At 46.8% G+C, this 72,089-nt stretch overlaps 1 non-coding gene across 1 annotated transcript; it reads left to right on the top strand.

Annotated features, from left to right (window-relative positions):
* The first annotated feature begins 37,593 nt into the window (after positions 1–37,593).
* LOC138462098 (U1 spliceosomal RNA) lies at positions 37,594–37,757 on the top strand. The gene has a single exon (XR_011264706.1). It is a non-coding gene; the product is annotated as a U1 spliceosomal RNA (small nuclear RNA).
* Positions 37,758–72,089: the final 34,332 nt, after the last annotated feature.

Raw genomic sequence — 72,089 nt, 5'->3', positions numbered from 1 at the left:
TGCAGGTATGGGCTGATGCCGACCTTACTGCGTTTGTTTGTCTGTTCAAGGAGAGCGTAGAGTCTAGATAGACGCCTAAAGTTTTAGTGTCTTTAGAGACCTTGATATCGTTGCCGTCGATGGTGAAGGACTTGTAAGCTTGGTCTAGTTTGGTAAGACGATGGCTTGAGCCTAGTAATAAGAGCTCAGTCTTTTCGTCGTTAAGGCAGAGTTCGTGATGTGCCATCCAGGCCTGAATGACCAAGTAGACATCATTCAAAGCTTTAGTATCGGCTGTGTAATCACCCATGATGGGAATGAGTATCTGGGTGTCGTCAGCACAGTTGGTGTAGAGACACCCAGATAGTCAAGCACATCGAAGAGGGGCTTGATGAATACGTTGTACAACGTAGGGGATACACAGGAGCCTTGAGGGACACCACAGTGAATAGGGAAGGGTCTGCCGATGCTGTGGGTGAAAAGACCCTCATGGATCTGTTGCTCAGGAATGAGTGTATCCAGGCATTAGCAGAATCAGAGAAGTGGGCCGCAGATTTAAGATGTTGGCAGAGTATTTGGTGGTTGACCAAATCGAATGCTGCGGAGAGGTCGAGGAGAAGGAGTAGTGCTAGTTTCCCATTGTCCTTTAATGTCTCCATCTGAGTTTTCAGATAAATCAGAGCTGATTCGGTGCCGTGTTTGGGCCGGAAACCTGATTGTCTTAACCCCAGGAGATTGTTGGATTCAAGGCAGTCTTGAATCTGCAAGTAGGCCGCACGATCCAAGATCTTGAGCAGGAACGGGACCGTAGTGATCGGTCTAAAGTTAGTTGGGATGTTGGGGTAAAGGGAAGGTTTTTTGAGAAGTGGGATTACCCACGCATCCTTGAGGTTGTCCGGGCCTATACCCGTCTTGAAAGAGGCATTTATGAAAGCTGTGATGAAAGGGGCTAGGTCATGAGAGGCTTTCTTAATTATAGGTGCCGGGCAGGGGTCACCTTGACAGTTGGACGGTTTGAGGTTGTTTATGATTCCTTCTACTTCACGGATGGTGAGAGGGGAGAATGAGAATGGTTTATGAGGGGGATTGGCTAGGTGGGTATTAGGTATGGGTGTGGTCAGGGTTTGGTCAGACTATAAGGATTTTTGTTTATCTCTGATTTTTGTTTGGAGGGTGGCAATTTTACCCAGGAGTGCTGTCTGAATATTTGTGCACCAGATACTATCTTTGGTACATGAGTCAGGGGGGGCTGCAGGTGTTTCAAGTTCCTTAAGAATTTTGAATAGTTCCTTGGAATTAGACTGGGCAGACATAATTTGGTTGTTGTAAGAGTCTTTGTTAGCCTGGAGTAGGGCTTCTTTATAGTTAAGGGTGGCTAATAGAAGACTGCCCTTGTGGGCATCAGAAGGGTGGCTTTTCCAGCGTGATTCTGCATTACGTTTCTCTTTTGTGTAGCACTCTGAGCTGGGGGGTGAACCACGAGTTGAAGTGCGCACGTTGTTTGGGTCCCCTAAGTTTGAGCGGGGCAATAGAGTTGATGGCTGCAAGCACTGACTGGTTATAAATGTCGGCTAAGGTAGTAGGGTCCGAACAAGAGTCAGGAGCAGTATTAAGGGTGGGAAGGATAAGGGGAAGTCATTTTTCGGTGGTTATGTTGTTTTTATTTCTAGTGAGGGTGGCTGGGGCGACAGGAGGTGTGGGTAGAGAGGCTGCTTCAATGCTGAAAGTGATGATATGGTGATCAGACCAGATTCAAGGAGCGTTCGAGAGTACAAGGATATTCCAGTTGGTGTCACTAAGCCAGTCGAGGGACCGCCCTTTAATGTGGGTGGGTTCCTGTATATGGTGTGAGAATCCTAGATCTGTTAGGGTGTTGGCGAGTTCGAGGGCTGCGGAATCGTTAGGGTCTTGGTAGCCTAGGTTAAAGTCACCAAGGATGATGGTTTGGGAGTTAGATTTCGCTTTGTCAAGTTCTAGTGCAGAGATGTCATCCACAAAGGATGTGGGGGGAACAGTGGGTCTGTATATTAGGTGGATGGCGGCCGTTTGGTTGGAAGAGAGTTGGAGTTTGACAGAGAGTAGCTCTGCAGATTCCACATTGATGCTTGCAGTGGTTTTAAGTCCTAATGAGTTTCTATAGATGAAGGCAATTCCTCCGCCTCTAGAGGTGCGGGCACATCTGATGGTGGAGTAATCTGGGGGGATAGCCAGAGATAGTGCAGGGCCAGATGCAGGGTGTAGCCAGGTCACAGAAATGGTGATGAGGTCAAGCTTCTGTGTCTTGATGAGATCAGCAATGTCCAGTGCATGAGCAGCTAAGAACCTTGCATTGATCAGAGCAGCCTTGATTGAGCAGACGCTGCTTGTTGAAGCAGGGTTGGTCTGGAGACATTGGTGAGTGGGTGAGGTGGGCTTTTGGGGGGGGTGGGTTGGGCGTCTGGGTTTTCAAATGTAGGCGCGGGTACACTGGGTGACCCTTCTTGCCCATAAGTCTAGAGCCTAGTCTTTTGTTTCTTAGAGCGGTAGAGCAAGGTTGGTTAGGTGTGGGTTTTTTGGCGAAATTGTCAAGCCATAAGGCATGAGCATTAAGGTAGATGTTGGGGTTCTGAGGTGCGGTACTTGGATAAGTGTCAGCAAGTCTGTAGGTGGAGGCCATGGGTGCGGTGTGCAAGGTACTGAATGCAGCTGCGTTAGTTGAAGAGAGGTAGAGCGTCAAGGTAGATACCCACACTAAGAGTGGTGCTTGTAATATGGAGAGCAGGAACCTTTGGGCGGTCAGTCGTGGTAACATGTTACCAAAGTTGGGGGGTTAGGGGTACCAGGTCTGTGTAGTAGTCGCTGGCAAGGTTGTAGGTGCTGCTGGGCTAAGCAGTGCAAGCTCACAGGTGGAATTACCGGTTCGTGGTGGGCACACGGGCAAGGCAGGTTGAGACTGAGATTCGGATGTATGGGTGCGACGAGCTGGGCAGTAGGGGGCACATCCAAATCAGAAGAACACAAGCACAGAGGCTAGAGTCAGTTGTATGGCGCAACAGACTAGGCCATGTTCAGTACCAAATGGCTCAGTTTAATCATAGGGCATGTCGGTTAGAAAGCAGTGCAGAGTGCACAAGCGCAGAACAGTAGAGAGGCACTTTGACTAGGCAATGAGATACACTAGGACTTGCACCTGTTGTGGTCATGTCACGCAAGGACAATGCAGAGTACGTTAGGGCTCAATTCAAATGAACATGCATATTAGGCAGGATCAATGCAGCGTACATGGGGTACAATTCAATTATGGGCAGAGCAAGTTAGACAATGCAGATACACAGAGGCTAGCAGAAGTTGTGGGCATGTCGGGCCAAAATCAAGCAGCGTACAAAGGCTCAAAACAAATGGTATGGCGCAGCAAGTTGAGAAATTGCAGAATATAATGAAGCTGACTTGGAAATAGCGCACATCGGCTTGTAAGGCGGGTGCAGCAGGGGAGCATAGCAGGTAAGTATTAGCAATATGGTAATGTGGAGCTAGGTTGGGCGAGTACAGCGAGACCTTAAGCAATTGGAATTCTACAGATGAAACGTCCGTGGCAACTCGGGGGCATACAGGTAGGCGACAAGCAAAGCTCAGTGTCACAAAAGTCAATAACGAGCGTTACGGTGATGCAGGCTGGTGGGGATTACCTTGATACCAGCAGCACTCCATCAGCGCACAATTGACATCACACACGAGAGTCACAGAGGGATAGTATCGACGAAAAGAATGCTTCGAAGGATAGTATGGTTCCAGGAAAGACAAAAACAATTGAGACAACGTTAAAACCATGCCACATTTGTCTTAGTCTTCACCCCATGTGCTCCCTGAACCATTGAGCATGACCCCACTCCCAGAAGGGGTATGGGAGGAAGTGGCCATAGACTTTTTTGGCCCCCTTAGGTTGGGAGAATACGTGTTGGTAGCGCTAGATAAACACTCGAGGTATGCAGAAGCAGAAATAATCGTGTCATCTACAGCTGCCACAGCCACCATACCAGTTCTAGATTTGATCTTTTCAAGAGTGCCCAAAGTAGTCTAGCCAGACAATGGGCATCCATTCACTAACAAATACGTTTGGAATTGTGTGGCATACATGGGCTTTCAGAACCAAAAGATGACTCCATTGGGGCCCCAAGTGAACAGGACCATCGAACGCATTATGACGAATGTCAAAAGGGCCATTCACATTGCAAAGATTACCCACATGCCCATTGAGCAGTTGCTCTATCAATTGCTGCGTGACTACTGCAACACTCCACATGACTCTACTGGAACATGCCGGGTGGAGCTAATGTTTGGTTATCAAGTGTGCTCAAGATTGCCCCAATAAGATCAGAGGGCAGAAAGGGAAGGGGAGGTGAGCGAAGTAAGAAAGAGGGATGAACAGGTAAAAATTAAAATGAAGGACAATGCAGATAGACGGAATAGAGCACGACAGACATATCTGCAAATAGGAGATCAAGTGTTGGTTCCACAGGCACAATCTCACAAGGATGTCCCACACCTTCAACCCAGGCCACTGACATGAAAGGATTCATGGTGACGGCCGAAAGAGAAGCCTGGACTGTAACAAGGAACATTTCACTCTGCCGGAAAACAAGAGAAGGTGGACCGGAAAGGTTACAGATCTGGAGTGAGGAGAAGATTTCATCAAGGGAGACACCTGGCTACTCAGGAGATGTGGATGAATCAGAAAGGGAAGAGCAGAGCACAGCAGAAGAAGTGCCAGAGCAAAGGAATGCAGTGTTTCATGCCAACGACAGACCCTACGGCATCTTTCGAAAGCCAAGAAGATGGATCGATGAAATGGGGCAGGACAATGTTATTTTGGGGGGAGATGTAGCATTGCCGGCAGTAAAATGGTGGATGCAATGATGCCTACAAGGACCCTGCTGATGTAAGTGCGCTCTGTGCACCAATAAAGTAGTTACACTGCGACAGCAGCTCTGTGTGGACATGCCTTGTTTTGTGTTCCGTTTCCTGTGCCATGTGCCCCTCCCGAAGTCGGAACGCTACAATATCATTGTCAGTGTTTGGTTGATGAAGAAGTGGGGAATCCAAAGTGGCATGAAGGCTGCCCTTCTGGTAAAGGTCATTCAGAAGGAGAGGAGTATAACTTGCAGAAGAGTTGGAAGGCACAAAGGTGTAATAAAGAACACCAATGTGAATCTTGTGTCCCCTGAAGAATTGCTTAATACCTGGCATTGTGAATCAAGACAAAGATGTATTCTCAGAGACATTGAGAAGTTGTTGAAGTTGATCTCTACCACAGAGGCACTTGTTGTTTGTAATTTGCTGACCTGGCAGGGGAGTATATCAGATCAGAGATTGTAATAACACTCTATGCTGCTCGGGCAGGGGAGTATACCCAAACAGAGTACTATGAAGTAGTAGGCCTGGCATGGGAGCAAGCCAGGTGTAATTGAAGTAGTAGGCCTGGCATGGAAGTGTACCGGGTGGAAGGTAATGCAGTGCTATGAAGTGGTTTTAATGAATCATTCTGACAAACTTGAATTGCTGAAGAACGTGCTGTATAAACTGTTGCAGAAGTGTATAATTGTCTATAAAGAAATATGTTACCTGAACGGAGAACATTGAACTAGTAGGCCTGGAATGGAAGTAAACCAGGTGGAAATTGATGTAGGAAGAAGAGGTCTAAGAGCAGCAAGGACCAGCTTTTACGGGGAAGTTCTCTCATGTAAGTGATTTCAACCCAGCACTTCACGTAAGTCAATGCCTAGCGTGGGATGAACAATTGAAACCCTAATTATTTACTTATGTCTATAAATTCTTTTATTTCTGAATGATATAGCCTTGTATCATGTCCCTCTCTTTGAATCCCCCCTGGTCACACTGAACCCGGAAGCAGGCTGTTTTGCAAAATTAAAAGGATTGATTTTATGTATTTTCACAATATGTATATATATATATATATATATATATATATCACCCTATTTAATGGTTTATACAATGATCACCAATGGGGTGATGTCACAATAAATCTCTTTAATCACGCGGAGTAATGATAGGAAAAAATAATGCAGCATAGAATAATACTTTGTGTGGGTTCAATCAAAATGCAAATAATCACTCTTTCCCCCTCCACACTACTCCATCCCCCCAATATGCAGTATAAAGAGATGGAAGGAGAGAAAACAGGTTTCAGGAATACACACTCAACAAATACATTATCAATCCCAATTTCCCCCAGCAAACTCAGAGAAAAACATGAATGATTGCAACTTGTCAAAATGGTTTTGAATGTGGCTTTGAATGAACAGTAAAAACACTGAAAATGTATTATTTAATTCACTATATTTGATTCAATACTAGTGGGAGCCCTTTGTATAGTTTCAGATAAACACTAGCAATGATTATTGAGTAACTTGCAGGTTGAAAACTGAATTCTGAGGTCGGATGCAATGTACAGCTGTTTCACACGTGGTAGATTTGAGCCAAATGAAAAATTTGTGGCAAACTTTTCTGTGCGCGGTAAGCGCGATTGCGGGAAAACTACAACCAGTTGGAATGTTTTGGGTTGGTTGGAAAGCGGAGGATGTTAGCTTCAATTTGATACTTAAATTTAGTTTCTAGCATGCAGCACGGTGAGGAATTTATGAAGGTTTTTGTAGAGGTCAGTTTTTTCAGAAAGAGTCAAAATTGTAAAACAAGATTGCACCTTTTAAAATTACAAACAAGGATTCTTAAACTAGGAAGACTATGAAGCCACAAACTACACGACAGCACAGCCACCAGTCGAGCGACGCCTCTGGCTATTTTTTGCCCGCTGAGACGCTTGTCTTTCTTCAGCAAATACATTAGCGCAAAGATGATTTAACACTACCATTACCAAAGGACTATAGGAATGAGAGAAAGATTCAAGTAAGACAAAAGATTTTCTACATTGCAGTTCTGGATATAAGAGAGTGGGTTTGGATAGGGATGACTTATGGATAATAAATAAGCTAGAGACAATCCTATGCTATGAATACTCACTACCACTGTTTGGAATGGACCCGTCAGGGATCTGGTCAAAGATTTCAGGACTGGAATTCTGCTAGCACACAGGACTGGACTCAAGGTGCTCTGGTTTTGCACTCAGCACGGCACTCTGGACACTGCACAGTGAAATTTCACTGGATCTGATGGGTTGGTTCTGGTTCGCTGCTTTCTGGTCATCCCCCTGCTCTACTGGGTCGGATCTCTGGATTCTGGCAAGAATTCTTAGCAACAAAGCAGCACAGCTCACCCAGGCTGTTCGTTTTGTCGTTTCTCTTGGAGGTCTGGGGGTAAAATCTGGTTTCAGGATTTATTAAAGGCCAAGCTGAGAATGGTTCAGCTTTGGAAGTGGGCCTTTCTGCTTTCAAACTTCTGGAGTCTGGAATATGGATTTCTCTTGCAAAGTGCTTCACCAGCAATCGGATGGTGAGTGGATGTGTCTCTCTAGGTCCTAAGCTATCTCTATTTATGTATATTCTAAAAGGGTGGGTATGCTGACTTCTACTAGGCACATCCCTAGGGATTCTATTGGTTAGGGTCTTTCCTCTCCCCTGATTTGAGAAGAAAACCTGGTGTCATGATGACGCTGCATTTTGTAATCCAGGGAGTACCTCCCCTTTGTTTCTGCACATGAAATCTATTTTTCATACAAGACATATTTACAATTCTGCAACCTTAATACCAATAGCATATTTATATCAGATATTTGTTGGAGCAAGTATTCATCCGAGCCCCGTCACGGTGAGAGCTTGGGTCTAGATTTGGCAATTTTTTGCACTTTTATTCTGGTACCCAATGTCAGATTTGTTCACATTTTTACACATATGTGTGCATGACATCTGGGCATAATAATGTGAAGTTTCATGTTTCTGCCATCACCACAATTCCTACAAAACCACATATTCTGTAGTCATGTCCCTGAGTAGTTTTAAAACTTGACCAGAATTTTCATATTAACAATACTGTTCTTTTAAAATGTTTACAATTTTGCACAGTCCTCTGTCAGTCCTTTTCAAAGATATACTTTCTTGTGCTTTAAGAATACACATAACTGTCTGTCCCGCCTACAAAGTTTTGGTGGGTTCAGAGCAATCCCGGCCTCTTTCCCCTGGCAGGAGTTTCTGTTGACAGTTGCATCTGCATATCTTTTCAATCAAGGGAGTCTTTTGTCTCTCCCCAGAGCAGCAGAGCAAAATCTCCTCCCATCTTCATTAACATCTGACTGGGAGTTCCTGTGGTAGAGAGCAGGAGGAAGGTGCCTTTTGTTTGGGGCACGCTGTGGAATTTGCTTTGAAGTTCTGTGACTTGCATCAGGGGTTGACTTTAAAAATCCACTTTGTTTAAATTTTTCTTTGATGAAAATAAACTTACATTTTCAAAACAGGCAAACATATCTCCAATTCCAGTCTTTTAAACATAGAAATTAAATACTGGCAATCTATATTGTTTTTGATAGCAAGTCACTTCATTTCAACCATTTGATTTTACTGTACAAGTTTAAGCTTCTAGTGTAATTAAATGACAGCTTTCATACAGGTGGCCAGCGGTACTGCGCCCATGTCTGACAGATTTTCCTAGGAAAGCACCCTTTTTTAATGTAGATATTCTTGTGATGAAATCTGCTTCTCCTGACATTGTGTGCTTATGTGGATTCTTTAAATACAGTGACGGGTAGCACCCAGCAAGGATGTTGGATCTTTTCTGATGTTTGGGAACCATTATTTTGTAATTTCAACAACCAAGGAAAAACGGATTTCAGAGCACTTCTGGGTTTTCCTGGCAATGAAGCACTGCCTTTCATGTAGTTTCCATGTTCACTCTGTGGGCAGCCCAATGACAGATTTCAGTAGTGTGGTCTCCTGTTCCACTACTGACACAGGCAAAGTAGATTGGCAGCCAACTTTCTGGTTTCACTGTGCAATTCTCAGATGTTTAGCACGCATAGGGCTTTTTGCGGCCATTTTGTTGGTTCCGGTGCCACCAGCACACAGTGATGTTGCAAGGCAGAGCCTAGTGGGTCAATGCATCCCACACTCAGGAATTGTATCAGCCCAAATCGATAGGGCATGTATTTCTGAGCACATATCTTTTCCAATGCTAGACATTCATGCAAAACTCACGGGTTCAGACACTGTCATCTTGCGATAATCCTATCCATTGATCCATCACCCAAGTTCAAGTACGCTATTACAGTAAATCCAATCACCCACCCCTCAAGTTCACATCAACATGTCAAACCGATATGCTAGGCCTCTTCTCCTGAACCAACATGGACATGTTTTCTTATAGCATTGTTACTGCCATTATGCATAAGGCAAACATGAATATGTTCATGTGTGGGAATACTGGCATATATAAACGTATGGGCACAGCCAGCATGAACATGTTTTTATACTGGCATATATTGTGGACAAAAAAGCATCATGAAAATGTGTTGGAAAATGCTGCTGTGCACTGCTGGTGACTTGCACCTATTTAGACTTTTTCATTGGTTATACAAAACCAATTGCAAACTGTCTGGCTTTTCACCCAATTTTTCACTTAAAGTGCGCTGTAAAATGCATCATTTTTACCCATTATTCAAAAGGATTTCTCGCGGGAGGAACCCCCACGACGCTCCCCTTGTTGGGCTCAGGGTTCCTCACAAAGCTTGTTTCCTCTTGCATGTTTGTAAGCGTATTTACGCCCCTCCAATTTAAATATACCCACCAGCCACCACTGAGTATAGCACTGGCTTTATGGCTCTCTCAAGCAGGAAAATGCAGGTATACTGTTATTTCACAGCAGTACAGTGTCTGGGCAGTTTTGCCACAGACACCACAACCAGTCATTTAGACATGTCTGTGGCATGGGCAAAAATGTTAAAACAAAGCAAACTTGACCTTTGCGTTACTTTACTGTTCCATGACAATGATGAACTTGCATAAATACCCAGTGCGCTGAAATTATAGTGCCCATGGCCAATTAAAATTGGTGTGAAGTTGGCCCGTGGGCACTATGAGTTTAGCGCACTGGGTACTTGTACAAGTTTAACAATCCAACAGTATTTTAAAACTGGCGTGAAGTTGGGCCAGTGTTCTTTCTGTATTAAAAGAAACACATTAAAACAGATCCAATTGTCATCAATCACTCTGTAAAGGCATTTCCAAAGCAAGGTCTATGCTCAATAAATACCCAAATGCAAAAAATCAATATCATGAATGATGGGAGCAAGAGCTTTGATCAGTCAGCTCTGGACTTTAATTACAGGAATATAATGTTAACATAATATAAACCATACCGGAGGTGTACTGTTTTTGCATTTTGAAGAATACATAATATTTTTCACAGGCTTGGAGCAGTCCATCAAATAGCTCAATGGACTAAGTTCCAGCTATGTGCAATACTGTTGCCTAGCCCACAGGTTCGAATACTGCTTCAGTAGCGGGAAAACTAATTTCACAGGGGGGCGAAAGTATTCCTCCCCCAGAGATTCTGTTTCCGAGTAAAGTCTCTGGGGGAGAATTCATTCTGAAACGAAATCGCTGAGGGGCGAGTCCGTGCAGGGGCGGTATGTTTCGGAACACCCTGGCAGAGATTTTTGCACATTGCCTGCCAGAAAAAGTGTTAGGTGGCAAAGTTAGCATATATTGGCACAACCGGCGGTTTAAAGGTCTTCATAAAGTGTGAATGTGCCATTATTGGACAGAGAAAATGTGTATTATTATAGTGGCAATGCTAGCTTTACTAATGATAGCTGATCTGGCATTATCTAACAGAGCCAACAGAAGTATATTCTTACGGTGACTTTACTGCTTATTGGGTACATCATGTCCTCCCTACCACGAGCCTTATTTTTATTTTATTTTTTTTATTTTTTTTATTTGATGTTTTATTCAAGTATAAATACTTGAATTTTTCAACAGTAATGTGTACAAAATTTCATAATTCATAAAATTCATAAGATTTTCTATAATAACAACAAGATACAATTATACAATATTCAAAAGCAACTGATTTCATAAGAAGAAGAAAGAAAAATAAAAACATAAACATTTACCTAAAATACGAAAGTCCATGATGAGGTTATTCATTAATTCTGCATATTTTTAGTCTCATTTATTTAAAAATTAAAAACACCAAGATAGTTTCATTCTTGCATTTTGTGGAATCAGGTGAGATTAGATTTCACTTTTTTTCTCCTTTGTCTCGGTTATACACAGTTTTAAGCTATATAAGAAATTTAGAATGGCATATCTAACTGATTTCCTGGTTGTGTGAAATAATAAATTCCACAATTCTGCTGATGATTCAATAGTTGACCCTTCAAATAAATGTTTAAAATATACAATTCTTCGAGGTATTAAATGAATGCATTCAGTACATAGGTGAAATAAAGTTTCTGTACCGCAGGAGCAAAATCGACAATTCACAGCCTCAGGTGGTAACATTTTTCTCTTACATAAAATCTCGTGGGTGGGCCATGTGTTTAATCGAAAACGCAGAAAGTCATCTCTTTGTCGTGCATTTGGAAAGAGAATCAAGTATGGTTCAGTCATGCCATAGCGCTTTAATCTGAAGGGATTTATTTCAAAAGATTTGTACTTAAGGCACGCCTCTCTTGATCTTATCCAATCTAATTTCCAAAGTTGTTTTTTAACCAAATTTGGATTTTCAATCAAGGTAGCATCAGAGATGTTTAGGTGAGTTAGGACTTTCTGCGCTTTCTTTCTCCATAATGTTGGAAAACAATGATCTGGTTTTAGCAGATAGATGGATATGGAATACATCATCCCTTTATAGGCCCGAGTGCTCGCTATTAAACATTTCCTATATAATGTACAAAGTTTCCATTTATAAATTGCGTACAAAGATAGTAGGCCCAATTCATGTCTCAGTATCACCATAGGAGTTGACATAGGTAAATTCAAGAGTCGCTTCCAAAAGCTACCCTCTAAAACGGTCCAATATGCATAAGATTTTATTTTTAGAGTTTCGCTACCATATGTGACAACTGGCACAAATCTTTGCTTGTAGTATATTATGATTGGTTTTAGCGAAAATTTGCAAAATTTGACCTTGATCAATTTGGCTTGGGACAGAGTCATCATTGCTTTTTTTTAACCTGATTATCTTGATCCAGGGAGCTGAACTGATGGGTTATTAGGATTCCTAGGTATACATAAGAATGGACTGACTCTAGATCTTTCAATTGTAAAGGCCAATGGTGGTGTTTGAATTTTTTCTTAGATGTACCGAACTGGATCACTTTGGTTTTCGCTGGATTTATGGAAATGTAATTTTGCTCAAAATATGACCCCAGGGTCTTGAGTAAGACACGCAGCCCATTCTGTGTTTTAGAAAGTAGGACCATGTCATCTGCATATAGTAGATGCTTAATGGCACTGCTATTTATTTTTGGTGAATCTGATATGAGCGGACTAAATCTGTCATGAATATCTGCGATGAAAAAATTAAACAGAGCCGAAGCTAAAAGGCACCCCTGTTTCAGCCCACGGGTTGTTTTAACTGGGTCAGACAGGAGACCCTTGCTATCCAGCCTAATCTGGATGGAGGTATTAGAATGGAATTCTATAATCCATTTAAGAATGTGCCAAGGGCAACCTTTGTTCATTAACTTTAGATATAACAATTCTCTAGGCACGGCATCAAAAGCCGTGCAAAAGTCAATGAAGGCAATATAGAGTGGTTCATGCTTCTCTTGAGATCTATAAATAATGCTGTTCAGGGTAATGATGTTGATTCCAGTTCCTACTTCAGGAATAAAACCTGTTTGAAAAGGATCGCGTAGGGTGTACTTGTCTAGCCATGCATTGAAATTCTTGAGAATCAGTCGTCCAAAGATTTTACCCGGACAATCTAAAAGAGCTATTGGCCTGTAAGATTTAGGGTCTGTTCTGTTTCCTTTTTTAAAGATGGGCACTATTACAGATTGTTTCCATGTAGATGGAATTTGCATAGTGGAGAATATATTTTGATAGATTTGCATAGGAATGGCAGCCCATTGATAGGGATGTGCTTTTAGCATTCCATTATGAATACCGTCAGGTCCACTGGCTCTGGAATTACTCAAAGTTTTAATGCAATTAAGGATGTCAGATGAATTAATTGGAAAAGAACAATCTGTGATGTATAACTGAAACCAACTCTCTAAATTCTGGAATGGTGATCGATACAAGTTTTCAAAATAGATTTGCCAAGTTTCTTTTTGCACAGAGTTAATCCTGGTCGCAAGTTGCGGTCTCACAGATATGCTATTCATACAAGTCCAAATGCCACTAGTTGATTTTTCCACCATTTGTTTCAATATGCGTTCAATATTTTGCTGATATTGATTAATCTTTATACCTTTTAACCATTGGGAATATGATTTTTTTAGATGTTTTTTCATCGCATTTCTGAGACTAATAGGGTGATGTATTAGGTCTCGTATAGCTTTCCTTAGACTGATCTTAGCTTGTTGGATTTGGGCATTAAAAGGGTAACGATGGCTGGTTCTAGTATACGATTCAATAGAATTAGGTTTTTTAAACAATTGCATTTTGGTCACATAACAGTCATCATTATTAACCAATTTTCCATTATACATTTCACGGAGCAAGCCCTCAAAGTGCCTTAAACTATGGGTGGTCCATTTCAGCCGATTACCCTGATTGTTAATGGTGATACCTGTGATATTTTGATTAATTTCTTGTGCATGCTTTGACATGGCGAGATAAAACTGTAATACTAACTGGTTATGATCACTTGTATGTGTAGGTATAATTATTAGAGAATCTACTTGTGGTAGAAATTCCTTATTTACATATATATAATCCAAAATAGCTCCAGATGAACCTCTTTGCCATGTGTTAGACAACGTGGTACCTTGATTGTAGGCATCATTCAGCATTATTAGGCCTCTTTCCTCCATGATAGTTTTCCACATATTTTCATCGCTCGTGAATGATGACTTCTGAGATGATAATAAATGCAGGTTCAAGTCACCCATTATAATAGTATATCCAGAGTGTTTGTTTGATGCAATATTATCTAAGTGCCATAAAAGGGTGGCAAAGAAGTTTTCAGATGTGAGGTTAAGTTTGCTCCAGTAGATGTTTATGATGGTTAGCTGGATATTCACCGCTGATAGAGTTACTACCTGAAAATATGGGGATGGAGATTGGTGCATTCTGCCCATGATTCCACTCGATTTTTTGATTTCTAATAAGAGACCTCCTGAAGGTCTACCTGTTGCTTTTTTCGTGGCTAAGGTATCAAAGATGATGTGCGAATCCCATGTTGGAGAATTTATCAGCCACGTTTCTTGCAACGCTCCAATGTCATACTCCTCCAAAGAACTTTGTTTTGAGTTAATAAAATGGCTATTGCCTCTTGTATTCCATGATATTAATTTGATGATCGATTGAGCATTGAATTGTTATGATCTTTTTCCATTGTTTATGTATTGAGCTGCTTGACTTTGTTTTCTATTGTTCGGTTGATAAATATTCACATATGGTTTATCAGCCTGATTATCAGGAGTCAGGTTAACTTGTGTTAGCATAAATCCCATATCAAATAGGGTCATTCTCGCCTGCCATATTAGGTTGTATATTAGGGCAGATTTGAAATAGATATTAACTTCCGATGTATGGTCATAACTGACAAATTCGATCTGATCAAGATCTGCTGATGTGAGTTCTTTCAGCATTGGTATTTCTGTGCATATATTTAATATGCTCGTGCGATTGAGCACGTATGTTTCAAAAGGGTGATCCCGGCATTTCAAATTCAAACAAGGTAAACTTATACGTTTATTTGAATTCGACCAGTTGGATTTGGCTAGAACTTGTAAAGTCTGTTGAGTCTGCGTAAAAGACTTTGGATATGCATTTGTCTGATCATTATAAGGTTTATTCTCAATCCTTGGTCTTTGTAATAATCGCCCAACTTCAGGGAACGATCCACTTGGTTGTTGCGGCGTGGTAATGAGTTGAGGTCGTGTGTCGTTTAGGTAAGATTCAATGGAGGTTTTGATTAACTCTCAGAGATCTTGCTGTGTTGCCATGTTTGGAGCAAAATCTACTGTAGTAGATGCTTGTAATTTGGTTGTTTCGCACGGAGGTTGGAATTGTGTACATAAATCAGATGACGGACTTACGTTCTCCACGATACTTTTTAAAACAATTGAACTGCATTCTTTTGCTTCTTCTGTTTTCCTACTCTTTAGAGTAGATAACTTCATGACGTTGGTATCTGCTGGAGCTTGGGTCAGAGTATCAATCTTGGTTTCAGAATTTACATTAGTTTTGACCTGCTGGATGCTTTCAGATTGATGAAACTGGTAAGCTTTTATTGATTCTCTGATTTCATCTCGCAATGTTTCTATAGTTATCACTTGCTGTGGCAGATTATTATTTGCGGGGGGATGTGTATCTATTGATTTAATTGCGGTAATGTCTTTAAACATAGTTGTATTGATTGCTGGAGCAATTGTTTTGTGCACATCTCGGTAAGGCAAACCATTGTTTATCTGATCAGCCAAAGCTATTAATTTGTTTAGCGGCTCATATGGAATTATTTGTTGAACTGAGGTACTTGATCCCTGTGCTATCTTGGTTTGTTCTTGTTTTTTGTGTGGTATCTTCACATATTTGCGTTTTTTTAGTTTCCGATTTTTTGTTGGGAGGCATTATACATTAGATTTGTCTTGCGGTTGCTCCTTGTTCTTATCCTGATTTGAATTGTTGAGATTTCTTAAATGAACTGTGTCATTTGATTCAAACGCATCAAATATGTTTTTCTTTGGCTTTGATTGATCAAATCCTTCTGTCATCAGGTTAGATTTGACGATTATTTGAATATCATTATTCACTTGCTGAAATGAGGGCGATTGCATGATTGGTTCTTTGTTATTTATCGACAAAAGCACTAGAGAGGAGTCCGATATTTCAGATTTCGATGTTTCTTTTTTGGCCAGTGATGAAGAGTCGCATGATACTATGTCTACTACTTTAACTGAAGCCGAATTAATTTCACAAGGCATGCATTTTGATGGTTCCCTATTGACCAGGTGCTCATTGGTAGAATTTAATGATGTTCTTACAGCTTCTTGATCTTGTGATTTCCTCTTTATTATGCAACTATTGTCTATCAGTTTATCCAATAGTGTTGTTTGATAAGCAACTTTGCTTTCCAGTGATTCATATAGTTTTGCAATAGCCAGTAATGCAGTGTTCATGGCGCTCAGAGTGTTATTGAGCGCCGGAGCTTCAGGAAATGAAAAGCGATTTGCTTGCGCTCTTTGGATGAAGTAATCTGAGTCTCGTGCTTCGTCCTGAAATCTTGTACGCCATGGGGCGGGGGTGATGAATGAAGGAGATTCGTCTTATATTTGTGCATCTTGTTGTGGTAATTCTGATAAGTGCGATTTGCTGTTCTCATTGGGGTCACTCTGTGCATTTTCTTGTGCAGTTGAAGTCAATTTATCTGGTTCATCTGTTATGCTTCTAGTGCAATTTTCATGCAGCTGTATTAGATCTCCCGTATTTGAGCAGATATATTGAACATCAAGTTCTATATTTTTTGAACTTGACGAGGCATCCGTGAAATCAAGCGCTTCCTGGTCAATTTCACCCATTAAAGTTAAATGCTCATAGGCTTTCCATAGCTTTATTAGTGCTTTTATGGAGCAGGATACCGGTTCTAACATATGGGGAAGTGGGAGAATAGATTCAATGGCGCTCTCCTTTCTATGCTGCAATTCTTCGATTGGCAGTCCATTTCCACACTGTTTTGTCAAGGGAGCATTCTGCTCAGTATATCTTTCATTGGCAAATCACCTGATGTTACAGCCAATTCTAATGTAATATCCGTAAGTTCCTCATGTGATTGCAAAATAGGTGTTCGAGTAGACTTTATGCATTGATTTTCTTCCATGTTGGAAGTGGTTTCTTGTCCTGTCATGCTTCCATGGGTTAAATCGACAATTTGGATAGTAGGGGGCATACTTGGTTTTGTTAGAGTCTCCTTTACTTCCAATGTGGTAATTGGGTCGATGGAATTCCCAGTTAGCTGGGTCGACAATGTGTTTGGTGATGTCCTTTTAGTAGATAGCACTTGATTGTTATCTTTAGTCAGGCCGCTTGATGGATTGTTATTTGTATGATTTTTGTAGCCATCCTTAAGCAGATGTGCATTAGTATCAGGCAACGCAGATCCTATGGGTTGTTTCAAGATTTTGGTTAATGGGTCACTTGCTTGTCGTTCTGTCCTGGCTAATTCCGCTGCATTGATGTTTTGAGCTGGATCGATATATGACCGTTCACTTGTTTGGTGCTCCACTGTGTAAAAGGAGCGAATGTCAGCTGATGAAGACGCAGTGCGACGAAGCGACGCCGTCCCCGCACGTGGGAAGGCTGTTTTCGCCAAGAAGCGTTTCATTGCTGCAGTTTGTACTCTTGACTGGGGGAGAGCGATGGTCGTTATTTCAGGCATGCCTGTTTTTAATGTATACTTCTTAGGCGTCATACGTCGAACTTCGGCAAATCTTACTACAGATGTTGGGATTTTTGATGATGCCACTGCTGCTAGGGACTTTGATGCCCTGGATGGGCCTAGATGGGATGATAGAGCCAATTTGTTTCCCAGCCAAGAAGAAAAAAGATCTGCTGTTGCTGCAATGAAAATCGGAAAAACAAACCCACAGGCACCTAAATATACTTTGCGCTTCGAAATATATAAACCACGAGCCTTATAACTGGCCATACAAACGGCTTCCTGGTATCTAGTCATATCTGACGGGTAGTTTGGGGTAGGGAAGGAAAAGGGGTTCAGGGTGGGGGTGCCTTTAAAAAAAAGGCAAAGAAAAGTGATGCTTTGTTGAACAATGTGTGGACAGTGTGGCAGGGTGTGCATTATTAACCACAAGAAAAGAAAATAGGTTTAAGGAGAGGGTTAGGTGCAGGAAAGGTTGTAGGAAGAGGTGGTATGAGGATGAGACCCCCAGAAATTCTAAATACAGTAAAACTACGTATAGTAAATTGGCTGTTTTGTGAACTAATCATTTTGCATACAGATTAAGCATTGAATTATCTGTCATGTTACTCCCATATGTACCACTAGAGGGCAAACTACACCTCATTACCGATATGAGATTCTATTTCCGAGTAAAGTCTCTGGGGGCAGAATTCATTCTGAAATGCAATCGCTGGGGGCGAGTCCGTGCAGGGGCGGTATGTTTCGAGACTTCCTGCCACAAAAAGTGTTAGGGGCAATGTTAGCATATATTGGCACAACCGCCGGTTTAAAGGTCTTCATAAAGTGCCAACATCCAACATGCCATTATTAGACATAGAAAATGTGTATTATTATAGTGGCAATGCTAGCTTTACTAACGATAGCTGTACTGGCATTATCCAACAGCGCCAACAGAAGTATATTCTTACGGTGACTTTACTGCTTATTGGGTACATCATGTCCTCCTTACCAGCTACACTTCAAACACCCATGAGCCTGCTCCATTGGCAAGCCTTGGAACTGGCCATACAAACGGCTCCCTGGTATCTAGTCATATTATCTGTGTAAAAAGAGAGAGCAAAATATAACGATTTCAAAATTTTTTTGAAAACATTGTTGAGTTGAATGCAGGTTAGGGAAATATATTTATTATAAAGGTAGGGGTTGTTTGGGTTAGGGAAGGAAAAGGGGTTCAGGGTGGGGTGCCTTTAAAAAAAAGGCAAATAAATGTGATACTTTGTTAAACAATTTGTGGACAGTGTGGCAGGTTGTGCATTATTGTTTATTAACCCCAAGAAAATTAAATAGGTTTAAGGAAAGGGTTAGGGACAGGAAAGGTTGTAGGAAGAGATGGTATTAGGGTGAGACCCCCAGACATTCAAAATACAGTAAAACTACGTATAGTAAATTAGCTGTTTTGTGAACTAATAATTTTGCATTCAGATTAAGCATTGCATTTTCTGTCATGTTATTCCCATATATACCACTAGATGGCAAACTACACTTGATTACCTACATGTAGCTCACCATTCACGGTGCACCTCCATTTGGCGCCACCGTTTCACCGCGGGCCGGTTCGGCGCAGCCACTTCACTTCGGCGCAGCCACTGGCCTTTCTGGCGCGAGGGACGTTTGGACGTGGCTGACATTGCAGCCACGTCTAAACTCCCTCACGCCAAATTCTAAGGCATCATTCTTTGCAAATGCAGCACGTTAACGTGTTGCATTTGCAAAGAATGTTTTTTTTTATAATTTTATGAACGTAGACTTTCTATGTGTTTGTCAATTAGTAATCACACACCCTCATGGGGGAATGCGTTCAGTTTCCTTTCTGCACGTGAACTTCGAGGTGCCTAGAAAATATTCGGCTGTTTCAAATACATAAAGAGCGACAGTTCTGGTTTATTTTGAATCTCATACAATCCCTGGCAATATTGCACGGAAATAAATGAATATACTTGGCTAGCTTGGTGGGTCTCTTAGGAGATTCAGAATTGAGCGAATATCACTGCAGAATGGAAGACAGAAACGAGTTTGCTGCATTTTAGCCTCCTTTTGTAACCAGAGATCCACTTTGGAAAGTGGCATTGTGCTAATTGTGCAGCTCGTAGAGCAGTCTTCTAAGACGCACCTACAATCGCAAATAAGGGACGTGGAGGCGCCTTAGCTTCCCGGCATCACACAGCATTCTTCTGTTTATTAATTTATATATTTATATACTAATAGCGTTTTGTATAGCGCCATCATGTCGCCTTTTAGCCACTTCACACCACGCGGCGGCAGCTACAATTATGCATTGTTTAAGGCTGTATATCCTTGTTCCAGGAGCCGATGGAAAGATTTTTGCCGCCCTGTCTGATGCCACATTTCTATTTATTTGAATGTACAAAGCACTGTGCAATTGGGATTGTGAACGCAGAGTGCGTGATAGGGAGACCACGGGAACACTTAAACACATTGCTAAGAAAGTGAAATAGGAGACGGGAGTCAGAAGAAAGAAAAGAAATGGACAGGAGCGATGTGGTAATAGATGTGCGTGGGCGGAGAAAGAAAAGAAAAGGGAGAGCAGTGCTATAAACAGAATGGAGGTGTGTGAGATGGGATCTAGGAAGGCCAATGTTCAAGTGGGACAGGGGGGCATACATGACCAGATGCAGTAAGGTTAGCAATTCATAGGAGAGGGGGCCTTTCATTGGCAGTACTGTGCATTTGCTGTGACAGGATGATTGCAGTGCTGCGCCAAAGTGGTCGCGCCGAACTGACTGCGCCAATACGTCCTGCTCCGACCATTCAAGAGCGAAAGGCAATACGAATAAAAGGGAGATGTTGGGCGGTGACTGTAATCGGCATTACGGTGGGTAAAATAACATCTCAAAAGAGAAATCATTTTTATGGGAGCAATTTATTTCTACAATATTAAACTGAAAATTATTTTGGGGCCGCTGTAAAAACATTGAACTCAGTGACAAAGCAGTGGAGAACTCTGGACAAAACCCACCAAGCTGCAGACCAAGACCAGCGCCAATAAGAACAGTCATCGGACCTCCAGAACGTTCAGGAGCATTGCAAAGAGCATGCCAGGGAGCATGCCTCCACCAGGGTTCCCAGTAAAAACAATATTCAGCAACAACACCCAACAGCCGGCCTGGTGAGTGTGCCCGCGAAGCCTCGAACCAGAGGGAAACCCAGGGAAATACCCCAACTACATAAACAAACAGGACCCCAGTGCGAAAAACATGCATTTGATAGAAAGCGAAGGAACCCTGTATCATTGATTCCTGCATTAAGGAAAGTGTGTCCCTTTGAATACACCTCTAAAGCATCCAATACAAAGAGACAAAATCACACAATATTCAAAACATATGTATGTGTATTGTCCAATATAAAGTGATGAATAAATTGCAACACATAACATTGCATCCCTTAACATTCAAAACCAGAAGAAACGTTTTTTGAAATCGTCAATGTTCCATACGGGTCTGACAATACCGTGGAACACATTTTCTATTTAAACGTAAATTGCAACGAGGGGACTGCTTGCGTTTGAATTTACATGCAAACAGGTCCCCTGAGAGCGATTTTCATCATATAAATTGCAGGGTGCAAATGAGCAGTGTAACGACGTGGCGGAAGCCTCTTTGCACTTCCTTATTTGCATTGTGCATTGCAAATAGAGCAAAATCCACCTGCAACGATTCCCTAATGGAAACCGCCTGCTTTATGCTGATGCAGAAAGCCGCAGTTTCCATGGGAAATCATTGGTTTGACGCCAGGAGGAAAATCTCATGGTGGCATGAAACCAAGTCTTTTTTTAAGGCGCTGAGCAACTGGGAGGCAGAAACGTAACTCTCATTACGCCCTTGCTCTCTGCCTTGAAAAACAATGTAAGTCCCTGGTGCGGGAATGGGGGGTCAGGGGTTAAGGCAGGCGTAACTGTCTTTAGCCCATAGATCTACACTCTGGGAGCATTGCAAATGAGCTCTGCTATGTCTAGTCTAAGCATTATCATAATGAACAAACCCAGACCTGCCCAACATGTTTCAATCCCTTCGATTTTTGTGTGATCTTCCTCAGGGGCAAAATACAGTTGTTCATGATGTGGGGAGTTGAGAAATCTACAAAATGCCATTATAGTTGGTGGGGAAGGAGTTTAGAGTGTCCATTAGCATTTTCAGAAAATTATACCATTTCATTTGATGATAGACATTTTTCCTAAGACATTGGGCATCATTACGAGGTTTGAGGTAGTCATGGCGCTGTTAGCGCCATGACTACCTCCAATACCGGTACCATGTCCGGTCCCATTCAATGGGGACTTACCGGTCTATTCCGACCTTTGCGGGACAGGTAAGTCCCCATTGAAAAAGCCATTCCCCATTCCCATTTCAGCCCCCATAGGGCTCAATGGGAAGGTGCTAATAACGGTACCGCAAATTGTGGTACCGTTACTAGCTCTGAAGTCCCTTAACGGGTCTGTTCCTTAACGCCTGGTAAAACCAGGCGTTAAGGAAGGGACCCGCTAAGGGACCTCGTAGTAGGGCGGTAAGGGATTACCGGCACTGGTGCCCTTGCCGATGCCGGTAATCCCTTACAGCCCACCTCGTAATGAGGCCCATTGTGCAGTGGGCAGAATATCCGATATTTGATAGACACACATTGTCAAGTAGAATTAAGAGGATAGATTCTGTCCTTGCAGAAAGTGATAATTCATTTTTCTTTGTTGTGTGCTAAAAGTAAACCCAAGCATATAGATTGTTAATGCAAACAACCATGGATTGTATTTTACATACATTTGGACCCAGTGACCTAGGGCCCTTTAAGACGAGGTAGCAATACTTTGAGATGGATGGGGATGCAGAAGTTACTCAAACATCAATAATCAAACCGACTCAGGAAGTTGGCAAAACTGGGTGCTGTTTTATTTGCAATTGTCTAAAACAGAGAGTTACAACAGACATCAATGGACGCTCTCTCGATTTCTCTCAGCGCATCTCATAAAAACACAACTTTTATAATAAAAAATCATCATAAGTGACATCAAATTATGTGTCAAAATACAAATACCTACTTGGGGATTTGATAGGATTACAGGGAACATCTAAGCATACATCCCATACTCACGGGGGAAGTGATTGGGTTTCTACTGTCAGGTGGGAAACTAAGCCCTTCCCAAGTGCAAATCATCTTTCGTGTCATACTAATACTCGACACTTCATTGGTTATGCAAACTATAGGGCTCTCTAATACATGGCCCCGTACCATTGGTTTGGCACCTTTGGACCATTCTGGAATATTTCCACACGTTAGCAGCATGCAGGCTACCATACCTGGTGCATGGAAGGTCGGTGTGATCATGCCTCCCCTTCCAATTAGCCCCTCATCACTCTTGCAGTCTGCCAGTCAATTAGGCTTTAAACTTGGCCTTGTAGCGGCTCTCTGCACCTGAGAAATAAAGGGAGCATCTTCTTGGTTTCAGTGTAGCTAGACCCAATGTCTATTTTAATATGACCATGTGACTTTTGCAGCATTTAATTCTATTAAATGATGAACTCTTGGCGCTTTCAGTGTTTTTCTATTCCATTTCAAACAGAAGTTGTTTCTTTATTATGTTCATTGTAACTACTGGATGGACACCCAGGCTCACGGTGGCCTCGTCTTCTTGGTGCTGAGCCAGCCAAGCCCTTCTTGAATTTCTCTCTCGCCATCAGTAATTTTCCAACTACATCTGTAGTAAACAGTTATAGTAAACATAGAGAGTTTGAAGAGGAAGGAGGTATAAAATGTCACTTTGCCAGAGTTGGCACAATTCCTTAATATTAACTTTTTGACACTTCTTTTGTGTTTTGGGGAAAGTCACTTGAAGTTACCTGGACTTAGATTCTGGAAGGACTGGCTCCGCTGCTTCAAATTCCAACCCACCTAAGTCTCCAAAACACAATTGTATTCGAAGTCCCTGTGTTGGACCCTCTGCAACTGTGTCTACCAGTGAGGCAGGCCAGGCTGCAGCGTGTATGGTGTAAGTGTGCTATGATCCATAATAAGAGGAGGCCAGTGATATGTCTGGGCAAGCTCAAAGCACACAGTTTGGCGGTGAAAGAATGCTTCCACTGCCAGTGGCACCATTTCACCAAAATCACAGCAGGCGCAGAAGTGATGTCAAATGCCCATTCATGCCCAAGGACATCACACAAAATGAAATCACACAACGTTTAACTGAATCCAAAGGGGTCCACTGTGAGTGCTCTTAATATTACTCAGCCACTTTGGAAAATATTTCCCCTTTTTTACAATTCCTATCGCATCCTCCCTTTAAACTATGCACTCTTCTCCTTGCACCATGGTGCCTTTAAATGCAAAATGCAAAGAACAACAGTAAATGCCAAAACTGTTGGCATCACCAATGCTTGTTTGTATGTTATTTTTGAAACTATCACCAAGCACAAAAGAATACCTGGTACAAGTTCCTACATCATTCAGAAACTATTGGTATGTTTCAACAGAGCCTAATGTATCCCTCTGTAATTTTACAAACCAAAATGTTGGTTTGTGTTTCAAAATGAGGCATCACAGTGCACTATCATTTAATTTAATACAATGATGCCATATAACCTTAAATGAAGCCTCATAGTGTACCAGGCAAGTCAGCCCGAGGTGCATTTAATTCAAAATATGTGAAATAATATTAAATTTAAAGGTGAGTCCTTTGTAAATGAAAATAGAAATCTATTGTAAATATACTATGAAATCACAGTGCCTGTGAAGCTTTACATTACTGTTTAAATGCATAGGAACTCATTGGTTTTCGGATATGGCTTTGCCAATGCTGATTCTCCAGAGAGCCTGATAACACACTGAACTCATGTTTAGACCTGGATACATGGTTGAATGGGTTTAGGGGTGAAATTCCAGGGATCAGCTTAGCCATCATGAGTAAACCGGCCTATATAATTAAAGTCATCAAATACATGCATTGCAGTTTCAATAACAAAGACCATCTGCTCAAAGTAAAAGTGTCTGCTTTTCCTCTGCTACAGTTCCCCACCAAGGGCCTTGTGTGCTGTGTGGGAGGCATTGAGGTCCCCATTCCCTGCGATCCCAATCTAGACAGAGGTGACTATATATCCAAAGAGTGGACAGAGCCAGATAAAACCTCAGTCCCCAGGATCTTGGCAAATATCTACCCATCAAAGGGAGAGGACAAGACCATGCCTCAAAATATCCAAGTGGATGAATGTTACACTTCGTGTTTCCGCGCAGCGTCCTTTGCAGTATTCCATTCATCGGCATGCTCCTTTGTGGAACCGGTACAGGTTGTCATGGCGCCTGCACAAACAGAGGCATCATCCGTGTCAGCTGACACGGCTTGTACGTGAAAGACGTACTACGGGACACGCACCCATATGGCTATAAATCCCCGTCTTTCGCGGACACTCGTTGCTGCTAATTAGCGTTTACTCGCTGCCGCGGTTTCGTCCGTACTATCTTTGCAAAGTTTCTGCCTTCCTGGATCCGACCCTTCGCCTGGCTACTGGATTGTGACTCTTTCTCCCTCATTGGAATTGTTTGATTACTCACAGCTTTTTCGACCCGGACTGCTCCTGACCTGCTCCTCCTGCTCCTCTGGTCCCTGGCATGCCCTCCTGATCTAGATGCGGAACGCTATCCGATTTCTCCTTGCTTCCTCAGCCTTTCGTGGCTCCTTCCCGGCTGAACATCATGGATCTGCTTCAGCCGCCATCCGCACTCTACTGGCGGACTTCCACCCGAGCTGCACCCGCTACTCCGCTCCACACCTGAACGTGTGTCTTCCTGAGATTCTGTAACGGGATTCGGGTGAGCTTTTTCAACTCCCTCCTTTGTTTGATATTCATTCTACTGAGTTGTGTGAACTTGTTTTGTTTTCCTGTTGGTGACTCTGAGAAGTAGGTGGATTAATAGACATTAGGGTATTACAAGTGCAGCCGAACGCTTTCCAGATTCTGCACCACCCCGGCTCTAGTGCGTCCCTCGTGCCGCCCGCGTTATTTCCCAATACTAATATTCCTGTTTGTTATGTTTTCCTGTCGTTTTCTTCAGAGAAGGACTTACTCCAACACCGTTATATCCACTACTCAGGTCTGTTGTTCTAGCTTCATACTGTATTTTGGGTATCCCTTCCTCGGTTCCAATCACTAAGTCTAGCTCCTTATATTTGCACAGATCCATTCCGGGGAAACGCCACTCCAATACTTATCTAGGTAATTCATTGCCTTTTTTGCTAATTGGTTATTTGGAATACTCAACCACTGTCTAATATTCATTGTGTTCCTTTACAGCTTTGGTATTGGTGGAGCGTGTTCTCCCCGCTCTTTTGTTCAATTGACACCTCTGTCTGTCCCAATTGAAATAGCAGAGAAGTACATTGTAGAAAAGAGCCCCTCTTTGAGAAAGCCTGAGTATTGAACTCAGGGGGCTGGAAGTTAAGGCTGAATATCGATTCTTGCACACCTATCATCTCCGAGGTCGGCTAGCTACTTCCTTTGGCCCAAAGGAGTGGTGAGTAACAGTGATATGCTCTCTAGCCTGATTGAAATACTCTCCATCGCCGTGAGGAAGCCATGAACGACCTTATGGATAGGAAAGTGGAAAGTAGTCAGAGTGCCTTTAAAAGGCCTATCGGGGGCACATCTGTCACTAAGGTCAGCTAGGTACTCATCTTACACAGCTGAGAGAGCACTGGGATGTCTACAGTCCATGGCAAAAGCAGCACTAAGCAAGTTCAAGGAGCTGATCCGCTACCGATCCTGCAGTCAGTTAAAGCTCAAGTAGAGTTCATTTCTGACCTAGTGTATGATGGTTTCAAGGCCTCTGCCAACAGCCTGGGATCCATCATAGCAGGTTAAAGGCACCTGCACATTAAGGATGGTGATCCAGAAGAACACTGCAATGATAATTCCCTTAAAGCAGATGTTCTTACAGAATCTCTTGAAGCCAAGGTCCATCTTGTTTTTAAAGCCAACAAACATACAGAGAAAATCAGAAAGAAGACATATCCTAGCCAAGACCCCCCCAAAGATCCACCAAGATCCCGTTTTTGGGACAGAACCCCCATAAGCACTCGAGTGAGGGACAGAAATGTCAGGCTTGACACACTTCACCAACAAAAAAACTGAATTCCTGATGCAAGACCCATGGGAAAACGCCTGTGGTGGTTTTGGGCCAAATGAGGCCGGCTTTCTGGAGCTTCTTGGTTTACTGGGGTAACAAATTTGAATTTTCCTCAACACCATGACTCTCAGGGATCATCCGTACTCCGGTCCCCTGGGGTCAAGCGAAGAAGCAAGCAATGTGTCAGGCAATGCAGGGCCTACAACTGACGAAGGCTACCAGAGGGAACTTGCACAGGGAAAGGTGAAGTGAGTGACAGTGAGGGATAGAGTGGTTAATGGAATGATCCCTCCGACAGAAGTTAAAACCTCTGCCAAAACATCAAAAGGGGTGGAGGATATTTGCAGTGCAATCAACATTATTGGCTTGGAGTGTAATGCATTATATTTTGGGAGATGCAAGAATTAATCGAAAATACTGGCCTGAACTAATTTCACGCATTCCATTTTTAAGAATCCTAACAAATAAGGATTTTGAGAGAATTTCGCTTGCACGGCACAACAATCATAGAATGATTTGCTATGTGCCGTCTGCAAACATTCTTAAATTCAGTTGATCATACAGAGCCGATTTGTTGGATCTGGGCTTCTTGTTGCATACTTTCAATGATGAGTTGCTGACGAATGAATTCTTGGAGTTCCCAAGGTTCCCTCAGGGCAGGGAGGAAGAGCCATCTCTAGGAGTACCGCTGACGAGAAGTTGTGTATTTCCCAATTGCTATCTATTGCTGGGGACAAGAAAGAGCTAGCGTGGCTCGAGCCCTTGCTGAGATACATCTTTAACATGAAAGCAGATAAGAGCTCAAATTAGCATTATCAGAAGAAGGACCTTGTGATATTATTGTGGAACTCATGCGACTACCATAACCTCTTTAAGTGGATAGCTTCTCTTCCTCCCATGCAACCCTTGAATGTAATCTTCTTCCAGGAAACGATAAAAACTGATCAATTGGTGCTGCAGGGTTTTTGTACTTTTTGTTCCTATGCAATTAAAGCGAAGGAAGGCCACCCTTCAGGAGGCTTAGCAATTGCTATTAATAGCAACATGAACTGTACCACCAAACTTATGTATGTATCTGAAAACATCTTAGCAGTTGAGCTGAAACTTAATGCAAATCTACGTAAATCATTACTGCTGGTAACCATATACTGGAATCCACTCAAATTAGCTATTGATTATGTTTGATGAGATCGATAACTGTCTGGAGAGTGCACTCATACATTACTCTAACTATGAAATCATTATGGGGGGGCGATTTCAACTCATCGTGTTTTTTGAGTTGTGAGGCTGCAGATAACGACCAATCTGAGGGTGCGAAGAGAGCAAGGCTGAGAGGCGGGAGATGGGTGGCTTACTTTGAAGATTGGGGTGTGAGCCTTGCCAAATCTTTCAGAGACTGTCCTCAATTACACCTGGTGACGGGGAGCGGCGTCCTCCATGATTGACTACTTCAGTGTGTCACAAACACTGGCCCAGTGAGTAGAGCCAGTGAGCATACATGCAATTCCTTTTGGAGATCATGCTCCTATACAGTTATCTACAGGAATATTGTATTCAAGTCTCGATGTTGATGAGTTGTTAAAATTACCCGAACTGGAGCGTGGGAATATTGCCCTTAGATGGAATCCAGCAATTTGTCGCCAATTAGCTGCTCGGGTGTGGCAGATCTAAACAACATTGACAGGCTGATCTTGCATCCCAGTTATCCTTGCAATCTAATGGAGGTGATTATTGGTGATATTGTCAGGACTGCTTTAGCTTTTCTGCTTACTAAGCAGAAAACAAGAGTACAAGTGACGGACCACGCGTATGATCATAGTGTAAAGTTGCTCAAACGTACAAAGAATAAGGAATTGAGAACATTAAAAAATACTCACGTGAACACCTTACTGTACTTATACTTCAAAAAACTATGCAAATCTACAAGAACAAACTTAGAACACTTCATCTTTTGAGGTTCAATAAAGTAAATTGTGAACTGATCAGATCGATTTGCAATCATGATACTAGATCGATCTGGGCAGTGATACGACACCCAAACTTTCATGGCAAGGAAAGCACAGAGAATACTATACCTGCCGACGTTTGGAAAAGGCATATTGCAAAGAAGTACCAACTTCCTGCACGCTTTTCAGCTCTTAGGTATCAGCTGGACCAGGGCTTGGACACTCAATGCCTTAAGTGGACAACTCAGGACATCAAGTGGGCCATTAGTAAGCTAACCCACTCGAAAGCCCCAGAGCCTGATGGCATTCCACCTTGTGTATATAAGGCGGATCCAGCCTTATGGGCTGCAATCCTCAAAATCAAATACAATCTAATCTTGCTGACCTGCAATATTCCAGAGACGTGGGGTACCTCAATAATTGTACCAATTTACAAAAAAAGGCAACCCCAAGAATCCTGATAACTATCAACCTATATCTTTAATAGATGCTGTTGCAAATATCTTTGCTATTTTGATCTTGCATGATTTGGAAAAGCGTATTGAGCTCCACAAAATCTTGTCTAAATTCCAAACTGGATTTAGGAGGGGCATGAGTACTGTGCTAAATGCAACTGTTATGGCTCATATACTAGCTGGCACAAAAATGAATGGTGCTTGTCCGGTATATTTGGCAAGTATTGACATGTCAGCAGCATTTGACGGTTCCATGTCTTAAAATCGCTGCAAAAATGGCCGTGAATACAAAATATTGCGGCAAAAATACTGTGGTTTATTGCGCCACAATCATGTAAAGGATGCGGGGGACACCCCTGCAAACCCCGGACCCATTATACTATTTAAGGGAAGCAGGGGACACCTCCGCAACCTTTGCTCCCCTTAAATGGTATAATGGGGTACACCTTTACCAGGCCAAACCACTGCATTTTTAACACAATTTCTTTTACCAGCAACATTTTTGCCTCAATTATATTACCTGATACCCATTTGACACAGTTGTGAGAAATTTGCTATGGGAGAAAATGTGCAAATTAGGTATCCCTGCGGTCCTGATTTTTTGGATCGCTTTGCTCCACAATCAGACGGCTTACAAGGTGAAGGTAACAAGGGAAGGTGCACACACACACAACCAGTTAGGATGGATTTGGGTTTCAAGCAGGGCTGCGAATTGGCGGCAATGCTATTCAATCTTTATTTGTGTGACCTTGATCAACAGTGGAAAGAGGTGTTAGGCAGAATTCTCCAGAATGGCTAATTTCCCTTACCTACTGAGTCCCTCAGCAGCTTTGCTGGATTTCTAGGATTTTTATTTTCACCTGGTAAGAGTGTGAGCCTTTTTCCCACTCTTACATGTGTTTTGCTGCGTGTTTACCATTTTTGTGTTCATAGACTGTGGAGCTTCACCTACGCCATAGGCATCATCATTTTACTGTGTGTCACACAGCACCTTCAGTGCAGTGGCACAGGGTTGTCTTTTTCAGACTTCCCACTTTTAAACTCCATTTTCTGGGAACGACTACTGTCTCCCAGAACATGTAAAGTTGCCATTGACTTTATTAGTCTTTTTAAAAGCACAGACCCATTGCAAACTATCTTACATGGAGTACTGGAAAGGGTTATTAGTTATCCCTTTTTGTCTGTTTCTCATGGAACATTATTTTGTTCCCCTTTCTTTAAGATTTGGCTGGTGGCAGTGGTATCTACCCTATTTTTCCTACTGCGGTCTATGTAAATAGCCGTGGTACTGTTTTAGGCTAAGTTAGTAGCCTCGAACTTAAATCTGCTGGACCCCATTTACTTTTATTTGGTTCCGGCTGGGTTTATTCGCCATTTCTTTTTGTAAAGGTCTTTCTCGTATTTTACTCTGCGCGCCAAACCAGGTTTGGTTCCTTTGTTCGCCGTCCTTTGGCGGGCTTCTGCACAGAAGCCCTCCTTAGCTGCCTGAATGTTTGAGGGGGACAGGATGTGAGGGAGGGGTTTGAGACGCCCTGCACAGGGTCTCCTTGGAGACCCATGTCACACTCTGTATGATTGGCTGTGGTGACTGTCCCGCCAGGACAGCCACCCAGCTGTGTGATTGACAGCCAGGCAGTCTGAATGGGGGAAAACTGCATAAAAAGCATGTCTCTGTGGCTTGGAAGGCAGAGTCACCACTGGATCAAGAGAACCGAAGAGAAGCTGAAAGAAGAGGACCACTACCACAACTGAACCTCCCGGTGAAGCCCTGCTGCAGGTCCGAAACTCCAAACTTTGATGACAGAGAAGATCTGCGAGGAATCTTCCTCCCTTGAGCTGGTGGGACCAACCAGTTCGCCAAACACCAAGCAAGGCCTCCCTCCCCTGGTCGAATCTGCTGTGCACAGCTGCAGTGATCCGGATAGCCAGGAGGACTGGACCCTGTTTGGGTTTAAGGAGCACACCTTTTATTTGTTGCTTTGCTCTGCTGCTGGTTTCTTTCCTGGGCAGTGGCAGACCCTCCAGTTTTCCTACTTCATGTCAGTCCGACAGTCGCTTCAGGAACCGTGAGCCTGCAGGATCTTCCAGGAACCTCTGCCTCAGCTACAGCCTTCTTCTTCATTTAAGGTACTGTTCTAACCTGGTTGTTTTTTCCGTCCGACCGTGGTGAAAGTGTTTGAAATCTTTCGCCAATCCGAGGGCTTGTCCTTCTCTACTCTTTTAAATAACTTTTCCTTCAACCAGCTTTGTTTTGAACTCTTGGCAAAGACTTAACTGCAAACTACGCTGAACTGGGTGATCCTCTGCAAAGACTCTGAACCATTAACATTAGCCAAGGCCTACTGATTTGAATCCTCATTGTAGCAATCATTTTCTAGATTGCCCTGCCTGCTTACTTGTTAGTGCTGCTTAATTTTGTATAACCTTGTCTTTCCCTCCCTTTTAAATTGCTGGAGTGCCATTTTCCTCACACTTCATTTTGAGCCTAACTTGTCCAGAATTGATTGGGTGTTTTGTCGTATATTAAGAGTGTGATTATTCTGCTACTTTATTTAGTGAACTGTTTTACAACTGATGTGTAAATAAATGTATATTCTTTTACTCAGAAACCTTGAGTCAGTGTTTGTTTGAACCACAGTAATTGCTGTGCTTTGTGTAACTGTTGATACTGCTCACTTTACTCTTGAGATAAGTCTAGCTGCCATTTGTAGTCTTAATTGTGTGTGGTGTTCCCAAAGGGTACTGCATATGATTCTGCCTAACAAGAGGCAGGAATGTTTGCTGTGAAAGTTGGTAGTCTGCATTTGCATTGGTTAACGTTCACAAATTATATCATCCTGTTTGATCCTACACCATCGGGACTGCAAGCGAAGTTGCATCTTTTTGAGGAATTTGCATATCTCCACAACAGTAGACCCAATGCCACAAAGACCTGCATGATGGTATTCAATTCAGGGAAAAAGCTAAAGCAATCTAAATGGAAGATCGATGGAGTTGTTATCTCCCAAATGTCTGAGATTACTTATCTTGGATACTACATGAGTAATGCTTCTTCCATCAAACTTTGGAGTGATAGGCTGAATTTGACAGCACAACCTCTATTATGCCAACTGAAATTGGTTTTTGCGAAGTATTGTAAATTCTCTTTACTTCCGTTGCGTGATTTCTTCCTCTATAAAGTTGAAGCTGTGCTCCCTTACACACTGGATATGTGCTCGTTTGATCTCAACAAACAATTTGACACCTTACAGGGGCATTTAATAAAAGACGCATTACATCTTGCCCTCTCCATTCCCAACTGTGTAATTCGTCATGAGCTTGGCTTAATCTCATTGTCTTGTAGGACGGAATGGCGAGCCTTATCTAATTACTCAAAAATTTTTAATTTTTAATCCACCCAAAAATTCCCTTTATCAGGACTTGCAAGAAGCTTTGCAGTCAAAAGGAGTCGGTTCCCCCTCAGTCAATAGCAGAGGCGAATGCAGGGTCTTCTCGATGAACTTTCGGTGACGAATAGTGACTTATGTATTAGACCAGCCCACGTGAAAAAAAAGTTATTCGAAAGGGACTCGACTCGCACCATAGCTTGGCTCAATGAATACAGCACTTACACCGAATATGCGAAGTATACTCTTAAAAGAGTGCCATGTTGCACTTATATAAGCATTTTTCCCTGCATGTACACTCGCATTTATTACATGCATTTTAAATTCAATCAATTTTATACCCAGGAAAGGTGTGGGTATTAGGGAAGTGTTAAAAGGAACGAGCAGCAGGTGAATTGTAGATTCCCCACTTGTGTATAACCAACAGAAACACTCAAGCACTTAGTGCTGGAATGCCCTCAATATAGGGTGGCAAGAACACATCTCTTGCTCAAATTTACCAACATTGATTTTGTGGATTCTCTTGAATTTTTATGGGACTGGATGATGGTAGGCAACTACAATCCTCTAACTTTCGCTTTGGTACAGTTACTAAAAATTATCGAATCGGCACTAGCGGTGGGTTTGTAACAAACTGAGAAGTGTAGAAGTGACATTTGTTGGTCTATGAGCTGTATGTACAAAAGTTTTTTTTTACTTTATACTTTTGAGTTCACAAAGCGCATTACAAATCTCTTTCAGCATGTTATTGTGCTGTGATACTTCTAATATGTAAAATAATGCTCTAATGGGTATCAAGTTATGGTGCAGCCATCTTGGCCCACATCAAAACGTAGTGTCCATACTGGTTGTTGTTTTGTAGCGAGCTTGTTGCCATCTAATGAACGAGTACATGTAGAAATGTTATTGAGGATGACTTGGCTTGTACTTATCACGGTATTGACTCATCTTTTATGAATCATAACAAACATGTAGTGATTAGGATAGAATGCTTATGTACTAAAAGATAATGAATTGTGTATTAACCTGCATTTTTTCAATAAAATGTATTTTAAATTGTAAAGGTTTTATATGTACGTATTTAAAATTGTATATATGGAAATTGTCTTTTTGTAAAGGTTTATTTTAACCATAAACACATTTTAAAAAAGGAAAAAAAAGGGGAATGGGAGTTTACTTAATTGTGTTCCTAGTTCCCAAGCCATCGGGGAAAGTCAGATTTATATCACTTCAAAATGGAGTGCCTCCAGCACATTATTCCTGTGGTACAGGAGAAGGAATTCTTGGACTCCTTGGATACGTGGGATGCCTACTTCCATGTCACAGTCGGGAAGCCACACCAACAGTTGCTGAGGTTTGCAATAGGCCCAGAGCACATTCAGTTCAGAGCATTGCCTTTCGGACTGAAGTCAGCTCCCTGGGTCTTTACCAAGGTCATGTGACCAATCGTGCCCTCACTCCATCTCCAGGGGATCTAGTTGGTTCCATATCAGGACAGCTGGCTTATCAAGGTGCCTTCCGTGGATCTCCTGGTACGACATGTACAGAGGACCTGCAACACACCAGGGGGCATAGGGTTCTTTCTCAGAAGAGCCAAATCCCAGCACCAACCATAACAGAACATACAATTCACTGTTGCACTATTTTGTTGTGCAGAAGGCATAGTAATGCTTCCAATCGACAGAGCACACTAGCCTTAACTACTCCATGGAAGCTGTTATCTCGATCTCAAGGGACAGCAAGGCACTTCCTGCAAGTGAAAGGGCATGTGATCTCCTGTGTCTTACTGGTGTCCTGAGCCTGTCCCAACATGAGGCCACTCTTGCATCACCTCCACATGTTCTGGAAGGAACAATCCCTGGATTTGAAGACCACAAACCCAGTTGCACCATCTCATCAGCAAGATCTAGAGTAGTAGCTGTAGTTGCCCAACTTCCTGAAAGAATTTCCATTGACCCAATCGTTAGACCATTGTTAACACAAATGTGAGCGAGATGGGCAGGGACCAATGGTAAAGGATCAAGTCCACCAGGATTGTGCACAGAACAAGAAGCAGGCTGCTCCTCCAATTGAGGAGAGCTGGTGGCAGCCTCTAGGATCCTGAGGGCTTTCTCAAGGGTCCTCAGAGAAAAGCTGGTCCTCATCGAAATGGATTACACCACTGCAGTGTCCTATATGAACAAGCAAGGAGGGCTGTATTCAAAATCCCTAGGCATGTTTGCTGGTGAGTGGACAGCAGGGCAAAATCAATGAGGATCGACTGAAAAGGCACCTCTAAAATAGTCGATCCAGGAGACTGGGGCTCGTCAAGTTCAAAGTCCCTGGATATCCACAATGATGCATGTTGCCTTTTATAGACATCACTGATGAATAGATAAGAAATTATAAGACAGTTAAAATACCAAAAACGTGATGATAAGTCGGTGAAGTTGTATACGGGGAGGCAGTCAGCCCACCGCATTTTGTGGATTCGTTTTTGTTGTTGTTACGTCTAACGTTGGTCCAGAATGCTAGCACCCAAACAATGTTTTATCACAGCAATGTTTCTTTACAATTCTTCTTCGATTTTTAAAAATGTCCATTAGTTCCAATAGGTCGCACACGGAACATTGTCAAACATTATGCTTCGTCAGATTTGCTTATTTCGATTTACACAGCTATCAGTTCATACACAGGCTTTTTGAATTGTCCAAAACGTCTTTGCATTTTTTGTACTAAATATTTCTAAATACTTCACTGTCGGAGTGTGTTGCATAGGGCGGCCTGCTATGGGCATCCAGCAGGCCCCAGGGTATTATGGGGCATCAGCACCTTGGAGGGTTGCCGGGGGACACCTGGTCTTCACTGGGGGCAGGGCGAGCCATACCCATGACCATGCAGACCACTGCAGGCACGAGTGTCCCTTGTGAGGAATTCAACCATCCGCATGGGGAGAGTGCACTCGCCTGGGCTTTTCTAATTTTTTAATAATTGAAATGAATGATAGAAGATCAGCTGGCGAGAAATGTGTGAGGCCATTCTGTTCACATTTCAACTGCTTCCCGCACAAAATGAATAGTCACATGTACCCCCGGAAGACACAGCCTACAGGCGCCATCTTCCCCTGTCATATTCAGCTGGAATGTGACATCTCCAGGTACATTAAAGAATTCCAAAAAGGGGGAAGGCACACCTTCCTCCAGCCATGAGCAGCCTAATTTAAATATCAAAGGCTCCATGGATCTGCATTACTTTGGTTTAATTCGGCTGGTGGTAGTGCATACTAATGAGATAATTGAGTCACGCCTGAAGGGGCTTGGTTGCCGAATAAGACAACAAGAAGGCGGCACTAACACCCCTTTGGTATGCAATGTGTCAACTTGAAGCTAGTTCCCACCAATGTTCCCTGTAAGGTGCGTGCCTGTGCGGCCACGCACCTTTTGATTGTGAGCTGCGCATAGTGCTTATTTTGCCGCACCCTCGAATCATCATTTTGTGAATTCTTTTTTTTTTTTCCCAGCCCGCGGCTGGGAAGTCAAGTCGGACTCCTGGGGTGAAATGATTATTTATTTTTTAAAAAAAATGTTTCATCCCGTGGCCGGGAAGTTAAGTCAGACTCCTGGGGGCTGGGCCGCCGGGGGCTGGGCCACCGGGGGCTGGGCCGCCTGGGACTGGGTTGGGCAGGGCAGGAGCCAGGAGGCACCGACTGCACTGTTTGCAGACTGCACTCTGCAGTGTCTGCACACAATTCATTATCATAGCAAGTTAACACTAGATGTTGTTACCTTGCTTTGATGATTGCATCATGCATGCATCATAATTTATGATGCATGCAGATGCATGTGCAGCAAGCAGGCAGCATCATTCAAAATGGTGGGCGGGCCACCGACGGCCATGGGGGGCCGGTGCCGTGTGGTTCTCGGCCCGCGCTCTGCTCGGGCCGGCCGAGTTCAACGTTTACTTTGATGTGTGGAGGGAGGCGGCAATTGTAACACCTGCCGCCTCCCTCCGAGTCCTGACCCTGGGCGGGCAGCCTGCCTGCCGGGCTGAGCTGGGGCCCAGTGACATTGCACACTAGTTGCTTCAACTTTGGAGGAAGTAACAACAAATTTGTTGTTGCACTTCTTTACAAAGTTGAAACAACTTCCACTTGTGCCTGGGGGAAGAACAAGCCAATGAAAATTCGTGCCGGCCCAGACTCAGTGCCGCCAGGTCCATCACGGCGTGACGCACGTGACTTATGCTATTGGGCCTCTGACCCACCCTGGCCCTGGCCCTGGCTGGGCATGATTTATTGGGGTGCACCAGTGGACCTCAGTCACCAGTCACACCACCAGCCAGCCCAGTGCCCAGCCCCCACACAGGACAGCCACACTGAGGAGGACCACCAGGCGAGGACCCAGGCCACAGTCAGCAGCCAACAGTCAGCCTGCCACTGTGCTACAAAGTAAGTAACTCCCGTCTTATAAAAGCGTTTGGCAAAAAACACTATGGTGTGTTTCCCCATGGATGTTATCCGGCCGTCGCCTCCCCCCCACACCCATGTGCGCCCCATGCTATCAGGTGCCCCGGTAGTTCTTGAAGCCACCCTGCCTGTGCTCTGTTTTTGCGCCCAGGCCCTCCAACCTGAAGAAGGCCCAGCCAGCAGCTCCTGGGGATTTATGGGGGGGGGTCTGGCTACAGCAGCTGCTGGGGATTTATGGGGGAGGGTGGGGTCTGGCTACCAGCTGCCGCCGGCCCCGTCCGAGCACCGATCGGGCCTTGCCTTCACGGCGTTGCCGTGTCCTGATGGGGGGCACCCCACCCGAGACGCTCTATTTAAGCGGGGTGACCTGTCGGCTCAGGAGGGCCATGGACCCGCCTGGGGCCGACGGGCCAGTGGGCCGGCTGCACCAGGCCTGCTCGCTATCCGACTGGGCTTGCTGGCTGGCGGTCAGGTCCGAATTTATGCAAATCTCGGGCCGAGCAGGGCCTGATGGGAGAAATGAACTGTGCTACAATGTGCCTCTTCTGCTGGGCTCTGCCTGCCGGAGCTTCCCCCTGCCCGTGGGGCAGGCAGCTCTGCAGACGCTCAGGGCTTCCGGGAGGGCTGGGTCTGGGTCAGTGCCGGCCTTCTCACCCTCGCTTAACGGGGTTTCCAGAACAGCCCCCGCCGCCCAACCCCTGCCCTCTTGCTCGCAACTCATACTTACCTGGCAGGGGAGCATCTGTGATCAGAAAGGCAGAGCTCCCAGGGTGAGGCTCATCCATTGCACATCGGATTTGCTGACCTCTGCGATGTCCCCAAATGCAGGGTACTCGACTGCATTATTTCTGGTAGTGGGGGACTGCGTTCCCGCTATCCCCTGATTTATTGGTAAAAGAAAGAAAAAGTATAGTGTGCGAGTCTGCTGCTTTACACACAGAGCCCCTGGTCTTGCAGCAGAGTTTCTTTTGCTGTAGTCAAGAGGGCCAGCCCCAACCAGCTCAGGGGTCCAGCCCTGATGCATTGGTGAAAGAAAGAAAAAATCACTGTGACCCTTATTGGCCCATGTGGGCCAGTTTGATGAGTTAATTTACTCTGCTGCGACTAGTAGTTTTGGCCAGTGTTGCTGAATAAATATTCTTTCAAGTGTACAATTTGCACGTCACTTTATCAAAAAGCTCCCCTGGGTACTACTCAAACAGTATCACAAAAGGAATGAAAAGCCATTTGCAAGTGCGGGCCACTTTTTCTTTGGTGCCTGAGACAATTACATGGCCCAGTCTGACCCCGGATGATAGCTTGCCTTTGTTGCTGTGTGCAGTTCGGAAGCACCCCACAGTGTCTTTGTCGAGGGCCTAGGGGCATTGGTATCCCGAAAGGGGCCAGGGCAGGGAGTGGACAGGTGGTGATGTTGTGTAAGTTGGCTGTAGAGGCGTTGTCTGGAGTGTTGTTATGTAACAGACACATGAACCCTCAATATGTTGAATTGGGATATGTGTAGAAGAGATAGAGCAATCCTGTGCTTGCCACACGATTGTTCTCCACCCGACCTGGTGTGTGGAAGGTCAGTACTCCATGGTGCGACAAGTAAAAACCCTGTAGAATTAAATCCAGTTGCAAATAAATATACAGTGGGCCTCCTATGGGCAGAGTACTGTAGAATGAACACCTCTTTTCTCCACTGCTACACATATGGAGATCACATGATCTAAAAGTTACAAAAGACCTTATGCTTAAACACTGGCAGTCACATGACATTCACAAATGGTATTGGTGAGGTGAGTGGTGACAATCATCTGAGATTACCTGATTACATGATTGAGTGCTTTTTATTTAACTGTCAGAGTCCAATGTCCATTCATACCCCGCCTTCTATTCAGTCGTCTTTGTCATTAATCATGTTCATGTACTGTTTATTTCATTAAACCAAGAGAAAGCATTTCCTTTATATTTCATACATTAAGGGGTTGATTCATGGAAATAATGTGCGCCGAAAATTCCCGCGCAGAGGTGTCAAAACGTGCGAATCGCAGTAAAAGTGCGAAAATCGCAGTGCAAGTGTGAAAATCGCAGGGAAACCAGCGCACATCGATTCATGGAAGTCCGTGCGCGAGAAAAACATTGGATGTGCGCTAAAAATGTGCGCCACGCACGCAGGCGCACAGGTCATCCAACAGCGTGCGCCACGGCCACTGCGAAATCGCACATAGCGCGGCGCACATCACAAAAGTAGACGGAACACGGGGCGTAACACTCTGAATGGGGAACAACGCGTGAAAATATGGGCGTCACGGGGGAAGTACAGGAGGCAAGTGCGCGGAACGCCCACACGCTCGCCTACAACCCGTATTCATGGAATCGAATAGGGCAAACCAGCGCACGGTCAAAGACGCGCACAGGGCCAAACAAGTACGCCACAAGAAAGCAGGCAGTAGCGCCTCTGCCACTGAAAAAAATGTGCGCCAAAATGTGCGCTAACAAAAAGCACCCATATACAGCCATGATGAATGGGCTATACAGTGGCCTTCTAGGACAAATGAGGTGCAAAGGGGCACCGACAAACACGGACACCCGCTGTGTGAAAAATAGTGTGTGCGCGTGTTCCTGGGTGCGCGGGAAGTTCCACACGCGATTGGCCTGGGTACGTGTACTTTGGGGTGCGCGGGAAGTTCCACACGCGATTTCAGCAGGGTACGTGTATTTCGGTGGTGCCGGGGAATGCTACACGTGATTTGGCCATGTGGGTCCTCTCAGGTGTTCCCTCTACACCCTCCACGGCCCCTGCAGGCAGCCCACACCACAGGGTACTACCCTGCACCCCTGCTCATGTCCAACAGGCAACCCATCCACCATGGCCATGCCCACCAGCCAACCCACATGTCACCTTGCACTACTGATCACCAACACATGTCTCCCATCACCCCCACCCCCCAGCAGTGCAGAGGCAGCCTCCACCAGGACCCCACTCATGTCTCCCATCACTCCCACCCCCCAGCAGTGCAGGGGCAGCCTCCACCAGGCTCCCACCCATGTCCCCCTGCGCCCCCACCCCCCAGCAGTGCAGGGGCAGCCTCCACCAGGCCCCAACTCATGTCTCCCATCACCCGCACCCCCCAGCAGTGCAGGGGCAGCCTCCACCAGGCTCCCACACATGTCCCCCTTGACCTCCACCCCCCCATTCACCAGGGGCAGCCTCCACCAGGCCCCCACTCATGTCTCCCATCACCCCCACCCCCCAGCACTGCAGGGGCAGCCTCCACCAGGCCCCCACCCATGTCTACCACCACCCCCACCCCCAAGCCACCAGGGACAGCCTCCACCAGGCCCCCACCCATGTCTACCACCACCCCCACCCCCCAGCCAACAGGGGCAGCCTCCACCAGGCCCCCACTCATGTCTCCCATCACCCCCACCCCCCAGCAGTGCAGGGGCAGCCTCCACCAGGCTCCCACACATGTCCCCCTGCACCCCCACCCCCCAGCCACCAGGGGCAGCCTCCACCAGGCCCCCACTCATGTCTCCCATCACCCCCACCCTCCCAGCAGTGCAGGGGCAGCCTCCACCAGGCCCCCACCCATGTCTACCACCACCCCCACCCCCCAGCCACCAGGGGCAGCCTCCACCAGGCCCCCACTCATGTCTCCCATCACCCCCACCCCCCAGCAGTGCAGGGGCAGCCTCCACAGGCCCCCACCCATGTCTACCACCACCCCCACCCCCCAGCCACCAGGGGCAGCCTCCACCAGGCCCCACCCATGTCTCCCATCACCCCCACCCCCCAGCCGTGCGATTTGCCTGGGTACGTGTACTTCGGGGTGCGCGGGAAGTTCCACACACGATTGGCCTGGGTACGTGTACTACGGGGTGCGCGGGAAGTTCCACACGCGATTGGCCTGGGTATGTGTACTTCGGGGTGCGCGGGAAGTTCCACACGCGATTGGCCTGGTTACATGTACTACGGGGTGCGCGGGAGGTTCCACACGTAATTGGCCTGGGTACGTGTACTTCGGGGTGCACGGGAAGTTCCACACGCGATTGGCCTGGGTATGTGTACTACGGGGTGCGCGGGAGGTTACACACGCAATTGGCCTGGGTACGTGTACTTCGGGGTGCGCGTGACCTTCCACACGCGACTGGGCCTGTGAGAGTGGGGTACGTGTATTCCAGGGGTGGGCGGGAATATTTACTCACGAATGGGCCTGGGAGAGCGTGCTACATGTATTCCTGGGGTGGGCGGGAAAATTCACATGTTCGCCTACAATGTGCCGAAAAATAAATGGTCCAATCCTGAAACACGTACGCCAGCATGAAGCAGGCGTACGTCGACCCGCGCAGCATAAAAGTGCGTGCAAACAACAAACAAGCTCATACGCCAGGATGAATATACCGTTCCTAGCAGCAGTGGCCGTGGGTTACCAAAGGAGGAGGAGGAGGATAGTGAGGGCCAGAATTTTCACTCCCAGAACCAGCCTTTTTGGGATGCCTGATGACCAGGTGTATGGGAGGTACAGGTTTCCACCACACATAATACTGGACCTGGTCAGTGAGTGGGAGGATGACCTCACATCACCCACCCTGTGCTCCCAAGCACTCAGCCCCCTGGAGAAGGTCCTCAATGTACTGCACTTCTTGGCCACAGGATCATTTCAGCGGACAAGTGCCATAGTGGGTGGGGTGTCATAGGCCACGCAGTCACGCTGCCTACACCAGGTCTTGAACATCATCACTGCACGCCCATCAGTCCGTAGGCACATATACCTGCCCAGGACACCTGCAGAAAGGCAGGCTGCCACCCTCGATTTCTACGGTGTGGCACAATTCCCAAAAGTGCTAGGTGCCATTGACTGCACCGATGTGGCACTACGTCCCCCTAGGGCATCTGAGCACATCTATAGGAACCGCAAGCACTGGCATTCCATCAACGTGCAGGTAGTATGTAATGCTAAGGGAATCATCACCTCAGTATATGCCAACTATCCAGGGTCCACCCGCGACAGCTTCATTTACCGAATGTCTACCCTAAGCCAGGACCTAGAAGCTGGGCGGCATGGCGATACATGGCTGCTTGGTGAGTATGAATGCCACTGCACATGCATGCATGTCAGATGCAGAGTTATGTCACTACCCCACTTATGATACCCATCACCTCCTCACCAGGGGAGAGTGCCTACCCTCTGAGCACCCACATGATGACGCCAATTCGGAACCCCATCACGCTTCCAGAGGTAAGATACAACACAGCCCATATTGCAACCCGGGGCATAGTGGAGCGCACATTCGGAGTTCTCAAGTCACGCTTTCGCTCCCTTGACCGTTCTGGCGGGCAGCTGTTATATGCGCCCCCAGTAGTGTGCAGGATCATAGTGGCAGCAAGTGTCCTGCACAATATTGCAACACGCCGGGGCCTGGCTGTGGACATGGTGGTGCCCCCAAATCCCCAACCACATGCACCACCCGGTGCGCATGGGAGGGGAGAGGGCACGGGGTGCGGCAGCCCGTACGCAGTTGGTGGCTAATTACTTCACATAGAAATCACACCCCAGTGGAGTGCACACAGCCCTGGCACATACCATCTGATAAGCAATGATGACTCGACCTGACAATTAAGACGAACAAAGGGACAGTCAACTGTCAGAACCATAGCAGCCTGAGATTGTTCATGTGGAAGTGTCACAATGTGTGCATCCCTACCTACACAAACACCACCAATGCAGTGTCATCAAAAGACACTTCCATGCTGCAGAAATGAATACCCACTCGCAAAATACTACATGAAAACAGTGCCATGTCACCCAACCCCTCCCCGGCACGGCCACACAACACACCATGGCATGTCATGCAATGTGAGAGGAAATAAATTAATCCCCACAACATGCCCCAAGTGTCACCAGCTACAGTGTCCCTAATGGAAACATGTCCACACATGAAATGCTCACAGTAATGCAGGACCTACAACACACATTACCAAATACTTACCAAGAATACCAATCACCTACACAACCTCCAACCTACCTTAAACATGACATTACAGACTTAAAAATTTGGTAGCCTCGCTACCTGATGATGCCAGCCCTCCGAACACTTCCAAGTATACAGTGTTAGCGCCATGCAAGAGTGTAGGTGCACTGCTTACAACATGGACTCCAGTTCCAAGGTGGACCGCATTGTGAAGACATGAGGAATGGACCTGCAAATTAGGAGGATGAGATGGATGCAGAGGCACATATCAATACACCATGCAGTGTACAATACAACAACAATATGCACTATGAATGTATACACAGTATTGACTACAGACTACCCACACAGCTCATGGGAGTCCAATGTCACCATGTACATCAATGTCACTTGGGCACACCCTTTGCAAGCCCATGGAAACGGGAATCAGGAGGGGTGTGTGACACAAAAACCCAAGCATCTGAACCAAATTCATGACAAGCCTGCATGTACCCAGCCACAATGAGGCGTATGCCCACGGGAGCCACACAAGGCAACACACTGTCCACACAAAAAATAAATAAAAACATTTTTTTTAAAAATTAAAAATGGCCATCAATGGGCCCATGGGGTTGGGGGAGGCCACCCAGGAGGTCCGAGGACAGGGTGCACACCAAAACCCACCTGTGTGGATCTTGCGGAAAAAAAACACCTCCATGGGCTCATAGCCTACACGGCTACCCTATTGTGGGAGTATCACTGCTGTCGCTATCCTCACCCTCTGCAGCTGCATCAGGAGGTGGTGGCACTATGGGAGGCAGCCACGCAAAGCCCTAGTCTGTTCCTCCATGGCTGCAAGCATGCGGGTGTGGTAGGTCTCGTTCTGGAGGATAAGTGTGCTGAGGTCCCCATGCAACAACTCACGGGATGCCCGGACCTCCGCCCTAGTTGCCTGCATCTCAGCTGAGAGCGTACGTGTGAGACGCTCCAGCTGCTGTTCTGTCCTTCTGTTTGTTGACGCCTCAAGCTCAACAAGAGTCGTCCTGAGGTGAAGGAGTTCCACCCTCAGGGCTTCCCTGTGGCCCTGGGACTCTATGGAAATCGCTTCCTGCAGATTCGCCAGTGCCGCCCGCCTGTCCCTGTCGGACGCCAACATGTCCTCCCTGTGTGACTGGCAGATGGAGTCGGTTGCCTGCTGTAGTCGCTCCATCAGCCTTTCGGTGGGGACAATGGAAGTGGCCACCCTATCCATGGCCTGAGCCATCATCACTGATGATGCTGCCTGTTGGGTTGCCATACCGTATATGGATTGCTCCCATGCGGTATTGCCAGGTGGCGTACGGCCACCACGTCGGCGGGCAACACACCTGTCTGGGGCAAGGCGAACTGCGCCTTGCTGTGCCGGCACTGCCTGAGGCTGCAGGACTGCATTCCCCCTCTGATCTGCTGGCCCAGGAACAGGATCAGATGTCGCGGAGTGTGACCCTGCATCCGTAACCACCAAAGGCGTACCTGCCAAAACTGACATCCCCATTGAGGGTTCTAACCCTGGTGCACGTGGGTCGGACAGAACAGAATCCATCCCAGGAACACTCACCTGCGACGGCACATAGGTCTCATCATCCGAATCGACACCTGAATACAGCTCGGGGGAGGTGCAGCCAGAGACACCCCTTGAGAGCACGACCTGCAGCAGTTGTGGGTTCTCACCCACCACCACACCACGTCCCTCACTGGTGGTCGGTCGGCCGGCCCTCAGACCGCTCCTGGGTCTGCACCATCTCCACAACCCCAGCAGTATCAAGTGCGTCATCCCCTGTAAAGACATAAAAGAAAACAAATGGAAACAGGCATTAGCACTATGGCACACAATTAGGGCTGAGAGGCTACAGAAACAGTACTTGATTGACAGATGTCCCACATGACTAAAACCCTCCCATGCATGCACCGTCACTGCGTGTGAAGGGGAGGCAGATGGCACACATTGATGACACCAAGATGGAAGATGAACACATTTGCTGCATGCTGCCTAGCAGTGGCATCACACATTGGCCAGTGATTGGCAGGTCAAATACACATGCCATCACACAGATGGCATGTACCCTAGCCATGAAGTGAAGAGGGAGAGGAGGTCACCAATTGTTCATTCAGTCCAGTTTGCTAATGTAATTGATTTTTTCATTGAAATGGTTCAAATGTGTAACCTGCAGCTGCCAGTCCAAAATGGTCCAATAGCACAGGGACATGTCTAAACTAATCATGTCCAGGAAACTAAGCCAGTCAACTGTGCCATAGCCATGTCAGACATGTGACAATAGGACTGAGAAATCCTGAGTAAAAGTGGTGGTATGCAAACAATCTGCCTGAATAAACAGAGGTAAATAAGCAACAATGTTGTGGCAAGATGACACTCCAAGGGCAACTGGCGTGGTGTTGGGCTGGATGTCTAATGTTGGCAGAAGGGATGCTGCTATACCCAAATGCTGGTGCCAAGAATGTATAGGAAGAGGCACATGGGTGACCCAAACCACTCAGGCACACACACCCTCACCTGGCACCCAAACAGAAGCCCTCCCACACACACCATGCACATGGATGACACACACATGCATGTGAACTCACCGGACAATGCCTCGTAATCTGCCAGTTCTCCCACGCCTTGGATCTGTTCCTCCGTGACGTAGGTCCCAGCAACCTGCTCATGTGGAGTGAGTTCTATGTCGTCCGCTGGAGACCCACCTCCAGTCACTAGAGTTGCGGCATGACTTGAGGCCAGCTTATTCTTTGCCCTGCGCTTCAGGTCATTCCAGCGCTTGTAGCATTTATTAGCTGTTCGCCTCACGGTTCCAAGGGCACTGATGATGTCCGCAATGGTCTGCCAGTGTGCCTGACGTTGTGCAGGTGTGGTCTTGGATCCTGCAACAATCACCATTTCGCGGTCATGTGCATACATATACTCTACAAGTGCATTCAGTTCGGCCTCATTGAAGCTGGGCTTCCTTGACGGGCTGGACTGTGTAGCCGTGTCTGGGGCATCAGCCTCTATTGGACGAGCACTGGCCCTCTTCCGCTTGTAAGGTGGTGGGGATCCTGAGTGTCCTACGCCGCTCTGGACACTAGGGGCAGGAGCGTGGGATTGCACACTCAGCATGGGAGTTGGTGCAGGCATTAGCTCAAGTGTGATGGTGTCAGGGGGAATGTCAGCATGATGGACTTGGACCGACACTGTCCTGGCTGGGTGTGTGAGAGGTGGGGTGGATGGAGCCGCAGCTGCCCCTGCAGCCTCCCCAGCCTGCCTACGCGGGGCAGCAGATGACCTAGCTGCCCCTGATCCACGTGGCCTGATGACACCAACGTTCACCGGCGCACGTGGCCTAGACCTGCTGACCTGGAAGTCAGCCATGGAGTCACCCTGTGCCAGGTCTGGTTCCACAGTGGGCTGGTCCAACAAGGGCTGAGCATGGATGGTGTCAGCCATGTTAACCTCAACCAGGGGGGGGGGCATGGGTGTCCCTGACTGCTCCTCCACACATGGGGGGCTAGGGGCACCCTGCAAGTCACGGCCACGTCCCCTACCGGATCCACCACGGCCACCACTTGGGACTCGGCCACCTTTGCCACCCTTACGGCTTGGTCGCCTCCCAGCCATGGCACTGATGTTATTGTGCGTATGGGAGTCGATGTGAACTATTGTCCTGGGCAATTGGGGGTCAAAGGGGTTGGGTACCAGATGGTAATCATACCCTAGTGCTCTAGCAAGGCTGTATGTCACCCCTGGGGAAAGATGACGGGTCACGCAACGCACAGGCACCCCAAAAAAGGGAAGTAAGGTGCACGCAACCCCTCCTAGACCACGTGCGTGGAAAAATAAACCTGCACTACGCTGTGGCACCCAGAAACACAAGAATGAACAAATGCGTGTCACATGCAGCCTAGAATGACCTCTGAAGGGGTACGCTACACACGGGGCAAGCACAGATGTTAAATATGTGCGCGACTCACCGTCTGCCAGGAACAAAAGCGTGAAAAATATGCACGTGTGCGCGTTGGGAACACCCCCGCCAAAAGAAGAATTGTACGCTGTCTGAGGAGACAGGACAACAGTAGAAGGGAACGCTGTTTGAGGAAACAGGCCCAGGAAAAAGAGGAAAAGAGGAAAAGAGAAAAAGCTGTCAGAGGTAACAGGGAGTACGAACTGGAAACGCTGTGAAGTAAATCGCGTGTGAACCGACAAGAAGTACAGATTTCACCCACTCGCTCTCCACGAAAAGCACGTACAAGGAAATGGCGTTCTACACGTACCTTTTAAACACACGTCACAGACGCGCGTACGCGATGAGGCCATTTCCACCAATTGCGCGCTTTGACACTCGGACGTGTATCTCTTTTTTTTTACATGCGCCATTCTCTACGGCCATGCGCGTGACATCACAGCTGCGCATGGTGGCCTTTGGGCCAATGAAATCGCATATGCGAGCACACGTGGTAAAACTGCACGTCCGAGTGTCATCGCGTGTAATCGGAGGGAAGTGAGCGTACACGCGATTGGCCTGGGTATGTGTATTTCTGGGGTGCGCAGGAAGTTTCACACGCGATTGGTGGAAATCCACGTGTGCTCTGTCATCACGTGTAATGAGAGAAACACCCGCGCGCGTCACGTCACAGACGCGCTTACGCGCTAAGGGCCTTTGGTCCAATGAAATCGCATATGCGTGCTGACGTGCATATGCGCTAAGGGCCTTTCCTCGATTTACATGCAGACGTCCAGGATTTTCAAGTGCCAAATCAATCCGTATCAAGCTGGCCACACGTAAGCACACGGAAGACCACGCTCCTGCCCACAAGGCCGAATTACTGCCCCCCAGAGCCCCGAGCACGCTCCCACCTGCCATCTGCTGCTGCCTGACTGCCTGCTGCCCACGTGCCCTGCCATTTGCTGCCTGCACATCAGCCAGGGGTGCTGTTGCTGTGACCACCCCTGCTGGAACCGAAGACTCCTGACTGGGATTCCATCGCTCCACAGCCCAGCCCCAGGACCCAGTTGCCCACCCACTCCTGCCTCTGGGGTTGTCATGTCGGGCACTGCAACATCTGGCACCACTGACAACCCCCGGCCAGAGAGGCAGAGGGGCACCAGCTTCAGTGCCAGGGAAGTTGGTGTCCTGGTGGAGCAAGTCCTGGGGCAGTATGATGCCCTCTACGGAAGTGTGCGCGCCGACAAGGAAGGACGGAACTCGGATCTGGACGGACATCGTGACTGCCATCAACGCGGAGGGGGTGGCAGTCCGCGACTTCCAACATGTCAAGAAGCGCTGGGAGGACTTCAGGTCCAGGACCCTGAACAAGGCCCAGCGCCTCTTGAAGGCAGCGGATGCTAAGGGGCGCCGAGGCCACTTGTCGGAAGATCAGATGAGGGTCCTGGAACGCATATCCCCAGCGCTCCACGTCCAGGTCCTTGAGAGGCAGACCCGTCTGGAGTCAAGCGGTAAGTGTACATGCATCATGATTGTAAGCTGTGCGTGTGGTGATGTGCCAGTAGTGTGCCGGTTGCACATCTGTTTGTATGGGGCCAAGTATGGGTGGGGGTGTACAGGACCGTGAGGCTAACACATGCGAGGGCTGTCATGTGTGAGACATGGATGGTGCTTGTGTGTGTAGGCTTGTATGCCAAATGCAGTTGTGTGGGCACACATGTTTGGATGAATGTGTATGTAAGTGGGCATGTTCGTGATGTCACGCATGTATGTTGTTTTCAGCTGCATGTATCAGCACTGTGTACATGTGCATTTGTGTGTATTTGACAAGGGTGCAACAGTGATGCAACATGGATGCATGTGACGGCGGGATGTGGAAGCCTGATTGGCAGATGTGACATGGATGCCCATCGGAACACTGCGACAGTTGGCTGAGGTGTACACATGCATGCAAGTGTGGTGGTGTGCGTGCATGTGTAGTGCACTCCCTGTGTTGCATGTGATGTCTGGCTCACATTTGCCTGCTCATGCTGTTGTATGTGTATCGATGGTGCTGGCAGTTGCGATGTGGCTGTGGTATGGCTCATGTGTGCAAGTTGAAATGACATGTGTGTTGCCGATTGTGATGCCATGTCTGAGGTTTGCCAATGCAACTCATGTGCAACTGTCATGTGTGTATGTGTCCATTGTACAGTGCCCTGATGCCTGTGTTTTATTTCTCCCTGTCTGCAGCGTCAACTGATGAAGAGGGCGGAGAAGGTGCTGTGGAGCACAGCGGCGGGGATCGCACTGCCAGCCGGAGACGCAAGGCCCGGCTCCCCTCCCAGGTTGTGATCTCGTCGGGGAGTGAGGAGTCCGGTGCCGTGTCCCAGGCCGCAGCTGCCGGGGGGAGGTCTAAGAGGCAGAGGTCGGAGTTGGACTCCTCGGCAGCAGAAGGGGCAGCTGGGACCCCACAGGGCCAAACAGGGGGAAGATGGCACGGAGTCATCCAAGTTGGTGGGGGGTTTGGTGGAGGAGGAGGCCGTGCAAGCAACAGAGACAGGTCTGGAGGTGGGGATTCCACTGGTGCTAGTGGTGTAGTGCAGGACCAGGGACAGGAGGCAGCACAGGTCGCCGCGGAGGTGCCTATGTGCAATCCTGTCCCTGATCCTGTCACTGCATCATCTTGCACCAGCAGGGATGCCTACGTCCAGACCCGTTTTCAGGCAGGGGATGAGCTCATGACAACTGGCCTTCCTCTGCCTGCGGACGTGGCGATCCGGGTCCGGGTTGAGCCTGTCCTGACGGTGTGGCGTTGCGTCATTGGGCCATGCGAGGTGACCTGCAGTCTTTTCATGAGGAGACTGCACGTCATCTCGAATGGCTCGTTGACCGTGTCGGCCTACTGGGACAGGTCACCTAGGCCGGATTCCTCCGTTTGATGGGGCTTGCTACGACCCCCTCCTCAACTGAACCCCCTATGCGCCAGTCGTCCTCCGTGCCATCTTCCCACCCATCAGTCACCTGGGTGCCCTATGGAGCTGCCTCTGATGGTGCGGCCAGGCTGGTGGAGGAGGCATCCCTGCCACAGTCGGGAGTCGGACGTCCAGCAGGGGTGGCCACATCAACGACTGCACCCCAGCCAGCGGAGGATGTGCAGGCAGCAGGAGGCAGTGCACGGGCAGAGGCGCAGCAGCAGCAACGTGGTGGGAGCCATGATGGCTCGGGGCCTTCCACATCGGAGGGGCAGGCATCAGCCGGAGGGCAGGAGGACCCAGGACGGGAAGTGTCTTCCGTGTGGCAGCGGTTGGGCCACGCCATAGATGCGGAGCGGCAGCGGGCGGAAGAGGCACGGCTCACGATGGTCAGGGCGGAGAACTCCATGCGGAGGGCCCTGAGGCGTGCCAAGTGCCTCGAGGCAATCCGCAGGGAGTTTGTGGGGAAAATGTGGATGCCCCTGCCGTCCTTCGGGGCCATGGAGGATGAGCGCCTCTGGGACATTGAGCAGGAGTTCGATGATGCCCTGGCCCGGAACATCCCGAAGTGAGCCGTCGGACTAGCCCGCTGCCCTTGTAAATAGTTCTATAGTTAGTGTTAGGTTTCCTTTGGTTTAGCATTTTTTTGGACCTTTTGGACAATGGCCCACATTTTTGTATATAGTTATTTTTTTTTAGGTAGTGTTATTAGATAGGTTTCATTTCTTCGCTTGGTATCATGGACCCTGGATTGTTTATCTGTACATAGTTGACTTTTGGATTTTCAATTTTTATTATGATTTCGCCATGGAGCAATGGTTTTCGATTTTAATTTTCCATTGGATTTACTTTTGTGGACTGTGACTTTGGACGCCTTTACCTTTCCTTTGCATTATGATTTGTGGTTTTGCATTATTTCACGGACCTGCTGTTTTTTTTTTATTTCTGTTATTGTTTGTTTATTTTTGATTCAATTTATGTTGCTTTTAATACATATTTTTTATTCAAAGTTCAATGTGTAGTATCATCTCATTGGTTATATGCATTTCATGAGATGGGTTTTGACATTCACTGATACCCATTGGGTGTATGTGAGGGACATGTGTTCATTTCCAAACTTGCAATTGGGCTTCTATCATGTTTTTGCCATTTCTAAGTGGGTGGATGCAATACTCGGGTGGGTGTTTGGCATTTGGAGGCTGACCATAAGGGCCAGGGATCTACATTGTGGTGACATGTTGGCTGGGGGACATGAGTGGGGGCCTGGTGGAGGCTGCCCCTGCACTGCTGGGGGGTGGGGGTGGTGGTAGACATGGGTGGGGGCCTGGTGGAGGCTGCCCCTGGTGGCTGGGGGGTGGGGGTGCAGGGAGACATGAGTGGGGGCCTGGTGGAGGCTGCCCCTGCACTGCTGGGGGGTGGGGGTGGTGGTAGACATGGGTGGGGGCCTGGTGGAGGCTGCCCCTGGTGGCTGGGGGGTGGGGGTGGTGGGAGACATGAGTGGGGGCCTGGTGGCGGCTGCCCCTGCACCGCTGGGGGTGGGGGTGCAGGGAGACATGAGTGGGGGCCTGGTGGAGGCTGCCCCTGGTGGCTGGGGGGGTGGGGGTGGTGGGAGACATGAGTGGTGGCCTGGTGGAGGCTGCCCCTGGACTGCTGGGGGGTGGGGGTGGTGGGAGGGGAGACATGAGTGGGGGCCTGGTGGAGGCTGCCCCTGCACTGCTGGGGGGTGGGGTGGTGGTAGACATGAGTGGGGGCCTGGTGGAGGCTGCCCCTGCACTGCTGGGGGGTGGGGGTGGTGGGAGACATGAGTGGGGGCCTGGTGGAGGCTGCCCCTGCACTGCTGGGGGGTGGGGGTGATAGGGGACATGAGTGGGGGCCTGGTGGAGGCTGCCCCTGCACTGCTGGGGGGTGGGGGTGGTGGTAGACATGGGTGGGGGCCTGGTGGAGGCTGCCCCTGGTGGCTGGGGGGTGGGGGTGATGGGAGACATGAGTGGGGGCCTGGTGGAGGCTGCCCCTGCACTGCTGGGGGGTGGGGGTGGTGGGAGACATGAGTGGGGGCCTGGTGGAGGCTGCCCCTGCACTGCTGGGGGGTGGGGGTGGTGGTAGACATGGGTGGGGGCCTGGTGAAGGCTGCCCCTGGTGGCTGGGGGATGAGGGTGATAGGGGACATGAGTGGGGGCCTGGTGGAGGCTGCCCCTGGTGGCTGGGGGGTGAGGGTGATAGGGGACATGAGTGGGGGCCTGGTGGAGGCTGCCCCTGGTGGCTGGGGGGTGGGGGTGGGGGTGGTGGGAGACATGAGTGGGGGCCTGGTGGAGGCTGCCCCTGCACTGCTGGGGGGTGGGGGTGATGGGAGACATGGGTGGGGGCCTGGTGGAGGCTGCCCCTGGTCGCTGGGGGTGCAGGGGGACATGCGTTGGTGGGCAGTAGTGCAACGTGACATGTGGGTTGGCTGGGGGGCATGGCCATGGTGGATGGGGTGCCTGCAGGACATGTGCAGGGTAGGCCCCTGTGGTGTGGGCCACCTGCAGGGGCCGTGGAGGGTGTAGAGGGAACACCTGGGAGGACCCACACGTGCAATTTCTATTATTGTTTGTTTATTTTTGATTCAATTTATGTTGCTTTTAATACATATTTTTTATTCAAAGTTCAATGTGTAGTATCATCTCATTGGTTATATGCATTTCATGAGATGGGTTTTGACATTCACTGATACCCATTGGGTGTATGTGAGGGACATGTGTTCATTTCCAAACTTGCAATTGGGCTTCTATCATGTTTTTGCCATTTCTAAGTGGGTGGATGCAATACTCGGGTGGGTGTTTGGCATTTGGAGGCTGACCATAAGGGCCAGGGATCTACATTGTGGTGACATGTTGGCTGGGGGACATGAGTGGGGGCCTGGTGGAGGCTGCCCCTGCACTGCTGGGGGGTGGGGGTGGTGGTAGACATGGGTGGGGGCCTGGTGGAGGCTGCCCCTGGTGGCTGGGGGGTGGGGGTGATGGGAGACATGAGTGGGGGCCTGGTGGAGGCTGCCCCTGCACTGCTGGGGGGTGGGGGTGGTGGGAGACATGAGTGGGGGCTTGGTGGAGGCTGCCCCTGCACTGCTGGGGGGTGGGGGTGGTGGTAGACATGGGTGGGGGCCTGGTGAAGGCTGCCCCTGGTGGCTGGGGGATGAGGGTGATAGGGGACATGAGTGGGGGCCTGGTGGAGGCTGCCCCTGGTGGCTGGGGGGTGAGGGTGATAGGGGACATGAGTGGGGGCCTGGTGGAGGCTGCCCCTGGTGGCTGGGGGGTGGGGGTGGGGGTGGTGGGAGACATGAGTGGGGGCCTGGTGGAGGCTGCCCCTGCACTGCTGGGGGGTGGGGGTGATGGGAGACATGGGTGGGGGCCTGGTGGAGGCTGCCCCTGGTCGCTGGGGGACATGCGTTGGTGGGCAGTAGTGCAAGGTGACATGTGGGTTGGCTGGGGGGCATGGCCATGGTGGATGGGGTGCCTGCAGGACATGTGCAGGGTAGGCCCCTGTGGTGTGGGCCACCTGCAGGGGCCGTGGAGGGTGTAGAGGGAACACCTGGGAGGACCCACACGTGCAATTCACGTGTGGTGCTCCACGCGCACCCATGTAATACACGTACCCTGATGGAATCGCGTGTGATACTTCCCGCGCACCCCTGAAATACACGTACCCTGCTGATTTTGCGTGTGATACTTCCCGCGCACCCCTGAAATACACGTATCCTGCTGCTTTTGCGTGTGATACTTCCCATGCACCCCTGGAATACACGTACCCTGCTGTTTTTGCGTGTGATACTTCCCGCGCACCCCTGGAATACACGTACCCTGATGGAATCGCGTGTGATACTTCCCGCGCACCCCTGAGATACACGTACCCTGCTGCTTTTGCGTGTGATACTTCCCGCGCACCCCTGAAATACACGTACCCTGCTGCTTTTGCGTGTGATACTGCCCGCGCACCCCTGGAATACACGTACCCTGATGGAATCGCGTGTGATACTTCCCACACACCCCTGAGATATACGTACCCTGCTGCTTTTGCGTGTGATACTTCCCGTGCACCCCTGAAATACACATACCCTGCTGCTTTTGCGTGTGATACTTCCCGCGCACCCCTGAAATACACGTACCCTGCTGTTTTTGCATGTGATACTTCCCGCACACCCCTGGAATACACGTACCCTGATGGATCGCGTGTGATACTTCCCGCGCACCCCTGAGATACACGTACCCTGCTACTTTTGCGTGTGATAATTCCCGCGCACCCCTGAAATCCATGTACCCTGCTGCTTTTGCACACGTACACAGGACAATCGCGTGTGGAACTTCCCGCAAACCACTGAAATACGCGTTCCCCGCTTGGCGTTTGCTGTTTGCCAGCCCTGTGAACTGGTCCAGGGTAGGCGTAGCCCTTTGCGATTATTTGGGGATTTTGAAGGCTTTTCCTTGCGCGAGGGCGTTCTTGGGGGCGTAACTGGTGCTGCTGCAGGGTCGCTGTGCCACGCTACGCCACGGCTGGTTTTGGATGCAAAAATCCATGAATACGCTGTGCGCGGAAATCAATTTTAGCACACACGGCTGGCGCAGACATTCACACGGGCACGCTGTGCGCCAGCCGCGTGCTCCACTTTTGTGCGAATTTCTATGAATTACCCTGTAAGTGAACTGAGAATGGAGAAGCTAATGCTGTGCTAATATTAATTTGTGAGGCAGAATCTGTGTTCCACTACAAGAACCCCTCTGTTCTTGTACCAACCCATCATAAAACGAAAGATCTTGCTAATGTTTAGAGATGTAAAAGGACACAATTTCAGAAGAGCTAAAGTCTTGGGAGGAGAATAGAGCACCCAAATGTCCCTTGAAGTAGAGCTTGTTGTGCCGCAAATTTGCATTCCTCGCTTGCACACTGTGGAATCTGATCACTAAGCCTTGCTCACTGATGGGGCGCTGCGCTGCCGCCGCCGACCACCCCCTGTCTGGCAGCGCATCACTCAGTTGCGCACATGACTGAAAAACAGCCCACACACAACTATTCTTTGGCGCACACAGCCCAAAAAAATTAGAGGGAACATTGGTCGTCACCCCTTGTCTGTCCTGTTGCAGAGCACTATTTAGACCTCACCATCTTTCCCTATAACGGTGTTCTTAAAATCAAACCGTATCACAAACCTACAGACAAGAACTCTGTAGGTTTGTGACTCCTCCAGTCATCATATCAAACATCTTCGTGACAATCTGCCTTTCGGCCAATTTTTATGCCTTAAAAGGAATAGCTTAGATAAAGACACATATGAAGCTGAAGCTGCTATCCTGACCAAAAAACTAAAACAAAGAGGCTACCCAAAAAAATAGTGAAAAAATCACCCAAAAGGGCATACAATAATAACCAAGAAGCCCTATTAGAATAAAAACCTAAAAAAGCTAAAGAAGATCATATTGTTTGTGTAAACACCTTTTCGGACCAGCGTTTTAAAATCACCAATATCATAAAAAAACATTGGAAAATGTTCATCACAGCCGCTCAATCCATACCGATGCCAATATTTGCCTATAAAAGAAGTACTACTATAGGCAATCGAGTTAGCAATAGCAAACTGAATAGCATTAACACTCCAGACCCCAAATTGACCACCCTATGGGGCCTTCCTAATGCCACTGGACACTACCCTTGTGGTTCCTGTGGAGTCTGCAAACTTACCTCCAAAAGCAAAGATTTAGATATTGGACTTTCAAAACGCTGGGTCCAAAAAAACCTGACTAATTGTAACACAGAGTTCGTTGTTTATTTAATCACATGCATATGCGGACTACACTACGTGGGAAAGACTATACGGAAAGTAAAGACTCGTATCATGGAACACCGAAGCTGCATAAGAAACAAGACTGATAATGCACCTCTAGTCAAGCACTTCACTCGTCAGCAACATAACTACGAAGACTTTACCTGGACGGTACTTATGTCCCTAAAAGGAGTAATTCATGAAAATCGCGAAAAGAAACTTTTGAAAATGGAACAGAAAATGATTTATACACTGCACATTGATATTACAGGCCTGAATGAATCGGTTGAATGGCACAACATCTAAACCCTCTCCCCTTTTATATCCATAGGAACCGCCCTTCCCCTCCACCTAACTCATGTACTACCCCAAACTATATAGTGAGATTCTCAAGTTCCCCTTACACTCCCACGGGTAACCTTAAATACTTGTAATCACCATTAGATAGCCTACGTCTATCCACTATAGGATTCACTACGAGCCCTTTAATTTAGCATAACCTGACTAGTGTAGCCTATAGATTCTCTTCTCTCTCTGATGGAGGTATTACCACCTTCCTCCACACTGTATCTTCATACCTTTATCCTGTATCTCAGAGTTATACTATATGACAGATGATTATCTACATACTATCCAGTGATTTATTGTCCGGTCTCAACACGGAAAAGTAATTAAATAAATTCAGGATTCTTTATATTTTATATTTGATATCTCACACCTTACACCTTTCAAATACCTGCCTACTTTAGAACCTAGTTTATCTACCATTGTGCAATACCCTCCGTTTCCATCTCTAGCGTATTTTATACGCTATATACATTTCTATCCAATCGATGGTCCATTCAAAATTGGCCACCGTATTCAGCCACTCTTCCGCGTCAACAATGAGGAAGTAATATGGAGAAAGGACTCCCCGTCTCCTTGACTACACAGTAGCCATCGACGCCTTTGCTCTGCTAGATGACCCCACGGAACTATCCCCGTCAGCACCAGGCAACCTAGCCTCTACCCCAGCTACATTAAGTAAGCAATTTGGCGCACGTACAAGCCGCCGTACCTATAAGATTATATTTGCCTTTACGGTCCCTATTCCAACCCTTCTCTATTTCATTATTTGTCAACAGCATTGCTACTGGGATCGCACTTGTCTGCCCCCGCTTATAGCAATATTATTTCTGACCACGTGGACGTTCTACTTGTTTAAATCTACAGGTATGTTTTCATGCGGTTTAATGTCAATACCTTCAACGTGCACAAATATTAATATACCGCACAGGAGCCTGACTACCAACTATCACAGGAGTAAACCAACTCCCTTCTACACCTCCATTAACGTAGACCGCTATGATTACCACTCTATTGTTGCTTCTACTACTCCACACCGCATGTCACCATCACGGTGAAAACCGATATCTACCTCTGGGTTGATTTTCATTCACAGTTTTAAAATTGGGTACCCTAGACCCTATACCTTTATGTCTTCACCCTTATTCAGACTTATTTTAAGTTTACCTTACAAAGAGGTCTCCTTAAGGACCCTTTGAGACCCCTGTATAACCGCAGATTTCTGTACTTTTTCTGCCTAAGTAATGACACTCTCCTATGGTGTTTTACCGCACTTCCTACCATCACAGGACCCTAACTTACCACAAGGGCTTTCTCGCCTATATTTCTCACTTAAGATAGGTCTATACTTTATTATTGTGTTTAGTGAACACGGATATATAGCTCTGACTTATAAGCAAACAAATTTGCTTATACCATATTATATGTTTTGTAGGAAAGAAACCTCCTCCTACTCATACTTACCTCTCGAAGTAAAGAGCCCCCAAAAGCACCATTTCAGGTCATTATTCCCTGTAATTTGGTACGATAGTTCATTTATTTGAACTCCTCAAAGCACTAAAGCTATACTACAGTTTACCCTTTGTTTTATGTGTTTTTAAACCCTACAGGTGCTATGAGACAGACGTTTATCCTACCCCTGATCCAATATGAATTAGGTCTTCACGTACTAACCAGCTCCTCCTGATGAATGTTCTATACCCATGCTGAAAGAACAGAAACATGTCGAGACAGTTCTCTGGACTTAAAACAGAGATTTAAATCTATGATATACCAATCCTAATAGAATCTGGTACATCACTACTTGATTTATATGTACCAACTATATGTATATGTTTTGTGAAGTTGTTTTAGCTTGCACTGATAGCCTGTTACGTATTCCTTGTTTTATATTGGATGTGAAGTACTGTATTATGGACCATTGACTTTAATTAGATGTTTTAACTCTCTGGATTTATTATTAAAAATGATGTTGACCTTTTAACAGTGACTGGTCCCCCCTTTCCTAGTTCAAGTTCTACTCTAGCACCTATACTAGCTTTGTCTTCCATTTTTATAGCAGAGCACTATGGTCCTGTCCTCATGCATAACAGTATATTGTTGGTGTGGATCCAGGATTGGTTCATTAAGGTAGGCTTAGCCTGCACCAATCATTGGGCCCATTTGGCTTTAAAAAGAGGGCTGAACCCCTCATTTAGCAGAACATCCGATGACTTGAATGGGGTCAGAAGAAGGACTTCTTTGGACCGTCTACCTTACATTTTCCACCAGTGAAGGAAGGCCAGGAGTCCCAAGAGGGAAGCAAGATCCTTCCCCTAAACATCTCCCATGGAACAGAGGGAGATACCAAACTCAGAGGACCCGTCCAGCAGCTCCAGAAGCGGTACCCAGCCAACGCATAGCGTGCCCTGCTAGGCTCTGCCAGCAAGCTACCTAGGTGGGAAGTGCTGGAGAGTCTCTGGACAAAAGACAAGGCAGTTGCCTGCAATCACTCTCCTGAGCTTTGGGCCATCCGCCTTGAAAGGACACGAGCCCTGCGAAGAAGGTAGGAGGAGTGCCACACAAGCATCATCCATTAAAACAAAGAATAGGCGTCCCCGACCACATGAACCCAGGGGAGAACCAAAATAATATGTACCAAGAAGGAAGAGGGGTTCACATGTATGCAACCGGAGAGCAAATCGCCGGGATAAACTGCAATAAGCACAGGAATCAAGTCGGGGGATAGATCAGGTCAAGGAAAGTAAAATTTCATCAATCTTTAATGGACACATATTCAATTATATCGTACATAGTGCTGAAATGACAATAAAAGCAGCATAAAAACATACCATCAATACTCCACATTTCCTATTAAAGTGCATATAAGCTTGATAGTATTCCTAACATATTGGAATAAATACACTGGGAAAATTATAATGGTAGTTTGAATTAACTAGAGAAAACAAAAAGGAAAAATTATATATTCAAAAAGAAAAAAACAAAAAGAAAAAGAAAAAACAGAAAAAACAGAAAAACAAGGGCACTCATCCAGGCAAGACTGAACATTCAGTATCTCCTGCGAGGTGAACAAGTTGTCCCCTATTCAATCCAATAAATTGTTATGGGAAACAGACAAGTGTAGTCGCGTCGTAGCTTAATAGAACAGAAGCAATTACTTGTCTCCAATCTGACCATGATAGTCAACAACCAGTACCTCGTACAGCGACCGACCATTTCATGGGCTGTACTGGTATCATACACGGGTGGTTTCGACGACTAATTAGCACAGTCTAGGCAGTCTATCTCCTGCCCTAGCAGGAGAGAGAAGGCCTGACAGTCGTCTTCCTCAGGACAGGACAGATTAGATAATTTAGTAATACAATTTGAACATTTCATTTCTTCACATATCTCAAGGCACAAAGCACTTGGTTACAGGCAATATGGAAATAATTTTGAAATTCTTCCATGCAGACATTTATCTTCATGTAGATCTTCCGTGATTCACAACGATGAGATACTTCTCCATCTTAGTGATACTCAAAACTGTTAGTGGTCCCTTCATCAAATGTCTTAGTTAACTTGGTGTCTTTTTCTTTTTTCAAAGTAAACAACAGAATCAGGTTAAATGCATATTGTAAAGAATAAGGCACTGTCGCTTCCGTGCTGCAATTCGGTTTTCAGTTCTGTAGCTGCTTCTCATTAGCCGCTTCAATGCGTGTCTGAGTGCTGTCTCCAGCACGTCCATCAGTCGAGTCATCCAGCATCCATCTTTTAAGGACATTTTTGAGACAGTCGACTCCCCGAACCACATCCGGCTGCACCGCTGACGGTTGTCACGCCACAGTCACAAGAGCCACCTTGACCAGGATTCCAGATCCACCAACCAGCACAGAGACCACGATTCATGGCCCTGAGCTGCCACACCAGACAGCCTGCAGAAGTCCATCCAGCCTAGCTTGCTGAACTACCTGCTGCCTGGTACTAGCAGCGGTCTCCCACCACTAACTCTGTATCAAGGGCTGCAAAGCACCATGGAACAGTCTCAACGATGTAGAGCACCAATGTTACGCTCACCTGGTCTCTGCGGGGACGTTGGGGTACGGTTTCAGCTCTCCCAGGAAGTAGGACCCCCCGATCTGCTTCCTCCCACTGCAAATAGGCTGTGGGCTGCTGCGATGAATTGGAACCCTGCTCCTGCGTATATATGAGAGGACGTAGGTTTACTGGCCTGCGAGTGAATTCCCTCTCAAACCCTTCCTCCCATAGCGTGGTGAGCATGCATCGTCCCATTAAGGCTCACCTGTAGATTATTAAGGGTGAACTCTCCGTCCTGCTACTTCTGGCAGGGGCGCATGTAGAATGAGGACCAAGTTCCATCACTGGTCCTTTATACGTGGTGTCCAGTTCAGCTGCGATGATTCAACGCCTTTCTGGTAAGTGTCTTTCTGTTTTCTGTTAGTCTTAAAGTATTGGTATTGTCTTATTCACAGCCTGTTGTCAGCTCTGTAACAATGTCTATCTTTCTCCCCAAATATGTGTCAGTGCGGTCCAGCAGAGCAACAGAGCCCGAGGTGGCTCCATATGAGGAGCGCAGGATCCCGTGCCGTTCCGACAGCGGGTAAGTGAGATTTTAAGGACAAGCATGAAGAATTTTGCAAGTGCAACCTTAAACTGCAGGTTTGTATGTCTGACCTTGCCTTTTATCTATTTACAGAATCCGCCTTCATGGAAGAAGAAGATGTCGTGCTGCGGAGCCCTGAGCTGAGGTTCTGCGTGTCAGAGATGAAGAAGATGTCGTGCTGCGGTGTCGGGAGCTGGAATTCTGCATGCTGGAGATGAAGAAGATGTCATGCCCAGAGCTGAAGACCTGTGATCCGGAAGATGAAGAATGGATGCCAGGCTCAACAGTGATGAATACAGATGTAAGCTGACGCCAGGAGGTAAGCGTATGAACAGGAGACTGGATTCCCAAGGTAAGCGCTACTTAAGCCAGGCGGCGGTGAGCGTTACGCTGCATGCGAATGCAGATTAACGCAAAGCATGCACCTTGGGGTTGGGCTGGCTTTTATAGCTGGGCACTTAAGGCCGCGCCCACTAGCTCAGTTCTGCTTGCCACACCCTGCCACTCGTCAAAGTTGCACGTGCAGCTGAAAATGGAAAACCACACCTGGGCTGATTACACACTAGTGGAAAGTTTTTGAAAGCACTCCTGCCCATAATAAAATAGTCTTTTGCTTATATTTCTCCATGAGCCTGGCACCAAAGGCACCAGGACTGAGTCCAACCAGGCCCCCAGTGTATAAACGTCCCAAAGGGACGTGTGTGAACCATGGTGTTCCTTGCTCCCTCCACTTGATGGTGCAGCTCCTGTGATCCTGGGCAAGTGGCCATGACAACGAAACACTTCTTCAGCACCAGGTACATTGTGGCTGTGCCCCCCCCCCCGGTCCTTCTGTGAAGGCCCCTAGAAACAGTTACGACCTTTTTCCCTTTTGGTGCTAGAACCGAATAACCTTGAACAGTAAGACTGATTACTTTACCAACTACCCTCCTGTCAGTATCCAGAGTGCATCCCTTACTTTTGTGAAACTGTCTGTCAGGGTGGGTTGGATTTCGTCTTCAGTGGGGGCAGGGCAAGCCATACCCATGACCATGTGTACCTCTACCACCTTGCTGGCACGAGGGTCCCCCCTACCTCCTTTCTACATTGAAAAAAAAAGAAAGGAAAGCAAACTCAGAAACCGCAGGGACAGGGAGCCCCACTGGGGTTCTTCTTCATTGCCATTTTTGCATAGGGGGCCTCCACCAGGCCCAAGGTGCTATGTGGCATCAGCACCTTGGAGGGTTGCTGGGAGACACCCGGTCTTCAGTGGGGACAAGGCGAGCCATACCCATGACCATGCGGACCTCTGCCCCCTTGCTGGCACAAGGGCCCCATGGCAACATGGCCTGCTGGCCCGTGCTCACACAGTGTGGGCCTGCAGGCCTAAATGAGAGATGGACCAGTTGTTCCTCTTTGGGAGTCTGCAGCTGTTATAAAGCACATGCCTGCAGGGGCCCCTTTTATTAGCTTGAGCCATGACATAGTCATGGCCCATGTTAAAAGGGCAATACACATGGGAGGGACACATTCCCTTGAAGGGGCAACACATTTGGAATGGTCACACACCACAGAATGTGTGGAATATTTTAATGCTGTATAGAGCTCTGCATAACAAGTTAGGCAGTGGACATTTTGAAGGTTGTCAATTAGAAGACCCACACATTGAAGGGTACATAAAATTACCATAAACACTCCTCCAGGGCAGGGCTGGGGTGGTGGCTGAGGGCTCCTCAAGGGGAAGGGTATGAGGTGATAGGTGCTTTCTATTGGATACTGGGCCCTCTGAAATCTTCCAATGGGACTCGGGGGCCTCGCATAGGGTGCCATGTGCTTCAGTGGATGGTGTGTTGCATGGGAAGTGACATTGATTCACCAGTATTATCATCTTTTGCCAAGGAATGCCTCATACGCCTGTCATAGCCCTTGTGTCAAGGTTTTGCCAACATGTGTCAAATGCAACAGGTGTAGCCTTGGTGGCAGTTTTCTCCAGTCGGGCTGCACCCCTAAGGATTCCAGATGAAGCCCAGTGGTTTTGAAACGGTTGCGGATGACTGCTTTTAAAACAAAATATAAGCAATTCTAGGATTTGGTGGGTCCCACCAACATTAGTTTGACTCAGGTTGAGGCATAAACAAGTTTGAGAATCCATGCTTTTTAGGGCATCATCTACATATATAGTCACCACACTATAGTTAAGGTGAGTATCGAAAACCAGAAAAATGAATCTTATGACAGATTTAGCTGAACTTTTGCAGACAAAATTGTACTGATGCCAGTTTTTGCTCGAGTGCAGAGTGAAAGCCGTGGAAGGAATTGGACCAGGTGCGAAACAACCTGGGCACGAAGCATGGACTCGATTCCCAGGGGTGAAGAGTCTGGGGTTAAAGTCTGGGGTTAAAGCATTCAGTTGTATTTTAAATATTTGATGATGCCCTGTATTCCCAAAATTACAGTGATATCTCCCATGGTGCTTTGCATGAGAGTGGCTTTTCAGGAATTAAAATCTGTCATTTGCTTTTGTTGCATGGGAGATATATATATTGGTTATTTCGGCATATTTGGGGCTATTGTGGAAAATCTAGAATAAATGTGCATCACACATTGAATAACTGCAAATATGTTGGCAATGTTCTGAGTTATGTGTAGTCCATTGCTAATATAACCACCGTTATGGGGAAAATGTTTTTAAAAAGAGAGAGTTAAAAAAAATAGATTAATATCAAAATGTAGAATTGTATACCTACAGTGAGGCGTGGGGTAACCTACTGGAGCAACATGTAAAGTGGTGCAATATTCCCCTGGCCACTGAAGGCCATGGCCACCTATTGGGGAAACATGTACACGGGACACCGCCTAAGGCTGTGACCACTGGCCATGGCTAGTGACTCAGTAGTGTTTTAAAATAGACATTGGGCATAGCTGAAGGCCCTGGTGTCATGATCTCTGCTTCCAAAAGGTCAAGGTTTTCCCAACTCCCTTGGAAACAGATCCATAACCCAGGTTCCGAGTGCCAACCAGTCCCAATTGGGACCTTTTGGACCCAGTCCTGGCGCCAGTGGCACCAGGCTCATAAATATGCCCAGTCCCAGCGCTGGAAGCGCCGGGCTCATAATGCTTGGGTGGACTTACCTTCAGCAGACCATGCTGCTTACTTGCCTGCCAGTTGAGCCTCTGATCCTCTTCTGTTTGGAACTACTTTTCCTGTTGGGTGGGGCTGGAGCCACTCCCTAGATTCAGAACACTGGAACTCTTCTGGAAGGCAGGAACTCTTTTCTTACCAGGAACTCTTTTCTTACTTAGGCGTGGCTGTGGAAGGAGACACCTAAGCACTACAGGAGGCTATTTAAACCACACCCGGTGGATGAATCTTGCTTTGCGTTATTCTGCAACCTCTGCAGCAGAACGCTCATCGTGTCTTCTGCATCCGGTCCTGGGCCTAAGGAAAAAGGCTTACCATCCTGAATCCAGTCTTCAGCAACACCTATAAAGACAAGAAAGAACAGGTTAGCATTCCGGCATCTGAAAGGCAAAGGCTTACCATCCTGAATCCAGTCTTCAGCAACACCTATAAAGACAAGAAAGAACAGGTTAGCATTCCGGCATCTGAAAGGCAAAGGCTTACCTACTCTTCGTGCGCTCCGGAAGTCTTCACACTGCATTCCGGCATCTGAAAGACAAAAGTTTACCAACTCTTCGCACGCTCCGGAGGCCTTCGGCGCTGCATCCCGCATCTGAAAGACAAAACAAGGTGCTTTTAAAGACATTGGGGAACTTTAATACTCACGTGCCATTACTCCTTTCCACATCTAATCCAGTGGGTATTCCGGTACCCTGCAGCCGCTCCGAACTCGTACCTGCAAAATAAAAAGACAGTTAGAGCGCATAGTGAAGCAGGCAACAAGCGCTTACTTACGTGCTTCCAGGCGCTTCTATTCATCACACGGGCTCCATCTTCAACTTACTTCAGCCCGTCATCCGCCGTCGCCGGAACCCTGCAAAACAAGAGACATCATTACTAAAGACTTTAAAGACATTTGAATGACTCGAAACTTACCGTTCGTGCAGTAAACGACGGACAGCAGTCCTCTGAAGTCAAGAGGCCTGCGCTACCTATCCAGTGAAGAAACTGGTTACAGCACCCTGCCCCGAGGCAGATGGAGAGCTCGGCATTCACTTACCTAAGACATCTTACTCTACACGTCAGGCATACAGTGCACAGAGGTCCAGCCCAAAGAGCCAACCGGGTGCTACACATCACCTTTGAAGATACGGTAGTCGCCCAGTCAAGACCGGCGCCTCTGCGAGAATCAGGTGAGCGTTACAGAACGCAAAGCCCACCGCAAAACTCTCGCCCAGGCGCTATGGAAACCTCGGATACTGACCCCCTAGCCCGGTTACTTGGGGAACTAAGGGCAGAAGTGCATGCAGCTTGTCAGGAAACGAATGCTCTAAGAAGGGAACTAATTATTTCCAAGGAGAGAACAGACAATATTGCTAGACAAGTGCTACAGTCACAAGCCGGACAGACCCCGTTACCCGCATCAGGGGCAAATCTTCCTTCAACATCCTCTATGAATCCAGTGCAGATCAACCTACCTGGGAATGTACCTCTGGCTCCGCCCGAACGATTTTCTGGTGACCCAAAGAGGTTTGCAGTATTTATCAATCAGTGCCGGTTGCACTTCTTATGCCGGCCAGCAGCCTTTCCAACTGATCAAGCAAAAGTAGCTTTTGTACTTTCGTACCTTAGTGGCAATGCGGCAGACTGGTCGATCCCTCTAGTTAATCAAGATGATCCGGTTCTCCATGATTTTCAAGCCTTTCAGCTTAGTATGGAAAAACTGTTCGCAAGACATTCACAGGGGCAGGCCTTGGACAATGAGCTTCTTTCGTTGCGACAGGGTAATCAAGACCTTTTGGCTTATATTGCATCTTTCAATAGACTAATAGTGGAAACTCAATGGCCTGAGGACAAAAGGATTACGCTGTTTTATAGAGGTCTACGTGGAGAGCTCAAAGACGTTTTAGCCCAAGTAGTGAATCCCCCACAAGACTGTTCGGATTATATAGACTTGGTCGTTCAAATAGATCACAGGCTGCAGAACAGGAAGGCCGATCGTTCCAAGTTTGATGCTCGAGTATTTTCCAAACCGCCAACTCCTTCCAAAGGAGTAGACTCCGGGGAACCCATGCAAATAGGGGGTCTGAAAGGTCCTCTAACACAAAGGGAGCGGGAAAGGAGGAAACAGTTGCAATTATGCCTATATTGCGGAAACTCAGGGCACTTTCTTCGAGACTGTCCGGTGAAACCTGCCAAGAAGGCAGTAGGAGCTGCAGTTACCAAAGTTACAAACTCTGAGCAGGGAAACGACCTCGCCCGACAAGAATAGAGGTCCTCTTGCCGAGCGTGAAAACCAGTTCCGTGACCTCGCATTTCGTGATACCTATGGTCCTCATTAGCCCTGATAATCCGGATCGATTGCATGCAATTGAAGCTTACGTCGACAGCGGTGCCATCGGCAATTATGTGGATCATGAAATGGTTTTGAGGATGAATCTAACTCTTTGTCCCAAGGCTGTAAAGGACGTCATTACTACGGTGGATGGTACGGAGATAGCCTCCGGGCCAGTAACGCATACCACTCAAGAGGTGACGCTAGTAAGTCAAGATGGACACCATGAGAAGATCGTGTTCGATGTGATCAAGGCCCCTCAGTTTCAGATTATTCTAGGAATACCTTGGTTAGAGAAACACAATCCTCTGATCGATTGGCGAGCAAGAACGGTCCAGTTTCCAGAATGTGTCTCTACTTGTCACCCTCCACCTGGTGTTGCACTGGCCGCAATTTCTTCAGAGACTCCCCAGTTACCTCCCGAATACCTAGAATACCAAGATGTTTTCCGGAAGGATCAGGCTAACTCTCTACCTCCTCATAGGTCTTATGACTGCCAGATAGACCTGATACCTGGATCTACTCCTCCTTGTAGTAGAATGTATGCCCTCACCGAGCCTGAGAACCTTCACCTTCGACAATACCTGGATCAATACCTGGCAAATGGGTTTATTCGTCCTTCCAAGTCCCCTGCTTCTTCAGCTTTGTTCTTCGTTCCAAAAAAGGAAGGAGACCTTAGAACTTGTATCGATTATCGCTCCCTGAACCAGATCACCGTTAAGAATAGATATCCGTTACCTTTGATCCCTGAACTCCTGGACCAAGTCAGAAAAGCATGCATATATACAAAGCTGGATCTTAGAGGAGCTTACCACTTGGTACGAGTAAAAGAGGGCGATGAATGGAAGACGGCCTTCCGCACCAAGTATGGGCTATTTGAATATCAGGTCATGCCCTTCGGACTTTGCAATGCCCCGGCCGCCTTTCAATATTTTATGAACGATGTCCTCAGAGAGCTCATAGATGTATGTGTTGTTGTTTACATTGACGACATCCTCGTTTATTCTTCATCGGAATCTGAACATCGGAAACACGTGAAAATGGTCCTCGAAAGATTGCGTCAACACAAACTTTTCGCTAAGTTGGAAAAATGTGTTTTCAACGTGACTGAAGTTGAATTCTTGGGATTCATATTATCACCTGGCGGAGTGCGTATGGATTCAAAGAAGGTCGATGCAGTTCTCAAATGGCCATCACCATCCTCCGTAAAAGGTGTGCAAAGCATGTTAGGCTTCGCTAACTTTTACCGCAGGTTTATCCCCGAATTCTCTCGAATAGTCCAGCCCATCACTGCCTTGTTAAAGAAAAACAAACGTTTTGAATGGTCTACCGAGGCGGAACAAGCTTTCCAGGATTTGAAGACTAAATTTATCTCTGCACCAATCTTAAAACACCCTCGCCCCGAACTCCCCTACATCGTGGAAACTGATGCTTCAAGCCTTGCCATGGGGGCAGTTCTATCACAAAAGGACCCGGTAACCAATCAGTTGCATCCCGTGGCATTTTGGTCCCGCAAATTCTCGCCTCCTGAAATCAATTACACGATTACTGACAAGGAACTTCTGGCTATCAAGTCTGCCTTTAAGGCTTGGCGGCATTATCTGCTGGGGGCCCGACACACCGTTACTGTGATTACGGATCACCGAAACCTGCAATATTTGAAGACCGCAAAAGCCCAATCCTCTAGACAACTCCGTTGGGCATTATTCTTTGCCGAGTTTGACTTCATAATTACCTATCGACCTGGTACAAAGAACGGTAAAGCCGATGCCCTTTCTCGGATGGGAGTGGAAGAACACTTGGTCAACCCTAAACCTGTACCAATCATTCCCGAACAAAGAATTCTGGGTGTAATCGCCACAGAATCCATAGAGGAAGTTAAGGATAAAGCCAGGCAACTTGTAACTCCAGCAGACATACAGAATTGGCATCTGCAGGGAAAGGACTTTGCAGTAAAGGACAACTTATTGTATTTCCAAGAACGATTATACCTACCCAGCACAGATTTACAGAAAAAAGTAATCTCTTGTTATCACGACTCTTTAATGGAAGGTCATCCCGGTATAGCCAAGACCTCAGAAAAGATCAAGCGCTACTTCTGGTGGCCGTCTTGGAAAAAAGATATCAGAGACTTTATAATGTCCTGTGGAGTATGCGCCCAAATCAAGAGTCAAAAGGAAAGACCAGCAGGCCTCTTACGCCCTATTGACATCCCACCTCGCCCTTGGCATACGCTTTCTATGGACTTCATCACCGATCTACCTCCATGCTCCGGATACAATACGATTCTAGTAATCGTGGACTTATTCTCCAAGATGGCGCATTTCATTCCGCTCAAAGGCTTGCCAACAGCAGCAACTCTGGCCCGAGAATTTCTCGAAAACATCGTCCGACTGCACGGTTTTCCTTCGGTTCTAATTTCGGATCGAGGTAGTCAATTTATTTCTCATTTTTGGCGAAGTTGCTGTCGGTCGGCTCAAATTGATGTGAGACTATCGACCAGTCACCACCCTCAGACCGACGGACAAACCGAGAGGACCAATCAAACTCTGGAACAGTATTTACGCTGCATGCTGCAACAAACTGAAAAAACTTGGAAAGATATCCTTTGGATAGCCGAGTATGCCTACAATAACTCTGTCCATTCGGGAACTGGGAAAACCCCGTTTTTTCTTTTGTACGGCAGTCACCCTCGAACCTCGGAGTTGGATCCCCTCCAAGATCTTGAAACACCAGCAGTAGACTACCTGCATTCTACAATCACCCAAGCCTTTAAGGAAGCTGTTTCTCACCTTCAAAGGGCTAAAGAACAATACAAGAAAGGAGCAGATCAACATCGGAAGGAAGCCCCTCACTATCAAGTAGGGGATCAAGTCTGGTTATCCACCAAATATCTATCTCTAAAAGGGCCACGCACATTCAACCCAAGATACCTTGGTCCCTATTCCATCACTACCATAGTAAACCCAGTAGCGGTCAAGTTGGACTTGCCCCCGCACATGAAGATACATCCGGTCTTCCACGTCTCTCTATTAAAACCTGTGCAACCTCAAACCCGACTAACCAAATCTCCAAAACCTATCCTAGTGGATGGAGAACTCGAGTTTGAAGTCAAAAGCATTCTGGACTCCAAGATCTCCAAATCTAAACTATTCTACCTAATTGACTGGAAAGGCTACGGCCCCCAAGAGAGATCCTGGGAACCTGCTGAATATGTCCACGCTCCTCGCCTAATCAAAAGATTTCACCGAACATTTCCTGACAAGCCAAAACCCCCGGAGAAGCCCGGTTTGGGAGGGGCCTTGAGGGGGGGTACTGTCATGATCTCTGCTTCCAAAAGGTCAGGGTTTTCCCAACTCCCTTGGAAGCAGATCCATAACCCAGGTTCCGAGTGCCAACCAGTCCCAATTGGGACCTTTTGGACCCAGTCCTTGCGCCAGTGGCACCAGGCTCATAAATATGCCCAGTCCCAGCGCTGGAAGCGCCGGGCTCATAATGCTTGGGTGGACTTACCTTCAGCAGACCATGCTGCTTACTTGCCTGCCAGTTGAGCCTCTGATCCTCTTCTGTTTGGAACTACTTTTCCTGTTGGGTGGGGCTGGAGCCACTCCCTAGATTCAGAACACTGGAACTCTTCTGGAGGGCAGGAACTCTTTTCTTACCAGGAACTCTTTTCTTACTTAGGCGTGGCTGTGGAAGGAGACACCTAAGCACTACAGGAGGCTATTTAAACCACACCCGGTGGATGAATCTTGCTTTGCGTTATTCTGCAACCTCTGCAGCAGAACGCTCATCGTGTCTTCTGCATCCGGTCCTGGGCCTAAGGAAAAAGGCTTACCATCCTGAATCCAGTCTTCAGCAACACCTATAAAGACAAGAAAGAACAGGTTAGCATTCCGGCATCTGAAAGGCAAAGGCTTACCTACTCTTCGTGCGCTCCGGAAGTCTTCACACTGCATTCCGGCATCTGAAAGACAAAAGTTTACCAACTCTTCGCACGCTCCGGAGGCCTTCGGCGCTGCATCCCGCATCTGAAAGACAAAACAAGGTGCGTTTAAAGAGATTGGGGAACTTTAATACTCACGTGCCATTACTCCTTTCCACATCTAATCCAGTGGGTATTCCGGTACCCTGCAGCCGCTCCGAACTCGTACCTGCAAAATAAAAAGACAGTTAGAGCGCATAGTGAAGCAGGCAACAAGCGCTTACTTACGTGCTTCCAGGCGCTTCTATTCATCACACGGGCTCCATCTTCAACTCACTTCAGCCCGTCATCCGCCATCGCCGGAACCCTGCAAAACAAGAGACATCATTACTAAAGACTTCAAAGACATTTGAATGACTCGAAACTTACCGTTCGTGCAGTAAACGACGGACAGCAGTCCTCTGAAGTCAAGAGGCCTGCGCTACCTATCCAGTGAAGAAACTGGTTACAGCACCCTGCCCCGAGGCAGATGGAGAGCTCGGCATTCACTTACCTAAGACATTTTACTCTACACGTCAGGCATACAGTGCACAGAGGTCCAGCCCAAAGAGCCAACCGGGTGCTACACATCACCTTTGAAGATACGGTAGTCGCCCAGTCAAGACCGGCGCCTCTGCGAGAATCAGGTGAGCGTTACACCTGGCTAGTGGGTCGCAAAGACATGTATAGTGCCCATGGTCAAAGGACGTGGCCACCTAGTGGCTCCAAAAGAAACATATTAGGGGACCATGTACAGTGGACATGGTCAAAGGTCATGGCTAGTGGCCTGTTAGTGTTTTAAAATATACAGTGGGCACGGCCGAAGACCTTAGCTAGTGGGCCGGAAAGACACGTATAGTGACCATGGCACAAGCCGTGGTTACCTAGTGCGTCCTCCAAAAGGTAGATATTTGGGGACATGTAAAGTGGACCTGGCCAAAGGCCATGGCTAGTGGCCCGTAAAAAAACAATGGTATGACAAAACCCTTGAAATTCACTGAATGAATCTTAGATTAGGTGCAGTTAAATTGCGTAGATTTAATACAATAAAACCCATGAAATTCAGCAGATTTGAGAAGTCATGGCCAGCTTAACTCAGCACACTCCTGTTGCAAAGCCCATGAGCACATACATATTATAAGAGAAGGGATTCACGATGACATACAAATGGCATTATGGGGACCATGGCATTATGGAGGACATCAACATCCGCGCAACTTAACTGCACCTTAACTAAGGTTTTTTCCAGTGAATATATATATATATATTTATCAGTGAAAAACTATACATGGCCTTTGATGCCATGGGTGTTATTCTTAGCAGTGCACAGTGGCAGCGCGAGTTATGGTTGCTTAGCTTACCATAAATGGCGAATTTCAGGGGGGTTTCGGTGTTACCTGTAACCATAACGTCCCTTTAACAATGTTTTTTCACTGAATTTGATAGGTTTTTAGTAGAGCAACTTAACCATAACGTCCCTTTAACAAGGTTTTTTCATTTCATAGGTTTTTGGTAGCGCAACTTAACCTTAATGTCCCTTTAACAATGTTTTTTCACTGAATTTCATAGGTTTTTAGTAGAGCAGCTTAACCATAACGTCCCTTTAACAACGTTTTTTCACTGAATTTCATAGGTTTTTAGTAGAGCAACTTAACCATAACGTCCCTTTAACAACATTTTTTCATTTCATAGGTTTTTGGTAGCGCAACTTAACCATAACATCCCTTAAACAATTTTTTTTCACTGAATATAGGTATAGATATCATGAATATGATAGGTTTTTACTAGGATTCCCTTAGTTTATATACATATATCATACAACATACTCAACCTCCTGTACCATGCTAGCGGCTGCAATGACCGCGGACTGTGCAAATGTCAGCGGAAGGACTCGGTCAACATCAACACTGTCCAAAAACTCAGGGGGTATCTTACATTGTTGTATAATACAACAAACCCACAGAGCATGTTCAAAAAGCAGCATATAAATAAATTACATTAAAAAATAAATAAGAAGTACAAACTATATATGTAAGACACCAACAATCCAATTACATAGCATATGAAACATAATGGAACATACCAAAAAAAATTCACATATGCCTCCAGCAGAATTACCTCAATGATGCTTTATACAGAAACTGAACAGCAAATATCAACAACACAGCTACAAAGCAGTAACAGTAAAACTGAAAAACATACTGGTAAGTACACC

Source organism: Ambystoma mexicanum, chromosome 1p (genome assembly GCF_040938575.1).
Source record: "Ambystoma mexicanum isolate Mex_15411 chromosome 1p, UKY_AmexF1_1, whole genome shotgun sequence".
In the NCBI taxonomy this organism is placed as follows: Eukaryota; Metazoa; Chordata; class Amphibia; order Caudata; family Ambystomatidae; genus Ambystoma; species Ambystoma mexicanum.
This window is presented reverse-complemented; position numbering and strand designations above follow the sequence as displayed.